Genomic DNA, 69968 nt, shown 5'->3' with positions numbered 1-69968 from the left:
GTTGTCAGGTGAGAATATGGAAAACCAATTTGAAGACAGTCTGATTGTATTTGTTCACCTTTGAATGGCTGATCGTCTCTCCACAGCAACATTGACCCAGGGCAGTTTGCTCCCTCCAACCCCGTAAGTGTCAGACAGGATGTGATCAGCTGTTCTGCTGACTGGACCAGTGTGTGTAATGGTTTCCTGGTGCCCCTTTCCCACAGCCTCCACCCCGCAGACCAGTGGCCTATGCAGAGAAACATGAAAGTGATGAGGAGAAACAGTTTCGTAGAGTCTTCCAGCAGCTTGCTGGAGATGTGAGTGTTAGGAGGCTCTGTGTGGATTTGTTTGTGTATAACTTATTTTAATAAGATAAAAATTTAAACCCAACAGTAGTTGTTTTTAATCTATTTCCTTCTATGCTAAATGAAAGGACATGGAGGTGAGCCCAACTGAGCTGATGAACATCCTGAACAAGATCATCGGAAAACGTGAGATCTGTTCTTTAGTTTCTGCTCACGAGTCTGGTCTGAACCATGTTTGATCAAGTCCCTGTTCCTTTAAAGAGGCTCTTGTCACTAACTGGGCTGTTTGTAGATGGAGACCTGAAGACGGATGGTTTCAGCATTGAGTCGTGCAGAAGCATGGTGGCAGTCATGGACGTATCCTTCCTGTGTAAATCAGCACAGTGCCAGAACGGTGGCAGGACAATCTAAAGATCTGGGCCCTCATTCATCAGCCGTACTTATGGACAGATCTGCACAGTACTGATTATACACATGTTTGTGTTATTTACCAATTTTGCATAGAAATGTTCCTAAAAATAAGAACCGCTCTGGTTATATCTACGATAGAGCCCTGCACTGAAGCCCTAGGCCCGCGGGTCGGCCTGGCCCGAGGGCCGGGCTTCGGGCCAACGACTGTGTAATTACCTCGGATACGGGCCGGGCCCCTTTATTTTTAATCGAATTCATTAAAAAAAATTGTAACACTTGAACGCAGCAGCACCTGCCTGCTTCTCACGCACCGGCACCCGTTAGTGAGTTAAGTATTTTATCCAATAAATAATTGTTGGTGGAAAAAGTTTATTTTTTTTTATTTTTTTTTTAAATCTATTTATTTATTGCATAATTGGTGCTAAAATCAATAAGACATGACTGACAGGACTGAGACGTTAAATCATGGCTGATCTGTGTTGGAGGATTTGGCAGAGCCTGCACTCTGGAGGGAACACATCCTCCGTGAGCGCGCTGATCTCCCCGAAAAAGATCCTTCTGGAGATAGGCGGGGACCATATTTCACATGCTGCGATCATACCTTCTCTGCTCCCCGATCATGCATGCCGCGTTAACAAGGTAACCAGACTGAATGACAGCTCGGAAGACGCTGCACTCAGACATTTCCTAAAAACTAGCTCCAAACAGAACGACTCCTTAAATGGACAACCAGTTACTCTACAATTATCAGATTACATTTTTTATTTATTCCTGACGGGAACCTCTCCTCTGTCCTGACTGCATTTAGAACCGCTCCAACTTCTTTGGTTCTTTTGCACTTTCGCAGCTGGTGTCTCAATTTTGCTGCCAAAATTTACCTTTGGTTTTTTTTTTGGGGGGGGGGGGGGGGGGTCCTTCACGTGCGTGCTGAGGACAAAGTGTGACCAAATATGGTTAAATGAGGTTGTTTCTGTATATAATTGACTTGAGAATGGACACGAGCACCTCGGTACACACAGGTGGGATTTATCATCAGACGAATGTGGAGGAGCATGTGTACGAAAGGCCACTGCGTGTTTCATGGATTAGGATTTTTTACTGTTCATACACACATTCATGTGTAGGAGGGACTATAGGATAGTTTCTACGAATGTTTGATAAATGAGGGCCTGGACCTTTGTGTCTCCCTACTGTTGCATGAATATAAAACAAACAGGAGTCCTATGGGAGAACTTGTCCTTAAAACTGTTTCAGAGCGACAGCACAGGAAAACTGGGCTTCCACGAATTTAAATATCTCTGGGACAATATTAAAAAATGGCAGGTAGGTTCAGCAGGGATGTGACGAACGTCAGGTCCTCCAGATTTCTGTTTTGGGTCACTGAAATGTTTCAGATCAGCAAATGATGTCCCTATTGGACACAGACCTGCTGGGCAAATACAAAAGTGTGTGTGTGTTGGAAACTCAGACGCTCGTGGTTTAACTGCTTTGAATGTTTATACCGTTCCCGTTTAGGGCGTGTACAAGACTTTCGACGAGGATCGCTCTGGTTCCATCGGGCCAAACGAGCTGCCAAAGGCTTTCACAGCTGCTGGTGAGGATTTAATTCATGTTTCATACATGCTCTCTGAAAAGGTAAGCACCTTCAGCTGTCGTCTGTTTCATGCTGATGCAAGCGCACAGGCCTGGACCATTTGCATTGTGCTTGTCGGTATTTTCTCCGGTCTCTGCTTTACTGTAACCTCCTCATCAGACTGAGCTTCCTGTGAGAACAGAGGTTTTACCTGCGGCCGTTTCTGTGCAGGGTTCCGTCTGAACGACCAGCTGTTCAACATGATCATTCGCAGGTACAGCGATGAGAGTGGGAACATGGATTTTGACAACTACATCGGCTGTCTTGTGAGGCTGGATGCCATGTGCCGTGAGTTTCACCGCCCCGCCCTGAACTACAATGTTCTCTCTGCTCCTGAGGTTTAATGTCTGATCTGATGCAGGTGCCTTCAAGACCCTGGATAAGGACAACAATGGCACCATCAAAGTCAACATTAAAGAGGTAAAGAAACGAGAGGAATGTAAAACTTGTCAGGCTTGTCTGACTCAGGGTTCCTATAACGTTACCTTGTTTTCTCTTTCCAGTGGCTTCAGTTGACCATGTACTCCTGAGCCCCCCCCCCCCCCCCCCCCAACCCCGCTTGTTTATAAGAAATCACTTATCTAGCCACACAATTCAAATTATTCTATACATAACCCCGAAGCTCCCCCCGTATGGGACTTGCAGGTATTTATTTAAAAGGAATGCCTCTAAGGTCTGGCATGCATGCCAGAACAGAAATCTAGCCAATCACAGTCCTGCAGGTAGAACCGTGCCCACAGCCAAGATCTGGAAGTAAATCCTGAGCTGTGTGTGTGTGTGTGTGTGTGTGTGTCCCCCAAACAAAAGCACTCGAAGAGGCGGGCCGCCTAACTTTTATTAGTGGAAAAACTTGGAAGAGTAACAAATTTGTCGCAGATGTCGGGGCTGGTTTCACAAAGCTTGTTCTGTTATGGAGTTTTCCTGATCACAGGGTACTTTAAACTGGAGGATAGTCTCACTTTCACCACTGAACTGAAGCTCACACCATATAAATATGATACAGTACTACAAAAATGTCTTCCAGCGGTGGAAGCTAACTGCTTGGTTTTTGTTTCAGCACTGAACTCTGGGTGTGTACACGCTACCTGAGTGACAGTTTGCTTGGGTGTTACACCTGTGGGGGTGTGATTGTGTCAACATGAATTTAGTCACCAAGCACCTTCTCAGAAACGGGCGTGCCCTGAACAGCTTTCACAACAGCAGTTGGTGTCAAACATCAGGATGTTGTTTTGGGGTTGGCCTGATTGATTTTAGCAGCGCTCGGGTCTCATTTAGTGACTTTGTGAAGCCAGCCCACATCAGTGAGGGTGCGACGGCTCACCTGTTTTATTACTGCTTAAATGAAAACTGAAGGATGTCTGAGATGTAGAAACGTGAAACGTTTTCAGAGTTTTCTTGTCAAACCTGTTGTTAAACAGCAGCAGTCGTGTGTTCTTCGGCCATCATCATCATCATGTTGGATACAAACTACCACCCTAAGAGGCCTCCTCTGGCTGTTTATCACTGTAAACGTTGGCATTTTGTCTGCATCCAATTATATTGGCATGACGTGTGTGCGACTTCTTATTTTACAGGTGTCTGTGTGTGTGCGCCACTGTTGCATGCTGCAAACAGGGGAAATGTGTTTTTAAAGGGTTTTAACTACAGCTGCATGTAACTGAACGTGCTTGTATCAAATAAATTCTTGTGCCATATTTGAACTGATCGTCTGGTTTGTTTTTATAAAAGTCTTTAGACACATTTGGGTTCTAGAGTTGTGTCGTGCTGAACTCGGGTCTGATTCAGGACGTAAACCATAAACGCTGTGCAACCTTTTCATATTTTAAATCATTTTCTTGAGCCAGTATGTGCTAAAACGACTCTTACAGGGTTAATGTCACTAAGACCCCCATGGCCTTCTGTGGCCAGAATACCGCATATGCAACTGCAGAGATGCTGAGCCACTACATCCTGGTGGAGTTGAGCAGCAGGATGTCTGCATCCAATTCCCCCCCCCCCCCCCCCCCCCCCCCCAAGCATAATCATGGGGCATCATGCCGCCGGTCTCTGTCTGGCCAGAGGGCCTCATCAACATCACAGGCGATGTCCTCCTGGTCCAAACAGCGCTGGAAGTACCGCCTCGAGTGACGCCCTGACAGGCCTCAAAGGCCACATCTCTACAAGCGTCCTCCATGGCTTGAAGCAGTGGGACCTTGCTCTTTGGGTTCCTTTCGTACACCTTCCACCTCCAGGCTGAGAAAAACTCAGTGGGATTGAGGAAGGGGGAATAAGGTGGAAGGTATAAAATGGAAAACCGTGGGTGTTCCTGAAACCACTCATACACCTGGTAGCCTTGTGGAAACTTACTTTTATGCTGCAGTCCCTGATTGCAAACTGCTCGCCAGACCCGAAAGTTTAGAGATTTGAATATTTGTGTGTTGTTGATTGAAGCTTTGAGAATTTATGTGGAAAGTGTGTGTAAACCTGAAAATTGTGTGTTGTGTTTTGACAGCAAGGTAATGTGAAATTGACATCAGAGTGTAAAGGAGGGAAATCAGAGTTCTAATATGATAAGGAAATCTTTGTAAAAAGAAGCAAAGGTGAGCTGCAGCAGAGGTCTTTGAATCAACCATAGAGATTGGTAATAGTTATTCACCTTTTTTGTTCTTGAGCATGCTAACCAAATTAAACAGATTTGTAATACACTTAATGCATTTTGAATGCATGTAGTCTAATTTACTCAAATGGTATGTAGTTAGTAGAAAGTAGCAGGCAGTATTTTTTTTAATCAATCTGGAAATTTAACAAAGAGAAACAAACATGCAGCTTCCATCTTGCACCCTTTCAAAAACTTTGGACTTCAGAGGTCATTCCAAAGAAAATGGTTTGACTCTTTTGAGTGGCTGGAGCATTCGATCAGTCAAAATTCAGCATTCTGCTACAGCTGCAGAGTCTTTGGAAAGCAGGCATGGCAGCCAAAAAAAGACAGCATCACTAGCATGGTTGGTTTTTCCAACTGGAAAAGAGCATTGGACAGCTTCAGAGAGCATGACACGTGCAGGATACAAGGCTTCAATGCTTGCCTGGAATGGCTATAAGGTAACTTTGACAAAAGGCAGTGTGGTTGACCGAATAAATGTGGCCAGCATTGACCAGATCACCGAACGGAGAGAGTACCTTCGTCATGTTGTGGCTACAATATAACAGGGAATGCCTTTCCGAGGCCATGATGAAACAGATTCCTCAAGCAACCGGGGGAATTTCCTGGAGCTCTTGACTTGCCTGGAGGAATTTGACCCGTTTCTAAAAGACCACAGTGCACCCTCTCATTCCACCGATCTTTCCTCTGGTTCACAAAATGAAATGATCAAGTGTTGTGCTGATGAGGTTGCTGCTGGGATCATTAATGAGATGAAACATTCAAAAATGTTTGCAGTGATGGCTGATGAAGCTCGTGATGGTCGTGTTGAGCAACTTGCTGTTTGTGTGCGTTATATGGGGTCTGATGACACAGTGAAAGAGCGTTTTCTTCAGCTTTCCAATCTTGAGTCCTTTGATGCTGTTTCCATTGCAGACACCATAGAAAATGTGTTAGAATCAAATGGATTGCAAGAACTGTAATGTGTTGCACAAGCATACGATGGAGCAGCAGTGATGCGTGGTCCAGTTGGAGGAGTTCAGGCTCTTTTTCATCAAAGGCATCCAGAAGCAGCTTATGTGCACTGCTACGCTCATGAACTTAATTTGGTGCTGTGCCACACTTGCAAGGCTGTGTCAGACGCCAGTGATTTCTTTAACACACTAGAGAGGTTGTAGTTTCTTTAGTGTTTCTCTGATCAATCATAAGGCTTTCACTGACATGCAAAAAGTCTTGGGTTTAAAATAGAGTCAGCTAGTTCAGCTATCTAAGACTAGATGGGCACGCCAATTACAGTCTGTAACTTGTGTCATTGCTAACTTCCCTGCACTGCTAAGGTGCCTGGCAGAAATGAATGATCCCATTGCAATTGGATTACACACACAACTTGTCAGATTATCTAGTGTTTATATGCTGGTAATGTTTAAAAGTCTGTTGTCCACTACAGAGGGGCTCCACAAGTACCTCCAGAAGCAGGACATAGACCTAGCCCAGGCTACCATGTACAAAGACGCCATCCTTGAAACTCTAAAATCAATGCGGACCGATGAAACTGCAGATCAGTTAAGACAAACAGGCCAGAGATATTTCTGAGGCCAACAATTCACAAGATGTCTCTCGAAAAAGAAAGCAAAGGCGTTTAGATGACTATGTGGTGGAGTCTACCACAGGCACAAGATGTCAAGCAAGCTCTGGGGATGAGCTGAGACACCACATATTCTACCCATGCATTGATAGAATGCTAAGTGAGCTGGAGAGAAGATTTAGTGGTGTTGGCACTGATCTGATGAAAGGCATACAAGCTTGTCATCCAGCAGCAGAGGACTTCATGTGTGGACAATCAATAGAACTAATTGCCAGTCACTACAATATCTCACTCAGAAAAGAAGAGCTTGTAGTTGCAAAACACTTCCTGATGGGAAAAAAAGAAGGCACCATTTCAGATGTGGCAAGTGTGTTTCTTCTTCTTAACCCTACCATGTTTCCAAGCCTCAGAGCAGTGTTTCAAGTGGCATTAACCATTCCTGTGAGCAGTTGCATTTGTGAAAGGTCTTTCAGTGCTCTATGTCGCCTACACACATGGCTAAGACTGACCATGGGTCAGAATAGGCTAAATAGCCTGGCTGTGATGGCCATTGAGAGGGATGCTGTGCATTCTGCAGACCATAACAGTCATAGACAGGTTTGCAATGATCAAACCAAGAAGGTACACTTTAATGATCCCAAACTCTTGTAATAAATAAAAGAGAAAGACAGACTGTGACAAACACGGTTTATTCCAGAGCAGTAACTAAAATATGCCACTTTCTTTATTTGTTTATTTTACTTATTTCTTATTTACTTTCTTGCTTTTCTGTGATATTGGAAATAAATACCTAATGAAATATTGTTTGACTTTGCAGTAATTTTTCACTGTTTAACATGCATGCATTGGAAACTAAATGTAGGCTTTTACTTTGTATAATTCTCTCTCTCTTATATATATATATATATATATATATATATATATATATATATATATATATATATATATATATATATATATATATATATATGCTGTAATATTACAGTGCAAAAAATTATATATATAACACTTGTTTTTACTTAAGTGAAATTGTGGTCTGGGCTCAGCCCAGGTGTTTCATAAAGCCTGGAGACGCCCCTGCATAGAACCACAGAACCACTTGAAAAATGGCCCAAATCATGGTTGGATCTTGACATGGTTCCAGCTTCAACACGCAACAAAAAACAAAACTGAACATTATCAGAGCAGCAGATTACTGAAAACAACGCTTGAACTGAAACAGACTATTACAGCGCATCAAAAGTTCACAAACGAAAGAGCCGCAATGAGGGGCTGCTGCATGGAGACCGTCAGCCTGAAATACCGGAAGTTCATGGTTCTCCTTCAACGTAAAGGCACTCCACGTAAAAGCTAAACTGTAATTTAAAATTTTTAATGAAATTGAGTAATTAGCAAATCTATCCATCACGTTGCGACCAATTACATATGTACTTGTGAATCTACCAATGTAACTAAATTTAGAGCTGACTTAAAACGTAAACGCTCACTGAGCTTTATTTTCTCAACCACTCAATCGGACATTAATTGTTCAACTCTAGCGGCAAACAGGCTAGCTTGACGGTTGCTAATCTTGATGATAAGGGACCTTTTTCTGACGTTTCTGGACAAAATTGCTTCTTTTTTATCGCAAGGGTTTATTCACCGTTCTGTGGCTCATATTTATCCTAAGTATGTACCCTTTGAAGCCTGCTTGTGATCCAAATTCATGATTCCTAAATTTAGCTTTAGCTGCCGTAGACCTGCTGGTGCAGGAAGCTAGCTTCGCTAGTGTTTTTGTTGTGCAACTCTAGACGAAAGGCACCCAAGTGCGTGTTGGTCTGTGTGAAGTACATTGAGTTACTTGCTGATGTTTAGGTGGTGAAGACCGTGCAGTTTAGGGCCAGTTGTACCCCACTCACACACCAACAACCCGAGAGTGGTGTGCATGCAGCGAGCTAACCGCGCCATTGTTCATCCACTTTGACATTCTTACTGTGCGTTATTCCTGTGCTTTGGTGGACATATAGTAGGATATTATTGCATTTGACTAGCTCAATAGAATTCTTTTCACTGAGCAGCCAGGTGCATCTGAACGCATCACTGACCTGTACAGCATCTCAGTACCAGGCATCCGGTTCATGCACCCACCTGGTGCTGCAACACGTTAACTGTCAGCATCCATACTAGATGTTTTTGTTGTCTTTAAGCAGGCTGTGGCTCCTCTTCTAACAGCTGGAGATCTTAAGAGGCAGGTGTAAAGGATGTCTTCATCAGTCTTCTACAGCCAGGACAGTGCAACCCGTTTCAAGAAAAGAAAAGCTCGTTTTTCCTTCAGCGAAGTCCATGTCCTGTTGGATGAAGTGAGAAGGAATCGTGCCATTGTAGTGGGTACGTGTCTGTGGATCACGGTGTTGTTGTGCACCAGTTTAAATACTTGTCTAAAAGGTGAAACGTGTCTGTCCCTTACAGGCAAATTTAATCGTGGAGTGGCGACAGAAACTAAGAAGCGGACATGGGCAGAGATTACAGTACGTGTCAATGAGATTGGAGAGTGCCAGCGTGAGGTCATAGAGGTCATCAAGAAATGGTCTGACCTAAAGTGTGACACCAAACGGAAGGTGGCTGCCATGCGGACGGGAACAGTGCCACACCGGGGACTGAACTCTCGTCTTTCCCGAGACCTCAGTCAGACAGAGAAGATAGTTCTCCAGATTCTGGAGATGGACGAAGATGATGACCAGAGCACCAGTGACTTTGGCCCACTGGGAGATGATGACGACGTGCCAGAGGAGGAGGAAGAAATGGATGAGGAGGATATGATTGGAATGCATAATTCTCCAAACGGCGGTATGAATGCAACATCAATGCCACCACCACCACCTTACAGCACGAGTGGACTGACACATTCAGGTAGCGCTAAAATGTCAACTAAGAATGTGAAGTTAAGGCAGTATGTCACTCCTCAGAAACAGTTAAGGGAATTATTTTTGGATTGCATGTGTGATTTAAGCTTTAATAATCGTTTTGGCTGTTGCAGGGGACTCGTCACAGCCTGCGTTTGATGTGCAGTATGAAGTTCCTCCACCTGAAGGTGATTTGGTCTCGGATCAGAACTGAAATAAGTCCATAAACTACTCAGAGAAAATAGACTCCATGTAATCCTCGTTGAAACAACATTTAATTACATTTAAAAAAATATTCAACATGTTTCTATTTTCTTTGGTTCCAGACACTGAAACTGGATTCGGAGATTCGGATGAGGAACAAAGAGAAGATTCGCGTTCTTCATCTCAGGCAGCAAAATCTGCAGCTGATCATCAAGTTAACAACGGCGTTCACAAACAAGGTCAGCCGCAGACAGCAGCCACGCTTCCTACGCCACATCAGCCTCCGCTAAACACGAGGGACAGCCTGCTGCAGAACGCGTCCCTGAGCCTACAGGAGCAACACGCCACCAACATCCTGCTAGAGACCGTGTCGCGCTCACTAGAGCTTCTGGCAGAGTCCGTGCAGCAGCTGGCAGAGACGCAGCAGGAGTTTGTGCGTGAGTCGTTGCAGCTGCAGCGGGAGACGGTGCAGGTTCTCAGAGACTTCACAGGTGGAGCCATCACGCTCATGCATGACAAACTGAATGGCCGGCCAGCATTATAACAGTCGGGTGGAGAGGTCAAAAAGCTGTCGCCCTGGGGAGTGGGGGTCCAACAAACAGATTCCAGTGCTAAACTGGGACCAGTGCTCTTGTTGCAGGGAGGAAGTAGCGGGTGTAACAGTGCTTCAGCTTCAGGTGAGCAACGGCGTGTTCCGACTCATTAAGGGCAGAACCATAAAAACCAGCTTCAGTGAGTCAGAGGAACCGAGGAGGAACACGAGTGGGTTCTTCACCCAGGCTGGTCGCTGCACAGCTTTTATTTCTGTTTCTAATTCTCGTCAGGCCTTCGGAAACCAGGTGCTGGGTCACACCTGTTGGCAGCGCTGATTAGAAGGAGCGGGTCAGATCCACACCAGTCACGGGGGTCAGGTGGGCTCTATGCATCACTCTGCTGATGGAAGCTAAACTGGACCGAACCAGTTGAGGACTGGTCCCAACACCTGTCCTGGTTTAGCGCTGGAACCTCTTTGGTGTAAATGTTAGATGGATGAGTTGCACCTGGGTTTACTGTATGTTTTACAAGTAAAAGAGGGAACAAAAATTAACCATAAATTAGCTGCCAGTTAATATGCATATTAGTGGACTACTAAGTCTTAATTACTCATTATTAAGCTATTATTAGGTGCTTATTACTAATGCTGTAATTCTAACATTAACAGGCTATAAATTCAACTCAAAAAATACTTTATAAATCCCAGAGGGAAATTGATTGCTGTAGTAGCTCAGAATAATTATAATAATAATCAAGTCATCAAAGGGTTATTGTATATTACAATGGCTGTTGGCAGGAAGGATCTCCAGTAGCGGTCAGTGTTGCAGCAAAACTGAAGAAGCCTCTGACTGAAGACACTCTTCCGTTGTCGGACACTCTTGTGAAGAGAACGCTCAGGGTTGTCCATCATTTTCTTGATTCTCTGGAGATTCCAGAGAAAGAATCTAAATTTAAATTAAGAGTTTTATCAAAATAAGCCATTCATAATGGTTTGTTAACTGAAGTAAATGATTTGTTGCTGATTAACGCACTTACTAATTAGCCCAAATCAAAGAAGTAATTCGGGGGTAATAGTTATTCTGCATTAATAACCAAAAATATTATGGTCTGGTATTATGTAAATAAACACCAAACTCCACATGTTAATAGAGCCTAAACAACGATCAATTAACCACTTGTAAGCAAGAATATGTTCCCCATTCTAAAGTCAGATTTTGTTCATACCTAATTACTGGTAGTTTAGTATTAATTAACCATATAAAGGCAACAATATGTTCCCCTTGAAATACTCCTTTAAAAGCCACATACTGATTTGAGCTAATTAGTATGTGTGCTAATCAGCAACAACCGGTTTACTTTCAGTTAACAAACCATTATGAATGGCTTATTTAGATACAATTCTATTTTATTTTTATTGGGGCGACGGTGGCACAGGAGCTAAGTGCTCGCGCCCCATAATTGGAAGGTTGCAGGTTCGAGCCCCGCTCAGTCTGTTGCTGTCGTTGTGTCCTTGGGCAAGACACTAACCCACATTGCCTGCTGGTGGTGGTCGGAGAGACCGGTAGCGCCAGTGCTCGGCCGCCTCGCCTCTGTCAGTGCGCCCCAGGGCAGCTGTGGCTACATCGTAGCTCATCACCACCAGTGTGTGAATGGGTGTGTGAATGGGTGAATGACTGATTGTGTTGTAAAGCGCCTTGGGGGGTTCTAGGACTCTACAAGGCGCTATATCAAATACAGGCCATTTACCATTTAATTTATGGCCTGTTGATGTTAGAATTGTGGCATTGGTAATAAGCACCTAATAATGACTAATGAAGACTTAGTAGTCCACTAATATGCATATTAATTGGCAGCTAATTAATGGTTAATTTGTGTTCCCTAAACTGAAGTGTTACCATAAAAGATTTTCTGTGGTAAATTTTAAAACTTTTGGTAGAAACGTCTGGTGGATTTAAACAAAAAAACCTGTTAGTCCTACAGACCCGAGGGTCAGTGTTACTCACGAGGACGTCTCCACCTCTGCAGGTAGAGCTTTTCCAGCCTCTACGTGTCAACGGTTTTATTTTTATTCTTGTGTCATTTACTGTTGTCAGCCCCTGCCCTGGTGTCCAGAGGTCATCACCTGTACTGTAACGGTCGGCTGGATTTCTGCTCATGACCATCATATGGTCCTAACGTCTGGAGCTGAAGACGGATGGAAATACCCGTGAAAGAAAAATGACTGATTAGATTTTTTATTACACACCTGAATCGGAGAGCTTCAGCGAGTTCCTTTAATAAAAGATGTGGGGCAGAACTGAGGGTATGTTGGGTGTGTGGACGTGTCTCCAAGTAGAAATAATTTAGTCCTGTTGAATTTTCCAGGTGAGCTTCCTGATTCCACACAGAGTGGAAAAGTCAGCAGACCACAGTGATGAATAAACCTTTATTAACCCAGAACACATCTTTCCTGCCGGCCCGTTCCACGTGTATGTGATAAACTATGTGAGACTATCTCGTCGGTCTGTCATTCAAACACGATAATCAGATCCAGGATCAGATTGGCGATGAAAGAACTTTGACTCCAGGGGGCGCTGCTGCACCGTTTAGTCTGAAGGGACAGAATACCTTGAAACCTCTATTGAACCTGCTGGAGACGACATGTCCTCAGTCACTGATGTCTCTGGTTCAGTTTTCCACTCAGTAGGGAGTTAGGAGGACACCGACCTAGCCAGTGTCTCCTCCTAGCTTCATCTCACAAACAGAAGAATGTAGAACCAGACCCAGTCTGGGTTTTCCCACATGGTCCAGGTCCGGATGGGAAGCTGGCTGTTCTCAGCTCAGGTGGTCTGTCCAGGTGTCTCGGCCTGTCTCCCGTCCAAGCGTAAATCACGTCTCCATTCAGCTCTTTTAGGAAACACTCTTTAAATGGAACTTTTCACGTCAGAAGCAGTTTTAGTCGTCTTTAGTTAGAACGATCTCTGCTGGTCTGGTTAGACTTTTCACATCTTGGTGACACCTGGGTCCTTGCTTCTGGACCGACACACCACAGGTTGTTTCTAGAGCCTTAATTAGATTTAAGTCAAATTTATAAACCAAAATAATCCTAAAACAACTTCATATAAGAATCTCATTTTAGGGTTCGTCAACTTTAAAACCACACAGGTGTGTTTGCTTCAGGACAGAGCCTTTTTGGCTTGTGGGTGGCTCTAGACGCGTCTGAAACCGACCTCACGGGCTCTGTTCTTCATGATGGTTACTGGATTAAATGAGTCAACTAAATATTCACTTTCTCTCCCTTTCCTTACATTTTTACTTTTCTCCTTTTAAACATATTTTTAAACATTTAGAAATCTTTTTATACTTAGATTTCTTTGTTTTTGTGAAGCGCCTTGTGATTTTTATTTTCAGAGTTTCTACATAAAAGCTCTTCTGAACTAGTGGCATCTGTACGGTTCTGGGCCTGAGCAGCATGGGTGCATCAGAGGATTCTGCTGTAGTTTGTGTTCAAAATGGATTAAAGACAGGACAGGATAAATAATCAAATATAAGTTTTAGTGTAATACTCATCGTGTCTTTCATGTCTGCTCTTTGGTGCTGGTGCACACCTTGTGGTGGAATAACAACTGGATATATATGTCAGGGAAATCCCAACACCCATGCTCGACAAAAGCTTGCTACGCCCCTGATGTTTCCCATCTCAGACTCTTTTTGATGAAATCTTGGATTGTCAGACACCTACTAGGAAAGTTCTGAGTAAACTTTATACCCTGCTCAGTTCACACCATCAGACCAGTTTAGAGAAATGGGAGTTGGACCTTGCTGGAGAAGGTCTGGCACAAGGCTGTGAAGAACAGTTATCAGTTCTTGATTTGTGTGAGACACTGATGTCCTGTTTAGGCGGTGCCCTGTCTGCACTGGTCTACAGACAGACCTGGACCCAACTTGTGAGTGTTGCAAACATCAGCTACCACACTTCTTCACTTTCCAGTTGTATTTTTCATGCACTCTCTAGGATTTGTGGGACCACTGCAGGCCTGGACCCTTTGACCCTTTGGAGTGGTTGTGGTGGATGCTCCTTCGGCCACATGCCAGCTCACTTTGATCGCTGTTTGCTGGCTAAACGACTCATATTTTTCAGGTGGAAGGACTCTAACCCAACAGCAGAAGGTAATTGGATCACGAAGGTTATGATGCATGTTCACCTGGAGAGGATTAGGCACAGTTTGGAGGGCTCGAGCAAGGGATTCAATGTTATTTGGTTACCACTGATGATGGTGTTCTTGTGGATTATTGTTTGTGATTGTTTATTTAGTGGATTTGTTTTTTGTTGTGATTCTGAGTTAATGAGACCCGTTTTATGTATTTTTATTGGGTGGCTGGGGATGGGGGTTTGTTATTGTTTACATGTTAAAACATTAATAAGAAGACTTTGTTAAGAAAAATGAAATATTCATAAGACCCCGAACTTCTCCACGACGGTACAAGTCACTTATGTTCTCTAGAGCCAAAATGTTTCTCACACACACACACACACACACACACACACACACACACACACACACACACACACACACACACACACACACGCAGCAGGAGAATGAGGGTAGTTAAATCACACTGTATTGTTCCCCTGCAGCTCCTTCTGCCTCTGTTAGTTAAACAGCTGCCAGGGTTGGATGGCGTGCCGCAGCGGGAGGGCGGGGGGGGGGTGGGGGTGGGGGGTGGGGGGGGCAGTATCCAGCAGAAGTCCAACAATCTGCTGAGGTTTCCTCCATGACCAACGGGTGGTCTTTCTTTCTTTCTTTCTTTCTTTCTTTCTTTCTTTCTTTCTTTCTTTCTTTCTTTCTTTCTTTCTTTCTTTCTTTCTTTCTTTCTTTCTTTCTTTCTTTCTCATTAAACCTGAACGAGTTTAAAACAAAATACAAAATTGTTTATTTTGAAGATCTTCCAACAGATAGATATTTTTCACTTTTCTTGAGAGCTGGAGGACATATGGTGAAGAAGTGGATGAAAGATAAAAATCTATCGATCCATCCATAGGTTTCATCCCCCTTCCTGTTGCCACGGTGACCTCTGTGACCTCTTCTTTTCTTCAGTTTTCACCCCCACCTGTTCTCGTTCGCTTGCTCCTCTCTGCTCTCTCTCTGTTATGTCCCATCTGCCACCAGGGCTGCTGGGGGACCGCCTGGATAGGTAGGCTTGAAGGACGGCAGATCAACTCAGGAGAGATTAAATCGTTATTATGACTCCTTTTGTGTTACAACAAAAGAGTCGTTATGCGTCTGCTGCCAACTGAGAACTCCAGCTTTATTCACCTGTTGAAGCGGTCAGCGGCCAAAAGAAATCAACATTTGTCATTTTATTAGGATTTTATTTGTGTTGCTCTAGAAAACAATTTTGGGATGTAATTTAAATGAATCCAGTTTAAACAGATTCACAAAAACACAAGAAGATAAAGTAAGGAGTTACACAGAGAAGAAATATTAGATTAAAGAGTTGATGAGGCGGGATTATCAGGAACTAAACATGTTTGGGTTTCAGTTGAATAAATTATTTCAGAATGAAAAAAAGCTAAATCTTATTCTAATGATGGATGACTTAAAACCATCTGGACAGGCTTGTGTGCGTGTGTGTGTGTGTGTGTGTGTGTGTGTCCTATAGGCTTAATGAGCTCAGACGCTCATTGTCCCCAAAAGCAGTATAATGAAGCAGCAGCGTTTCCATCAGGACAGACCCACCGAGTGATGCAGAAGCAGACCAAACTTCAGGTTGTTTCAGGAAAAAGGTTAAAAATGTAAATGTTAAACTCTGTCACGTGTCTGTGAGCGGCCCTCGGAGGAATTTTCCAGACTAATGTCTTTTGTCTCTCCAGCAGGACTTGGATGTAGAGGGGTACTTTCTATTTATGTTCAATATTACTAATACTCCTATTTAGTTTTCTTTTTGTGGAACACTAATGACCAAACTGCACTCCATCATTTCTCATTTGATCATTTCACCATTCATGCTACCACTTCATATCTGCTGCTGGTCTTTTAATTTTTTACATTTAGAACAAAACAGTTGTAAATTCATTCTTGCATTTACAGGTTCTGGTCATGAAATTAGAACGTCGAGACGAAGCTGATTTATTTCTTTAATTCCATTCAAAAAGTGAAACTTGTATATCAGATTCAGTCATTACACACACAATCAGTGTGAATATTTCAAATGTTTATTGCTTTAATTTTGATGATTATACAGATGTGGACAAAATTTTTGGTACATTTCAGTCCATTAATTAAAAACCCACAACAGTCACAGAAGTAACTTGAATCTGACAAAAGTAGTAATACACTGCTCACAAAAATTAAAGGAACACTTTAAAGAAACACATTAGATACACATTAGATTATATAATGGAAATAAGAGTCATCAGCCTACAAAGGGCTCAATTGTGTAGACACCCTAAAATCGGAGTGAAATGAAGATGTGGCAGGCTAGTCCATTATTTCAAAAACTTAATTTCTGCAACTCTAATTGCTTTTCAGTATCTTGTGTGGCCTCCACGAGCTTGTGTGCACGCTTGACAACGTCGGGGCATGCTCCTAATGAGACAACGGATGGTGTCTTGTGGCATTTCCTCCCAGATCTGTGTCAGGGCATCCCTGAGCTCTTGTACAGTCTGAGGAGCAACCTGGCGCCGCCTAACGGACCGAAACATAATGTCTCACAGATGTTCTATTGGGTTTAAGTCAGGGGATCGTGAAGGCCATTCAATTGTTTCAATTCCTTCATCCTGCAGGTACTGCCTGCATACTCTTGCCACATGAGGCCGGGCGTTGTCGTGCATTAGAAGAAAACCAGGACCTACTGCATCAGTGTAGGGTCTGACAAAGGGTTCAAGGATTTCATCTTGATACCTTATGGCAGTCAGAGCACCATTTCCTAGGCAGTAGAGGTCTGTGCGTCCCTCCATGGATATGCCTCCCCAGACCATCACTGACCCACCACCAAACCTGTCATGTTGAACGACGTTGCAGGCAGCATAACATTGGTTACATTTCATGGAATTTTTTTTGTGTCAGATTCATGTTATTTCTGTGACCATTGTGGGGGTTTCTTTCATTGGCTGAAGGGTACCAACAATTTTGTCCATGTCTGTAATTGACAATTACTGAAAATCCCAAATTCAGTGTCTCTGAATACTAGAATATCAATTAAGACCAATGCAGAAGAATGAATTTTAGAAATGTTGGTCAACTGAAAAGTATGAACAATAAAAGTATGAGCTTGTGCAGAGCTCAATATTTAGTTGGGGCTCCTTTGGTCTGGATTACTGCAGTAGTGCAGCGTGACATGGAGTCGATAGTCTGTGGAACTGCTTAGGTGTTATGAGAGCCCATGCATGTTCTTCTGAACTGTTGGTTCTGGTGCATCGCATCTTCGTCTTCACCATAACTGTAGCATCACGAAGGGCCTCTAATTTGTGACAAAGGTCACATTTTTCCCAGCTGGGTCAAGCTGGGTCAGACTGTAACTTTTGGTTCCACAGATTAATCCAGGAGCCATGATGTCTGCTGAATATCATCTTTATCTACTGCTGTTCAGTCCCAGAATGAAGAACATTTCAAGTTTTACAATAATAATTTAAAATAATAATTTTAATAAACTTTTGACTTTATTACTGTTTATTATAATCATCAACAATAATCATCATGGTTCATTATAAATGCATTCAATCAATGGAATGACTTATTATTCTTTGATCAATAATAATTGTTTATAATCAAGGGATGTGGTTCAGTAAACCAGAAGGTCATCTTCCACTTAATCCATCCAACGCAGAGGGCTTATCCAGGCTAAAAGTTGAACTGCTCTCACATGTTTTACCCCATAACCAAAGCTTTCTTGCTCTGAGAGGGCGTGTTCTGTGGTTTTGTTAAAACTAAATCTTCTGCAGCTGTAACTTCAGTTCTTAAACCCACCACCGATGCTCTAGTGGCGACAAGAGTCATCCTGAGGATAAGGGACGGCCACCCTGAACCACCTGCTGTTCTGTCACGCCGATAGAATAGCTTCGAATAAACACACCTGTAACCAGCTGACGCAAAACTCCTTCAGAGTTAAGCCAGACACTCGACACTGTGTACCCTGCGACATCTTTGGACCAGAGAGTCGGTTTTACTCGAGTCTTCGCTACCGGACCGGGTACCCTGAGGCTGACAACATCCTCCCTTGACCTCTGGATCCGCACAAGGGTCGTCCGAATGGGTGAGGTATCACACAGATTGTGTCTGATGCTGTTCTCTCTAAGTAACGACCGAGTTCCTCTCTCTCTGAAAGAAACCTTCTGAGAATCCATTCACGCATCCAAGCTCTCATTTCATTTTAGCTTTCCATCCAGACACAGGTAAAGCTTTTGATACCAAGTTTAATATCAAAGCTGGTAAATTGTCATTTAAATTGTTATCCATGAATTGTCATTTTTAATTGTCATTTGAAATTGTCAAGTTTAAAATTGTTGGTAATAAATTCTTAACTTTTAAACTCTGCCTCATCTTTGAAATGAAACACAGAATGGTATAAATATTCTTGGTTATTGAATAAGCAAAGATTCCTAACTTCTGATTCAAAAAATAAACTTTTATTATCTTTAATTAAATATTAATCTTTGGATTAAATATAGACCAAGCAGGTTGGTGTATGAACTTCTATCGATTATACAAGTATCCTGGATATTTATACATGACATATGCTTCGTATGCTAATTTGCTTGATCTTTCTCAGGATCTAACAAAGCTGATAGCAAACATCGTTATATCCTAGTATGTAGATTATCCACACTACAATACTACATAGATTTTCTATGGGGTTAAGGTCAGGTGAGTTTGCAGTCCAATCAGGAACAGGGATACAATGGTTCTTAAACCAGGAGGCTTTGGTGCTGTGTACAGGTGCCCCGTCCTGTTGGAAAATGAAATAACCTCCATAAAGTTGGTCTGCAAGGATTCAGCTTGATTATGTTAGGAGTTTGGACACCCTTGTATCAAGCTGTTGTTAAAAAAACAGATTCATCTTCAACATTAAATCAATTATCATATTAAATTTTTGCAAACAAGACACACATCAGCTTAGTCCTAATTATTTTAGTCTTACACCTCTACATGTTCATTGGTCTGAAATGTTCATCCTGATATGTTCGTAGAGTAATACTTTGTTTTCTTTTTAAACTGGAATATTGCGTTCTAGAGTACTTTGTACATCCTTTAAAATAATGTCAATTAAAATTAATTATTTGCAAATGATGCAACAAATTTCACAAAATTAGCTTCATGACCATTGAATGACATGTTTTGGGTGCAAAAATTTTCTTTCAGGTAAGATTTCTCCCCATTTACAAGCAACTCATAAGTTTCTTGTTTGTTTTGTTTTTCATTCTTTAAAAAGAAAATATTTCATCCACTAACATGAAAACTTACAAGAGAATAACCTTTAACTTTAGAAAATCTAATTTCTCTTCAAACAACTTTTGTACGTTCATTCTTTGTGGTTTTTCATTGTCGCCATTTTTTTCTGTTGTGCCCTGATTGAAAAAAAACAACATAAACACACCAACAAAACCATTCACAACAGTTGGAAAAAGACTAGTTTACCCCAAAAGACAAGATCTCATCAGGACATAAGTGTGGAGTCGTTCACGAAATCCCGTGCAAACTCTGCAGTAATATATACATAAAAGAAACCGGACACCAACTAACCCTAACCCCAACACACGAACAGCAGAACATGGAAAAGAGTGTGAGAAAGAAACAAATTGAAGACACACAAGAGCCGCGAAACAAGAAGCAGAAAGCACAATAAAGCAACAAGCTGAAACAGACCTCTGCACAAGAGCATAGGCGTCATTTTAACCGGGGACGCCGGGGACATGTCCCCGGCAAAATTTGTGATTGGCAGCTGTGTCCCCCCCACTTTCAAAAAAAGCCTGCCTTTATTGTCCCCAGCAACTTTTAAACCCCACTCAAGTGTATGGTTATTGTCCCCAGCAATTCTGAAAACAAACTGACGCCCTTGCACAAGAGACAAATCAAGGATCACCAACACGGAACAACAGAACTATGAAAGATGAAAGGATTAAAGAAGCCATAGAAATACGGAGACGTGGACATACAAATATGAACAGAGATGATGGGGTCTCCACAGTGGATCACGTATGGGACTGTCATCGGCGGGGAGAGCACAAAAACGAAGAAGAAGAAGGTGAGGCTGCCAAGCGCAAGTGCCAGCGGTCCCTCCAACCACCAGCAGGCATGGAGGGGAAGTGTCTTGCCCAAAGACACGACCGACAAAAGCGTCGAGCTCTGAGGAAGGCTGCAGCATTAGCCGAAACGTCAGTAAAAACAAGGAAAAAGTAACACTTGTGATGTGTTGAAAAAATAACCAAGTTTTGCAGCTATCTAATTTCTCTGTGGAACATGAGACCCCCCCCCCCCCCCTTCCCAGAAAACCCATATATCTTGATATTAAACAAAAGACGACAAGTTACTGTTCCTGAAGCTCCCGTCATAATGAGGAAAACCAATCAGCCAGATTACATCCATACCTCTGTTACACCATACACACACACACACACACACACACACACACACACACACACACACACACACACACACACACACACACACACACACACACACACACACACACACACACACACACACACACACACACACACTCTGCAGACACCCGCTCCACACCTCCTTTTGTTCTGTGGCAGACAGCAGGCCTGGGCTGCAGAAGTGGCCACGACAAGCCAATTTCTCCCCAGAGGGCCCGGTGGGTCAGATGTGCTGCACCCCACCCCCAACCCCCGTCTCCCCAGGGTCCTGGTGGAGAAGGATCTCCCAGCAGCTGTGGGGCTGTAGCTAAGGCAGATGCCGGCCACTCTAAAGTGATGGGAGGTCCGGAGCGTGGGGGATGATATGACTCGTCTTATGTTCCCATGCCCCGTGGCACACGCGTGTTCTACTCCTGCATGTAACACACACACGCACGTGCGCACATACGCACACATGCAGGGAGGGAACAGCGTCCATCTGCTCCACTCTCACAAAGACACAAACGTCCTCCTCAGACAGGAGAGGGACGTTGTGTAGATCATCTTCAGCATCAGCCTTGGAGAACAGGAGATAAGTGTGAAAAGGGACAAAGTGGCAAGAGGACAAGGAAAACCCTTCAGTCACTCATAATTCACTTCCAAATGTAAAAGTGTCATAGCAGCAAGGACAGGAATCCAAGTAAAGCTCCTAACACACAGGGAACACCTGATTAGTGCTGAACTAACAGACCCTTTCTACATTCACACGTGTCATGTTTAGGTTTCCTCCAAGCCACAAACAACCTGCACTTGTACGGCACTTTTCTGAGTCAGAGGACTCCAAGGCACTTAACATCACAGTGAATCATTCATCCATTCACAGCCTGCTGTGGTGATGAGCTACATAGCCACAGCTGCCCTGGGGTGTGCTGATGGAGGTGAGGCTGCCGAGCGCAGGCGCCAGCGGTCCCTCCAGCCACCAGCAGGCAAGGAGGGGGATGTGTCTTGCCCAAAGACACGACTGACACAGACAGCGGGGCTCGAACTTGCAACCCCACTGGTCACGGGGTCTCTCTGCCACTTTGGTCCCATAAAGCTGTGAGGGGTGTGGCCGTCATTGTCCAGGTGTAACCCCCCGCACTATGATGAGCACACCCCTTAGCGAAACCCACACTGAGCTGAGTCAAGTTTACTGAGCTGTGTAATCACGCCACCGCCATTTTAGTTAATAGTCTTGTCACTTCTAGCTTGGATTAAAGGGATTCAAGGGAATCGTAAGGGAAAGATGAGAGGACCAGAGAACCGGATGAAATTTTCCTGTAAGGGAAAAATGAGAGGTTCTTACATTTTATTTAATGAACCATAAGGTGTGGGATTCCATAGGAAATATGAAATCCACCTCACGGATCGGGGGTTATTTAAACCAGAAGATTGGATCTTTTTAATGCAGAGATTATGTAACCGTTATGCATTCACTCAGAGACAACAAGACAGAGAGTCAAGTTTAAAAGTTAAGAATTTTATTATTAACGATTAAACTAGGCTTATTTCAGAACTAAGTGTATAGTGTGACTAAAAATGGATGAGACGGTGAATGGATGACGTGTCATGTAAATCAGAACCAGCAAATACGAAGAAGCGATTAGTTCTGACGGGAACTGAAGATGTTGGTTTGGAATAAGCTTGGGTTAGTTTCAGAACCGCATGAGACACCATCAAGCCGGTCTACCTGTCTTGTGGAAGTCCTCTGGTGAGATCAGTAATGCCGAGGTCCAGCGGACCCTCTCTGGACGCCGAGCTGGTAGAAGAGCTGCGGTTCCGATCAGACCCGTCTCGAGTTACCTCCGGCACACAACTCTTTTCTTGGCGTCTGTTCAGACCCAGCCTGGGTCGGTGGAGCTTTTATTCTGAAAGGAGCTGTTGTCACGTCTAGATGTTATAGCGACTGGATTTTCTCAGCTTGTCATGGTTCTTTTGGTTGAAGAGTTAAAGGTCGGATTGGCCACTCCAACGCTTGCTCTGGAACGCTTTGAACTGGCGTTAGAGCTGACGTGGCATCTGTTTTATACCTCGGATGTTATGGTTTATTGTTGAATGAAAATTACCAAGCACCGTCAGAAGCACGCCTCCGTCAGATCTGTAAAATTCTGATTGGATCAGTGAAAGAATGTGTTATGTCTTTTTAACACTACGTGAAATGAGTCCTGTTGGAACATTTAATGTTACATTACTTATTATATTCTATGATCATAATAAGATAATCAATATTTTAATTTCACAGGTTGGTCACATCTTATTATTGATTAACACTTTGATGGATTCGCTTTATTAAAATAGAGTTCTTTGATTAATTAAAAGAAAAGGGTTCATTCTTCTTTCTTCTGTCTTCATGCTGGAATGTAAACGGTTTGGAAGCGAATGCATGACCTTGAGGCTGTTTCATGCACTCTGGCACTGTGTCAAAAGGAAACAGCTGTTAGGGTAGAAATGGCTCCTTCATCATGTTACACCTCCTCTTTAGTCTGCCTCAAAAGTCTGCAGGTCGTATCATTACTAGAACACCATCTCTAATCACATCACCCTGTTATTCAGGAGCTTCACTTGCTGCTGGTAAAGTTCTGGATCATTTACAAATGACTACATCTTCACAACCTTGCCCCCAAATATTTTCTCAGCTCCTACACATATCTACACCATCACATGGGCTCAGAACCACAGTCTCTACCAACCAATAGGGAGCATAAGTCTCCTCCCTTTCCGGTCGGCTCATGGGTCCCCAGAAAAATGAAAAAACGAATGCAAGTCAACGGGGCTAGAAGAGCTATTTTCTAATATGCTTTTCCTTAGGCCCTGGATCACACATATGTTGTACTTACATTTAAATTAAAAGTAATGATGTGTGTTTCGACCACGACTTTTCACATACTTTGAGATTCATCAGCTTGTAAAAGCTTGTAATTAGCTTGACTACATTGGCATGATGTCACCACAGAATCTCCTCTCCCCTAGCATAGCTTCAACTTACCACATGACCAGATTTACGGTGGATCTTTCCTTCTGAAGGAAGGAATTCAAGTTTGCTGAACTAACAGCGTGTTTTTCTCCGTGTCTGGGTCAATGACATCACTTTGATGAAGCACATTTGTAGTCCGGGACTTATTTTCACACAAGACCTAAAATAACGTTTCCTCCTGTTCAAAAACAAGCACTTTCTTGGTATCAAAATGTGCCTTTAACATTCACGGACATCATATATGTAATCCACGGCACATAAAAAGCGGAATTAGAAAATGGTGTTTTTAGCCCCGTTGACATGCATTCATTTTTTCATTCTTCCAGGGACCCATGGTAGTAGATGGGCATGACTTAGGCTCCCTGTACAACTCCCTGCTCATCGTGTCACCATAGGAAGTCGAGCAGTCAGGAGATCTGCGCCTTTACAGTAGAATTCTCGTCATCGTCGTCTTCCTCCACTTATCCGGGTCCGGGTCGCAGGGGCAGCATCCCAACTAGGGAGCTCCAGACCGTCCTCTCCCCGGCCACCTCCACCAGCTCCTCCGGCAGGACCCCAAGGCGTTCCCGGACTAGATTGGAGATGTAACCTCTTCAACGTGTCCTGGCTCGACCGGGGGACCTCCTGCCGGCAGGACATGCCCGAAAAACCTCCCTGGGGAGGCGTCCCGGAGGCATCCTGACCAGATGCCCAAACCACCTCAACTGGCTCCTTTCAATCCGGAGGAGCAGTGGTTCTACTCCGAGTCCCTCCCGAATGTCCGACCTCCTCACCCTATCTCTAAGGCTGAGCCCGGCCACCCTACGGAGGAAACTCATTTCGGCCGCTTGTATCCGCAATCTCGTTCTTTCAGTCATTACCCAAAGCTCATGACCTTAGGTGAGGATTGGGACATAGATCGACCGGTAAATCGAGAGCCTGGCTTTCTGGCTCAGCTCCCTCTTCACCACGACAGATCAACTCAGCGTCCGCATCACTGCAGATGCTAAACCAATCCGCCTGTCGATCTACCGATCCCTCTTACCCTCACTCGTGAACAAGACCCCGAGATACTTAAACCCCTCCACTTGAGGTAGGACCTCTCCCCCGAACTGGAGTTGGCAAGCCACCCTTTTCTGGTCGAGAACTATGGTCTCAGATTTGGAGGTGCTGATCCTCATCCCAGCCGCTTCACACTTGGCCGCGAACCTACCCAGCAAGAGCTGAAGGTCAGAGCTGGATGAAGCTAGGAGGACCACATCATCCACAAAAAGCAGAGACGAGATTAACCTGCCACCAAACTCGACACACTCCACACCACGACTGCACCTAGAAATTTGGTCCATAAAGGTAATGAACAGAACTGGTGACAAAGGGCAGCCCTGGTGGAGTCCAACTCTCACCGGGAACAGGTCCGACTTACTACCGGCTATGCGGACCAAACTCACACTCCTCTGGTAAAGGGACTGATTGGCCCTTAACAGAAAGCCACCCACCCCATACTCCTGGAGCATCCCCCACAGGGTGCCCCTGGGGACACGGTCATAAGCCTTCTCCAAATCCACAAAACACATGTGGATTGGTTGGGCAAACTCCCTTGTCCCGTCCATCACCCTTGCAAGGGTATAGAGCTGGTCCACATTTCCACGGCCAGGACGAAAACCACATTGCTCCTCCTCAATCTGAGATTCAACTATCGATCTGACCCTCCTCTCCAGTACCTTGGAGTAGACCTTTCCAGGGAGGCTGAGGAGTGTGATCCCCCTGTAGTTGGAACACACCCTAAGGTCACCCTTCTTAAAGATGGGGACCACCACCCCGGTCTGCCACTCCTCAGGAACTGCCCCCGATGACCACGCAATGTTGCAGAGATGTGTCAACCATGACAGCCCTACAACATCCATAGCCTTGAGGTACCCAGGACGAACCTCATCCGCCCCCGGGGCTCCGCCGCTGTGTAGTTGTTTGACTACCTCAGCAACTTCTGCCCCCGAGACTGGACAGTCCATCCCCAGGTCTCCCGGCTCTGGTTCCCCCTCGGAATAGGTGGGATTGAGGCGCTCCTCAAAGTATTCCTTCCACCGTCCGACTATAGCCCCAGTTGACGTCAGCAGCTCCCCATCCCCACTGTAAACAGTGTGAGCGAGTTGCTGCCTTCCTCTCCTGAGGCGCCGGACAGTTTGCCAGAACCTCTTTGGAGCCGATCGATAGTCTTTCTCCATGGCCTCACCAAACTCCTCCCATGCCCGAGATTTTGCCTCGGCAACTGCCACTGCTGCACCCCGCTTGGTTATCCAGTACATGCTGCCTCCGGAGACCCACAGACCAGCCACGCCCTGTAGGCCTCCTTCTTCAGCCTGATGGCTCCCCGAACCTCTGGTGTCCACCAGCAGGTACGGGGGTTGCCACCACGACTGTCACTGGCCACCTTGCGACCACAGCTAGCAACAGCCGCCTCAACAATCGCAGAGTGGAACAAGGCCCACTCGGAGTCAATGTACCCCACTGGCCGGAGGTGGAAGTTGAAGACCGTCTTAACAGGTTCTTCTGCCAGGCGTTCCCAGCAGACTCTCACTATGCGTTTGGGTCTGCCAGGTCTACGCGACAGCTTCCCCTGCCATCTGATCCAACTCACCACCAGGTGGTGAACAGTTGACAGCTCTGCTCCTCTCTTCACTCGGGTGTCCAAAACATACGGCTGCAGGTCAGACGATACGACTACAAAGTCTATCATCGACTTGTGAACTAGGCTGCCCTGGTACCAAGTGAACCGATGGGCATCCTTATGTTCGAACATGGTGTTTGTTATGGCCAAACTGCGGCTTGCACAGAAGTCCAAAAACAAAACACCACTCGAGTTCAGATCAGGCGGGCAGTTCCTCCCAATCACACCCCTCCAGGCCAAGCTGTCATTGCCCACGTGAGCATTGAAGTCCCCCAGCAGGACAATGGAGTCCCCTAATGGAGCACTATCTAGCACTCATCCCAGGGACTCCAAAAAGGGTGGGTACTCTGAACTGATATTTGGCCCATAAGCACAAACAACAGTCAGGACCCTTTCCCCGACCCGAAGACGCAGGGAAGCTACCCTCTCGTCCCCCGGGGTAAACCCCAACACACAGGCAGAGAGTCTTTGTGCTAACAAAAAGCCAACCCCAGCCATCCGGCTCTCACCCGGAGCAACTCCAGCAATGGAGAGTGTCCAACCCCTCTCAAGGACTTCGGTTCCAGAGCCAATGCTATGTGTCGAGGTAAGTCCGACTATATCTAGCCGGTACCGCTCAACCTCTGCCGCAAGATCCTGCTCCTACCCTGCAGGCGAAGTGACGTTCCATGTCCCAAAAACCAGTTTTCTTGTCCGGGGATCGGACCGCCAAGGCTCCCGCCTTGGTCTGCCACCCGATCTTTCTCCTAAGAGTGGCTGGGCTCTCCCTTAGAGATGGGGTGAGAAGCTTGGTCATTCGGGAGGGGCTCGGAGTAGACCCGCTGCTCCTCCACATCAAGAGGAGCCAGTTTACGTGGCTTGGGCATCTGGTCAGGTCCTCCTGGACGCCTCCCTGGTGAGGTTTTTCGGGCACCTCCAACCGGGAGGAGACCTAAAGGTAGGCCCAGGACACAGTTGAGGGACTATGTCTCTCACCTGGCCAAGGAATGCCTTGGGATTCCCTCAGAAGAGCTGGCCCAAGTGGCTGGAGAGAGGGAAGTCTGGGCCTTTCACCTTAGGCTACTGCCCCCGCGACCTGACTCCAGATAAGCGGATGAAAATGGATGGATGGATGGATGGATGGTACAAAATAAATAAATTATTAAATAACAACTGAAGTCAGAAGAAACACATTTTCAGATCAACATTATGTAGAACAAAGCTTGTGTCAGAACAGTTCAAGTACTGTACTGTAGATTCACTGACATTTACACCAGACTAAATGTGTCTGCTGCATCTCCGGGTAAAACCTTCTTGGTAGTGGAACTAGAGACTGTACTCAAGTTAGAGTAGTGGTTATTTATTTATCTCAAACAATAATCGTTCATGTGTCTGAATTTACATTATTTAGTTCATTACAATATAATAATATAGGTAGAAGTAAAAAGTACAGTGTAGCTAAAGTACTAGAAGTACAACATTTTTCTCAAAGGTTTGCTCAGGTAATGTTACTACCCATCTCTGACCAGCAAACAGATGGTTCAATACAACCAGTAGGATGAACAGCTCTAGGGCTATGATGTAGAGGTGGAGTTTACATATTTCCAGTGTTAACTGCCTGGGCCAGTTTATTTTGTCCCAGTCCACCCCGATCAATGCCACAGTGTTTGAGTGGCATTGATATTTAATTTTAACATTTTACTAAGGCTTGATTTCATTCAGAGGTAATGGAATAGGCTCACACACATCAGGTAATTCTGCACTAAAATAAAGGCTGCCAATGTCCAGCCAATCCGACTGTCGCTGGCTGACGTCAATGATTCACCTGATGGGCTGATGCTGACAACTGATGTAGGTTCATTACACCTTAATATTACGAGCGTTTTCCATTGTTGAATATGCATACTGTTTTACTAAACTTGTCCATGTTTTACAGGAGTATGCAATGGCAGCAGGTGTTGAAACCGGCCTAAGTTTACCAGCCAGCCAGCCACCACAGATAACCACGCCTAGCCAGAAACGAAGGTTCTGATTGGATCACACAAAAGGAAATGTGTCGTGTGACTTTTAGCATTACGTGTCATTAGTGTCTAGTGCAAATGTCCAAGATTATAATAACTTGTAAAATACTACTGATCACAGGATTACAATATCAAGTAATAACATTGTCATTTCACAGATTGATTGAACATTGGGCTCACATTATTATTGGTAATTAACAAAGTTGTTGATTATGTATTATCAAAATAGTTCTTGTCTTCGCTGACAGAGGTGAAGCAGTTCAGATGAGCAGAGTGCATGAAAGACCTTGGCCACTATCTCACGTGGATTAGCCTGTCAGAGACTTTATGTCTCTGCTCGAGCAGACGTAGCAGATCATGATCTTTAGGTCAAAAACAGGACATTCATGATGCTACATATGTAATTTTGTAAAGCATCAGATGTTGAGGTGACCACAGGTCCAGAACAACAGGAGTGCTGCATGTTTGGGTTTGTGATCCTATGAAGATCCGTGTGGAGCTGTGTGGGTAAAACAAAACTTTACATGCTATTGGACACCACATTTGAAGCAACCACGTAAAGCTTTAGTTTTTCAAATTTTTGTGCGTAACTTTATTGCAAAGTTGTTATTTTGACCAGGCTATTAATCAGCAGCTTTCTAAAAGACTGCGGAATCCATATTGTTTGAAAAAATCAATTCAGGTGAAGGGTGAGACAAAAATCTTTGACATTTTTGAAAGAGACTTGTAATGCAGGGAAGGCTAAATTTTATCTATTAAATCTGAAATGTGGTGGGAATGTAAAAATAAAATATAAAAAGGATAAAATATATCTACTACATGGCAAATTAACCTTGATTCCCTGTCACTGCAAAGTCAAAATTCAACATCCTTGTTGGTAGGCGGGACCTCAGTGGTGCTTATGGTCTAGGCCGTGGTCAGCTCTTGGCCTTGAAATCCCTCTGAAAATAGGAAATTGTAAAATACGACAAATCAATGAAACACTGTTTAGTATCATAGTACTCAGAGTCACATGATACTAATTGTAATTTACCATTTTTTTACAGTATATGTATATTTTTACTAACAGTAAGCTACTGTAAAAATAACTTACAATACGAATACTGTAAAGAAACAGTGAATTGTAAAGTTTTTTACAGACGTTTTTTCTTAGACTGCAGGATTTCTAGGTGTAGACGTTACGGGGATTCAATTTGGTAGCCTAAAGATCTGCTTTTGCAGATGATGTGGTCCTGTTGGCTTCATCAGAACATGATCTCTGGAGCGGTTCTCCACCACATGAAATCAGAGACCATGGTCTTAAGTCGGATAAGGGTAGAATGCCTTTTCTGCGTCAGGGATGAGGTTCTGCCCCAAGTGGAGGAGTTTAAGTATCTCGGGGTCTTTTTCATGAGTGAGGGAACGATGGAGTGGAAGATCAATAGGCAATTTGGTCTGCAGTACTGCGGGCATTGTACCGATCTGTCAGAGTGAAGAGAGAGCTTATTTGGAAGGTGAAGCCCTTGATTTACCGGTCGATACGTTCCTACCTTCATGTGGTCACGAGCTTTAGTGACCGAAAGAACGAGATTGCAGATACAAGCGGCTGAAATGAGTTTTCTCTGCAGGGTGTCTGGGCTCTCCCTTAGAGATACGGCGAGAAGCTTGGACATCCAGGAGGGGCTCGGAGTAGATCTGCTGCTTTTCCACATCAAGGGGAACCAGTGGAGGTTAGGATGTCTCCTGGACACCTCCTGTGAGGTTTTCTCGGCACGTCCAACCAGGAGGAGACCTAAAGGAAGACCAGGACATGGTGAAGGAATGATGGGATGCAAAAGTTTGGGCAGTCTTGTTAATCTTGATTTTCCTGTATAAAATATTGCTGGTTGTTAAGATGAATAAATCCAGTTAAATATACACACACAGGGATATTTGAGAGGTGAAAAGTCCCCTAAGTTTCTAGGCTGAACAAGCTTTGGGATTCCCCCATACCATTCTGGTGCTGCAGATATCTTCTCATCCTTTTGTTGAAGGACTTTTTGTCACAGACTATTTCACTCTTCACCTACAAGGAAGAGTGCCAAGATATTTGGCGCGCGCGGCGTGTGTGTGTGGGCGCGGGGGTGGGTGGGGGGTGGGGGGGTGGGGGGCTTCAGGCACGCGTCCCTCTCTGCTCATTTTAATATCAATAGATCTTTTGGTTTCTCCAAGCGACCCAAACTCTGAGCGCCACGCGCATAATCTCATTGATGCTGAAGACTTTTACTGCCTCGCTGTGATTTTACAACCATTGGGATCCTGCTGATGATCTTCACAAAGGTCTCAAACCCTTTGGTAACTCTGTAAGGTAACTCTCACCTAAACACACCTTTGTTTAAAATAAGAGGGCTAGGCAGGGGTAAGCTGGTCAGCGTGGTAAACAGTGTATTGGGCAGGTGTGTGTGTGTGTGTGTGTGTGTGTGTGTGTGTGTGCGTGTGTGTGTGTGTGTGTGTGTGTGTGTGTGTGTGTGTGTGTGTGTGTGTGTGTGTGTGTGTGTGTGTGTGTGTGTGTGTGTGTGTGTGTGTAGGGAGACAAAAGCCACGGGTCCTGAGCCCTGTGTGCAGCATGTGCCGCTGATTACCATACAGCTGTTATCTGGAGCTCCAGACAAAAGCAACATGATAGTCCAAAACCCCACTCTTACACACGCACGCGCTCACACGCGTCTGTAAGTCCTCCCTGTTGCAGCAGGAGGGTTGAACAACCGTCAGAAGCGCAATATGGTTTTATTACTACTACCACCCCCCCCCCCCCCCCCCCCTCGGAAAAATCTTTATGAGAGCTTCTAGTGTCAGAACTCTGGGCCCGACCGCCGGCAGCGGAAATGTTGGATTAATAAATACTTAATAAACAATAAACATAAATATTGAGTCTAAGTCTTTTTATTTTATTTCATAGTAACTGAAACCGGATAATTATCGTGTTCCACATCAATTGTCATGCATTTCTGCAGGACGTATCTCCACGCCAGCTTGTTATGCATATTCCTGTCGACTTTAGCTCCAGATGTAATGTGGGTTGTCCGAATCCCCAAGCAGCTCCCGGGTGTCAGGCTGCTCCCCCGGGGCTCCCCAAACCCCACCCATCTGCCGGTGACGCGAGCCAGCGGGTTTAAAAGCACCGTGCGCCTTTACGCACCAGAACACAAACAAGTCCGCGGAGCGTGCTGATTGGAGCGAGGAGGAAGGTACCAGGAGGACTCGGGACACACAAAGATAACGGATCTCCCAGTGATGAAACGTTAGGAGTCCTCACTAAGAATAATTTAAACGCGTAATTTTTATTTATTTTTTTCTGCGGCAGCAAATGAGGACATCTGGTTAGGCTCAGACAGAAGACGTATAACGAAATGGCACAAGTACACCTGAGATACCTGCTGGCTTTGGCCTTGGTGCACGTGGTGAGTTGGTTTCTGTTTGCGCGTGTCTGGATCAGGTCTGGATCCTCATTATCTCGTTTTCATGAACTTTCCGCTGCTGCAGGTTTTGTCCTCTGGTGTGTTTGAACTGAAGATTCACTCCTTCCACACGGCGCAGCGCATCTGCAGAAGACACAGAGACTGTCACATCTTCTTCAGGATCTGCCTGAAGCACCCGGAGGATGTCATCTCAGCGGAGCCGCCGTGCACCTTCGGTACCGGACACACCAACGTGATCAGAGCGGATCACACATCCATCTCCAGCAGCGCTCCCATCAGGGTGCCATTCCATTTTAAATGGCCGGTAAATAAAAACACAGCTTCAAAGCACCAGCACGCACCACCGTTAATTGTTATTATGCAGGAAAAAAGGAAAAGCGCGTAAAATCACGTCTCTTCATTCATCCAGTCATTCATTCTTTCATCCTTTTATTTTCTGCTGCAGGGAACCTTCTCGCTGATCATTGAGGCCTGGAACGCGGAATCCCCCACAGAGTACACAGGTTAGACTTGGCTCACTAACACAGCAGCAGGAACCGAGTCAGTCCTCTGACTAAAACAACCACCTGCTTCTTTTTAGCAGACAATCAGAACAACCTCGTGAGCCGTCTGGCGACCAGGAGGAGACTCGCCATCGGTGAGGACTGGTCCCAGGACGTGCACTTCGGCGAGCAGAGCGAGCTGCGTTACTCCTATCACGTCTTCTGTGACGAGTTTTACTTCGGAGACGGCTGCGCGGACTACTGCCGGCCGCGGGACGACACGCTGGGCCATTACACCTGCGACGAGGAGGGGAACCGCATCTGCCTGGAGGGCTGGAAAGGAAACTACTGCTCTGAGCGTGAGTATCGCGATACAAGGTACCCTGACTGTGGGGCTAGGCCTCTTTGGGCAACCGTGCATTTTTTTTCCCTCAAGCAGAAAGAAGGTGCTGGTTCAAATCCTGGCTGCAGCCTTTCTTTCTGCATGTTCCCCCATGCCAACACACAACACATTCTCTCACATGCATGTGAGTGTGTGTGTGTGAGTGGTTGTGTGTCTCTGTGATGGAGACCTGTCCAGGTGTCGCCCTCCTCTAAATGGCCCCAGAGACACCAGCTACTCTGACCCTTCTTTACCATGTTTAGAACAGCTCATGTGATCAAACTGATACAACTGTTAGTGTGTTTTACTTCAGTCCTGATTTGGTGGAAACCAACTTCAGGACTTGGTGAAAACTGGAGCCAAACAAGAACTTCAAGGGATGACATATTGTCAAACATGAACTGAGTTTGAGTGTTTACAGGAAACAGATTTTATGTAACAGCTTCGATCTGAAGCAGTTGAGGACCACCAGATGTACTCATCTGAGGGACCCCCTATAGATATGGTGCTTCTGTCTGGCTGTTTCATCTGCCTTTTTTCTTTACTATAATAGAAGCACGGTGGCCTCTGTTAGACACACAAAGTGTGTGTGTGTGTGTGTGTGTGTGTGTGTGTGTGTGTGTGTGTGTGTGTGTGTGTGTGTGTGTGTGCGTACAATAGAAAGGAGATGAAAGAAAGCATTTTTTCTCCGGCTCTGTGCCTGCCAGCTGCTTGGCTTAATACTTAACCAATAGTGAAGTCTGGGGCAGGGCTGGGTTCAAACAGGGGTGGGGTTGCGGCTTGTGCGCGCGTGTGTGTGTGTGTATAAGAAGGCGTACCCATTGTATTCACAAACCCCCCCCCCCCCCCTCCTCCTCTTTTCTAGCCATCTGCTCTGCAGACTGCAGTGAGAAGCATGGCTACTGCGAGGCCCCTGGGGGCTGTACATGTCGCATGGGCTGGCAGAGCCCCTCCTGTAATGAATGCGTCCGCTACCCAGGCTGCCTCCATGGGACGTGCAGCCAGCCATGGCAGTGTAACTGTCAGGAGGGCTGGGGCGGGCTCTTCTGTGATCAGGACCTGAACTACTGCACCAACCACAGGCCCTGTGCCAATGGTGCAACCTGCACCAACACGGGCCAGGGGAGCTACACCTGCACATGCCGGCCCGGCTTTGGAGGCACCAACTGTGAGCTGGAAACCAACGAGTGCGACAGCAACCCCTGCAAGAATGGAGGCAGCTGTAATGTGAGTAGTAGATCCATGCAGGGAGTTTTAATTCTCAGTCACTAATAAAAGGGCTCCCAACTTTTAATTTAGTGTTAGAAGACCAGATGTTATCTTCTCTACATCAGGGCTAGATGATTAGTCACTATTTAAGAAAATGTGCACTCTATCCTCAGAACGATGGGCTCGATGTTGGACCTTTGTGTCTCAACAGAAACTCTAAGTTGTTTCTGAGACACTTTCAGTCAGAAATACAGGAACACTGGCAGCTAAAAGGAAGTCATCAGAATGATGATTATGTTTGTTGTAGCTGTAGACTCCACCGGACTTCTCCTGGAACTGACTTAAAATCCTGAAACTTAATTTCATAATTACTTTTCTTCTGTCTAAATGTTCCCTAGGACCTGGAGAACGACTACTCCTGCACCTGCCCACAGGGCTTTTATGGTAAGAACTGTGAGATTATTGCCATGACCTGCGCAGACGGTCCCTGCTTCAACGGTGGCACTTGCGTGGAAGCACTGACCGGAGGATACACCTGTCGCTGCCCTCCCAGTTACACCGGATCCAACTGTGAGAAGAAGCTGGATCGCTGTAGCAACAGGCCTTGCCTGAATGGTGAGCACGCTCTCCTCTGGTGACACCTTGTGGCTGAAATGTGTAAGGCCACCCCGAGGCTCCTGTCTGTTAGCTTCCCCACATGTTATCAGGAACAACCGTTGGCTGTAGCATGCTGAGCTTGGTGTTTCTCTGTTCTATAGGAGGTGACTGTCTGGACCTCGGCCAGAGTATTTTGTGCCGCTGTCAGGCGGGTTTCACTGGTGCCAACTGCCAGGTTAACATCGACGACTGTGCCTCCAGTCCTTGCCAGAACGCTGGAACCTGCCAAGACGGTGTGAATGACTACACCTGCTCCTGCACCTTGGGATATACTGGCAAAAACTGCAGCGTGCGCTCAGACGCCTGCGGCGCCCGCCCGTGTCAGAATGGTGGTACCTGCTTCACCCACTTCACTGGGCCCGTATGCCAGTGCCCCAAGGGCTTCATGGGTCCAAGCTGTGAGTTCACTCTCCAGCCCAGTTTCAAGCCTGCTTTGCGTCAAGCCCCCCAGTCCTCTTCCACCACCCTCACTGTTTCCTGCCTTCTGGCTGTCCTGGTGCTGGTTCTGGTTGCAGGTATTTTATTCCTGAGGAGGAGAAGGAGAAGGATGGAGGGCAGGAAGCAGCTGAGTGATATTGCTGTTTATAATGATTTGGAGACGGTCAACAACATGGGGGGCAGTGAAAGAGAGGCGTTCCTGGGTCCAAACGGCCTGTTTAAGATCAGCAACAGCACAGCTCGGCTCAGCCTGTCCCTATGCCCAGATGGCAGGTCCGGGTACCGGCACAACCCGGTGGAGAGCAGCCTGGCCAGAGTGGAGCGTCAGGACTTCATGTGGAGGGACGAGGCCATGCTAGGTTCTGGAGCTGGACTCAGATGAACCCAGGAGAAAAGATCAAGGATCAAACAGGGGAAGAAACATTTCAGCACTTGTTGCTTTTCACTCTTCATGCAGAGTGAAGCGAAGAACAAATGGGCACGTCGATACTAACGCAGAAAGCTCAATACATGAACTATTTTCATAAAGATGATTTTTAAAGTATATGGGACTGTGCTGTTTAAGACCCAAAGAAACAGAAAACATGACCAGCTGTTCATCGGACCTACAACACAAACCAAACAGGAAGATGCAACACACTCAGAAGACGTGTCTTCGCCATCTTCGCCTCGTTGCTTTTGTTAAAACGCAGGACTTTTATTTTTGCTTTTCAATCTTCCTTCAATCATTTTTTCCTTATTGTGCGCACCATCATGTTTTATTCTTTATATTATTTATTTATGTGATTTTACTTTGATTGTCACAGATGTACAGATATATTTATACGATGCTGAATGGAGCGGCTCTTGTTCAGCACAGTCGACTGTTGTGTTACAGGTCAGAGTTCTGTTGTGTGTGTGCCATTTTGTGTTAATGCCAAAGTTTCTGTTATGTTTCATGTTTTCATTCATCTTATTTAAGTTCATCATGCTGTGTGGAATAAAAGATTTGTTTAAAAGCTGCTCTGGGATCAAGTCCCTCTGGCTTTGCCTTCCTTTACCATATTATTCCAGTGATTTGAACAAACTAATGGATCTGTTTCATTGGCCTCAGCGAGCTCTGCTAACCTTCACAACTCTGATCGTAGCAGGTTAATGTCTCCAGTGAACAGGTGAGACTGGTTCAACTGGGAGAATTTACCTGTGTCTGGAGCAGAAGTCGGTAGCTATCAGTGTTCAGCCAGAGGCTGACGGTGTCTCCTCCATGTGGTCGGACCTCCGGGTGAACAGGCTGTGGATAGAGAAGGTTTTATCATCATCTTCATGAGAACATCTAACAACACGGCACTAAATCAGGGGCGCCTCCAGAAAAGTTTGATAGGGGTGGCCAGATGGGACCAAAGAAATGTTTTGGGTGGCACACCAAATTGGTCCTTGTGGTGACTCTGGGGGACTTCAGCCTGTGGCGATGTACTGCATTATTAAAATAACAGCACGTAGCAAAAAACATTTAATTTAAATTTTACAAACACAAACCTTTCAGATACATTCATTTCAGTCATTTAAAATGTTATCCCAAATTTAATTTAAAAAAGATATTTTTTAGGTGAATTCACCTGTTGCTGTGTTAACAAAAAAACTACGGAGATAAAAACTTTTTAAAATGATGAGCAGCAGAAACATATAAATTTGTTTTATTCTGATTATTTATTTACTCAGTAACTGTAATATTTTATTTTGCTTCACAATTATGTCTTGAATAAACAAGATCAACTTATGGGTTGACTGAACATTAATATGATTTGTTAACACTGGCTTTTCGGGGGGGGGGGGGGGGGGGGGGATTTTCTGGGGGTGGCTATGGCCACCCCTTGGGGGCGCCCTTGCACTAATCTGGAGGTTTGCCACTCTGTGACATGATGGGTCGGATTCTTTCTCTCCTGTTTCCCGGCATCAGTGTAAAACTGTGGGAGAGGTTCTACCCGTGTGGAGCATCCCAGGAAGGACCAGATGTTCCATCTGCTGCAGGGTTGAGTACAGCTTAATCAGCCACAGCTCCGGTTTGAGCCCATTAGGATGTTGGAAACAGTAGATGATCTTCTTGCTGTCTCAGCTGGTCGTTCATGGTTACTGATCCTGAAGAATGTTGGTCTGACCAGTTTAAAAACCTTATTAGCGATCACATCTTAGCCTTGATCAGAATGCAGCGGAACCAGATGCAGGAATGCTTTGCAGAAAGGAATTCAGACAGTGCAACAGATCAGATGTAAACACAATCTGTGGTTCTGCTAATGTGAAAATTAAAATGTTGACATATTACGTTTTTATTTTATTTAATGTCACAAAATCTGCTCTCATAAAAGTGTTTGAGTCCATCTGGGAAAATGTGGCCTCAGAAATGTTTGCAGTAAAAGACCTTTTCTTTGTTTATTATCATGTTTTCACATTAGACGAACACAGATTCTGTCTGGATCCTGCAGCCGAACACTCCTGGGTCTGGTCCTGCTGCATTCTGATCAAAGTCAAGATGTGTTATGGTGACGTCATTGTAACAGCTGTTTGTTACCGTGTGTCTTTGGTTATAAGACAGCAAAGACACGCTGTGTTTGTGTGCTGCAGCTGGAGCTGTTCTCCACCAGAGCTCTTCTGACCCAGCTGATGGTTCAGTGTCATGACTAAAGCGCTGAAGCGTTTTTTTACAGCAACAGCCGGAGCTCCGGGACCCGGAGGGGCCGCCCAGCTCCCATCTCCTCCCTGCTTCTGCCAAACAAAAGCTCCAGTCTGCACAACCACAGGCAGCAGCGATGGAAGCTGACCGGACCGGACGGGATGAGCTTCATTTATCCGACCCAGACTCCCCTGAGGAGCAGGGGGGTCCGGTACCGAAGAGACACGCCCGGGTCACAGTGAAGTACAACCGGAAGGAGCTGCAGAGGAGGCTCGACGTGGAGAAGTGGATCGACGAGAGTCTGGACCGGCTGTACCGGGGTCAGGTGAGTCCCAGAGAGGTGTCGGTCCGGTTCCCCAGAAAGGAACAGCAATCACCCTCCACATAGACCCGCATGAGGGTTCTGTTAGAGTTTGGGTCAGGAGGTGTGCATGTGCACGTGCGTGCTTTCCCCGCTCACAGATCTGTATCAGACAGGGTTTTCTGCCCATATAAGGGCATCGTGGTACAGGGAAAGGGGTGACTGAGGGGGGAGAGGAAATGAAGGGGGGGGGGGGGGTAGCTTACTTTATAGATTTGGACGTTCCTGTCTGTAGTGCTGATGGAAGCGTTGAGCAGTCCAGAATGAGCCAAGAACCCGAACCAGATGACACAAGCGAAGAGGAGCAGTCCTGGGGGGGATAAAGGCCGAGTTAATGTTCCTTTTTCTCAGCTCATACAAAGACTGCTTGTTTAAACAGAAGAGGCCATTGTTTTTGTCTTCTGCATACTTATTGCTATGCAGCCTCTCTGGTCCAAAGTGTGCAGAAGCTTCCAGCCGAGTCTGAAGGGATGTATGTGGAGGTAAAGTCTGCAACATCACCAAATCCAAGCAGATGTACACAGATCACAACTCAGAGATCCAGTAGCTTCATGTTCTCTGATATCATGACCAGACAGGTGGTCCTTTCAGACCTGCAGACGTGCCATCACAGACCCCGTCTGGGTCAGACATGTGTTTCCTTTCATACGGCCCATAGACCCAGATCTGTTTTTCAACAGTGTGAGGCTGCAGGAACAGACCCTTCTGGGGGAAACTGCAGTCGTCACATCAGACTACTTTAGACCAGTGGTTCCCAACCTTTATCACCACCTGTGTCCAGCACAAGCCAGGCCTCCCTAAAACACACATACAAGCGTTAAAAGTAATTCATCATTAACTTTATACATAAATGCAGAGTTTTATTTATACTATTGGGTGTTACTGGGATTTTGTAATTTTTTATAAATATAATCTTTGGTGGCTCATAATCTCAGCATAGACAAAATTGTGTGGACCCCTTGGGGGTGGTGTACACTTAACCCGCCTTGCCTGCTGGAGGTGGTCTGAGGGACCGGTGGCACCAGTGTTCGGCAGGCCTCGCCCCTTGGAGCAGCTGTAGTTACATCGTAGCTCATCTCCACCAGCGTGTGAATGGATGAATGATTGTGTTGTGAAGCGCTTTGGGGGGTTGTAGAACCCTGAGAAGGTGCTATACAAATACAGGCCATTTACCATCCAATGGAAGTATTAAAGCATTGTAAAGCATATGTGTGTGTGTGTGTGTGTGTGTGTGTGTGTGTGTGTGTGTGTGTGTGTGTGTTTTCCACATCTGTGTGTGAACATGCTGACCCCAGGAGAGTGACATGCCAGAAGAGGTGAACATTGATGATTTGATCGACCTGCCAACTGATGAGGAGAGAGTTCAGAAGTTAAAGGTAACGGTGCTCTCCCTGGTCTGACTCTGGGAGGGTCTGAGAGTGTTTTATTGCATCATCATCATCAGAGTTCAGTGACTAACACGATCATGCAATTCTCCTCTTTGACAGGAACTTCTTCATAAATGTAACAGCAGCACTGAGGTACGTCTCTGCTAAATGGTCACACAGTGATGATCCATCTGTTAGATGTGTGAATGTGTGCCTGGTATTTGGTTATTTCTTTACTTAAACATGTAATCACAAACACACATGCACGCTTGCAGAGAGAAATGTCTTTACAATAATGATCCAGGAGTTTAATATAAAGTTACGTTTCACCCAGATGATTTAGTTTTTGCTCTGTTGTCCTGCTTGTGTTGTTCCTGCTGGCGTCGCCTACTGCAGCGTCTGATTCCTCCTCCTGCAGCCCAGTAACACCAACTGTTTCTGGTTAGAGGTTCCACTGCAGTGGTGGGCGTCATGAAAATGTAGTTTTATTTTTGTTGAAGCTATAAAGAGAAAAATTCCACATTTGAATTTTACCATAAAAACACTCAAATTGATCTTTACATGACCTGTTTCTCACTGTGCAGTGGTACGACCCATTCCCTTTCATTCCACTGTGGAGAAGGTGTTTGTCAAAGTCTCTGAGATCCACACAGCTCAGTTAGTCAAATAAAGACGGACGTTTTTAAACCCCCCACTGAGAAGCTGTGAACAAACCCAGAAAGAAGTGAGATCTGTTCACAAAAAACATTCTAAGAAGTCCATAAACCAGATATTGCTCTTTATGTTTAGAGTGACCAAAAGCTTTTCAGATGTTTTTACAGCATCTATCAGATGCAGAACTCTGAATGTCCTGAGAAGGTAGAAGTAAGCACACTACTGTGGCTGGTTAATGTCCATGTTCAGTCAGGATTGATTAAAGACAGAGAGTACTTCTGCTGTTGCTACAGGACCACATCTGGTACAGTGTTACTCAACAGACTGAGAATCTCACATTTTACCTCAGAAGACTGGAAATGATGAAATATTTAGCAGTAAATGAAATAAAACTGCTGTAGTTCCAGGAACACCTCGTTCTGTGAAACCAGGGTTAGGGTTGCATGTGCATAGTTTTCTGCTCAGCAGTTTGTGCCTCTGATGGGGTTTTAATAATAATAATAATGCATTGAACTTATATAGCACTTTTCTAGACACCCAAAGACGCTTTCACACACTCACATTCACACACTGCTAGTGATGGTAAGCTGCTTGTAGCCACAGCCGCCCTGGGGAGGTCTGACAGAGGCGAGACTGCCATTTGGTGCCGTTGGCCCCTCTGACCACCACTAACACAGGCAAGTTGGGTGAAGTGTCTTGCCCAAGGACACAACAGCAGGATACCCCTGGCGGGAGCTGGAATCGAACCCATGACCCTCCGATCATGAGGCAACCCGCTCTACCACCTGAGTTACTGCTGCCCCATAACATAATAAAAAATACAAGTGTTTAGGAAAAGTTGTGGATATTCTCTGTTGAAAGGTACTGGTTGTTCATCCCACTAGTCAGCTGGACATCTACGAGGACCTTGTTGAAGAGTGTTTTTGGTTGGGATGCAAATAGCTATAAGCAGTCTTAGGTATTCCCTTTTTCAAAACAAAACACACAGAACATCAAAAAGCCTTAGCCCACCCAGCATGGGCGTCATACCCGTGGGGGGTTCAACACCCACACTTTTCCAGCCGTTTTGTTCACCTCCACACCAGTCTGGTCTCTCTACGTCGCACTCACTCTGTTTGCCTTATCTCCTTCTTCCCCTCCCTCTTCTGTTTCTCTGACAGCTGATGTCGGGTTTCAAGGAGAAACAGGAGGGGGAGGGAGGGAAGAGCTCAACTGAATTCATAATTTTACATCTTGACATTAGCTGTACAAACTCTCAGTTTGATAAAGTGAAGAACAACAATTTGCAGAGGTTTATAACAGGCGCGGCGCCAGGTTTTCATTTTTGAGTGGGCCACGGTAATTTTGGACGGACCTTAATGAGCAGTGACATTTTCAGGAGGATTAAGTGCTTGGGATGTAACATCTCGTTTTTGAGCAGGTCCTCCTTCAACACAACCAATAAAGAATAAGATGGCAGAGTTAATTAATCACAACAGACTTAAAATAAAAATAATAACAAAAACTAATAAATAAAACTTCAGAAATTAAAAAATTAAAGATAAAAATAAAAAATAAAACTATGAGTCACTCCAAGCAAAAAAAGGCATTACACTAAAATCACAAATAAACGCAAAATAAAATTACACCCAAATTAATTGAGAATAACTGGCAATAAAATATGAATATATGTTTCAGTATAACCTTTCTTCCAAAATGACTGAAACATTAGACTATTTTGGGATTTTCTCACAGTAAAATTCTCATTATACTCTCACATACTGCACTTTTATACAGACGTCTAAAATGGAAAAAAAAGAAGATGGCGTATCCTTTACAAAATTAGTTTCAGTTAGCTTGTAGCTGGGAACAATGGTGGAGTCAGATCCCCAATGTTGAACTTTCATCTCCACCTTTTGTATTTGGCGATAGTGAAGTCACGAGTTACACGGTCAAGACAATGGTGGTGGGAACCGCCCATTTGGCTTCAAATTTACCTTTCAGAAAGCTATAGGTAACGCCACGGAGGGTTTGCTCTGCGGTGCTATGTGGGCAGCTTGGCAGCACACAGGTTGTTAAAAGTATCAGACTGACAGCAGAAGCATGACCTGCCTTTTACTACCACTGTGGCAGACCCTTTTAACATTCAAACAACACAATTTCTTCTTTTTTCTGCCTAATTCCTATTTTACATAGCAACAATATAATTGGTCCAAACCCTTACCCTAACCCTATCCATGAAAAGCCAATTTAAACCACACTGAAGTTTGTTTTACGTAGAAAATTTGACATAATCTCATCCTGGTTTGTGATATTTCACCAGGTTGTGACACTGATGCAGCAGGTCTGATCATCTCTTTGTGTTGCTGCTGGCCACAGCTGGTCACTTACTGGCAGATTATAGAAAATACAGAGGATACTGAATGCATTCAGACCCCCGTCAATTTCTCACTCTTTGTTATATTACAGCCATTTTCTAAAATCAGTTCATTTCTCCAGTTCTGTCAGATTGGATGGTGAACATTGGTGGACGGCCATTTTTAGGTCTCTCCAGAGATGCTCTGTGTTTAAGTCAGGACTCTGGCTGGGCCATTCAAGAACAGTCACATAGTTGCTATGAAGCCACTCCTTCATTATTTTAGCTGCTTAGGGTCATTGTCATGTTGGAAGGTAAACCTTCAGCCAAGTCTGAGGGCCTGAGCACTCTGGAGAAGGTTCTTGTCCAGGATATTCCTGTACTTGGCTGCATTCATCGTTCCCTTGATTGTAACCACTCATCTTGTCCCTGCAGTTGAAAAACGCCCCCACAGAATGATGCTGCCCCCACCATGCTTCACTATGGGGACTGTATTGGACAAGTAATGAGCAGTGCCTGGTTTTCATCATACATACAGCTTATAATTACGGCCAAAAAGTTCTATATGTCTCATCAGACCAGAGAATCTTATTTCTCACCTTCTCTGGGCCCTTCAGGCGTCTTTTAGCAAACTCCATGCAGGTTTTTAAGTGTCTTGCATTGAGGAGAGGCTTCCGACGGGCCACTCAGCCATAAAGCCCCAACTGGTGGAGGGCTGCAGTGATGGTCGACTTTCTTCCATCTTCTGACTGCATCTCTGGGGCTCAGCCACAATGATTCTTTGGGTTCTTCTTTACCTCTCTCACCAAGGCTCTTTCCCCCCATTGCTCAGTTTGGCCAGATGGCTAGTCAACTGTTTGGGAATCGACTAGATTAGAAAATCACAGACTATCTTTGAATGAGATGGTGAAAAATTCCACAGCCACTAACTTTGCTCAGCTGATTTGCTCAAACAAAAATACGTAACTCTAAAGTTCTGTTTGACACCGTAAACCAGATTTCACACTTTACATATTTCATGGTGTGGGATGTATAAAAGACTTGATCAAGTGATATTAAACAGAAAACAAAAGCCAGTAAGTATAAAAAACTGACCAATTTTTTATTAACCTTTAGTTGCATAAATGTGAACTGCTGAGGTGAGGGACATAAGGAGAAAAACACAATAGTGTTCACTGAACAACCGCTACAAGTTGAGTTTCTAAAGTTTCAAATTCAAACACAGAGAAAATCCTCATGCAGTGTTTTGTGATCCTGCTTCTAATGCGGGATGAGGTTGGACGCATTAAACTTCCCCGGTTCTGTTCCGCCATGGGAAACTTGTGCATGACAAGTGTTGCACTGAGCCAAACTGTCTTTTGGACTTTATCAAAAAATACCACCACATGGCCGACTTGGTTCCTTGCTACTTTGCTAGCACAAACTCTTCTGATTACGCGGACTTTGCATGTTGGACCTGGGCGCTGCTGGATAGAATTGCTGGAATGGAATTTAAAGCGGAAAGTACTTAAAATATAGGAGATTTTTCATTCAGTCCGATATAATCTGATAGTGTTTTTGGGCCGATATCCAATTTCAATATCGGAAAGGGACATCCCTAATCCCAACCATTTTGTTTGTTAAAATTTTTGACCAAATTGGCCCATGCATTGTAGATTTTATTAATATATCACTACAATCTGGCACTGTTCCCTGATTTCAATTACGCAGTTGTTGAACCTATCCTTAAAAAACAGTTTGGACTTCTCTCAGCCTAAAAATTACAGACACATTTCTACATTGCCCTTTATCTCTAAATATTGGAAAAAGTTGTGGCAGATACACTGACTACTTTTCTGGAACTACACAACAGTTTTAAGAAGCTCCAGTCAGTTTTTTGTGAAAAGCATTAAACAGAAACATATTTGCTTAAAGTTTCCAGTGACATCATGATGGCTGCAGAATTCACAGTGTTAGTATTGTTAGATTTTTCTACAGCTTTTGACACTGTTGATCACAGCACCTTAATTAACAGACTTGGTGACTCAGTGGGGATCTCTGGAACTGTTCTAGACTGGTTTAGATTGTACCTTTCTAACAGAAGTTACAATGTCTGTATAAACCAAATCATGTCAGATTCTACCGGTCTGTTATGTGGGGTACCCCAAGGCTCTGTTTTGGGTCCACTCTTGCTTCTACTATACATACACCCTCTTGGACAGATGATTGATTATTTTCATAATGTCTCTTATCACGTATATGTAGATGACATTCAGCTTTAAGGTCTTATATAGACAGGTGTGTGGCTTTCCTAATTAAGTCCAATCAGTATAATCAAACATGGCTGGACTCCAATGAAGGTGTATGACCATCTCAAGCAAAGGGTCTGAATACTCAGGACCATGTGATATTTCAGTTTGTCTTTTTAATAAATCTGCAGAAATTTCTGTCAATGTGGGGTGCTGTGTGTACATTATCAGGGAAAACATGAATTTCTGCTGCATGGAGCACAGTGATTAGCACTGTTGCCTCGCAGCACAAAGGTTGCAGGTTCAAAACTCAGCTGCGGCCTTTCTGCGTGGAGTTGTGTGTTCTCCCCATGCATGCGTGGGTTGCCTCCGGGTACTCCGGTTTCCCCCACAGATCCCAACATGCCCTATAGGTTATAAATTGTAAGTCACTTTGGATAAAAGCGTCTGCCAAATAAATAAACATAAACATTCCATTGATTTTAGCAAATGCCTGCAATATAACAAAGAGTGAAAAATTGACAGGGGTCTGAATACTTTCCGTACCCACTGTATATAAAAACAAATTCAGTTCATGTTACTTGGGCACCCCAGGATTGTTCTATTATGTCAAACAGATGGCTTTCATATGTAATATTATTATTCTGATGGGCAGTTAGTGGATTTTTAAAAGCTTCGACATCATGTGACTTAGTCACATTTTACTTTGACATTTTATATTTAGATGGTGTTCTCTCTCTTCAAAAATGAAATGGGGTTTCCCACCCCTGGTGACACCTGCTCTGGTCTCTGTTCCTTTCTCAGACCTTCATCAAAGACCTGGTGGTGAAGTTGGTAGGAGTCCACAAGCAGGAGGAGCTGCAGAGTGAAGGCATTGAACATCCGGTCATATGCCACACCCATCACCGCCATGAGCCCTATCACTTCAACAGCCCACAGCACCACCATCACCCCCGAGGACAAAACCAGACCCTCTGATGACCCCACCCACCATAAACTGAAGCATGAAGGCACAGTCTTGTGGGCTAGAGGTCAATGAAGGACCCCACCAGAAGAGAAGTGCTCCTTGTTGAAGGCTGGAGGAGCAACACATATTTGTTTTATCTTGAACCCTTCAGAACAGCTGGGCAGAAACTGAGACAGCCAGTCTGATTTAGTCTGGAGACCAGAGAAATCCATCTGTCAAACATTTTAAAGCAAACAACATCTTTACAGACTCTGATAACTTGAAAGATTTCAAAAGGTCTCAGCTTTGGTCTTTAGTCTAGACCACAACAGACTGACTGTAAACACAGTGGTTTCTTGAGATTATTACTGCAAATTAAACAGAAATTATAACCTAATAATTGAATCATAGACAGATTAATGAGTCCTCTGCCCATAAAAGCCTTCTGTTTGGCCTGTCTGTTGTCTTTGGGTTTACGACACTAACCACATGTAAATAACTTCAAATAAACATATTTATCCTAATCTCTGTTTCTTGCAATACTGATGTTTCATAAACTGATGAACTGTTTTTACAGGAAACAACAGAAAAGCTGACTCCACTCAGACAGACATGAAAATATTGTAAAGGTGATCCCTTTGACTTGAACTCAGCCTCAGCGCTTCATTACTCACACAACCTGATGGCGTTGGCATCCTCCTGACAGCGGTGCAGCTACATTATTTTGGTGGAGTATGCAGACATGCATACACATATATAACAGAAATCCAACACAATCCATGAGGCTGAATGGTATCAGTCGCGTTACTTAAACATCTCTTTAATGATACATTAACCATTTCAGGTTTCTAATTTTGTAATGTTTGCATTCACTAAATCTTAGATAATAAAATCTAATTCAACAGCCAGGTCAGGATGAGTCACAACAATGTAGATCCACTAAATGGTAAATGGCCTGTATTTGAAATAGGGATATACAACCCCCAAGGCGCTTTACGACACAATCAGTCATCCATCCCTTCACACACACATTCACATGCTGGTGATGATGAGCTACAAAGTAGCCACAGCTGCCCTGGGGAGCACTGATGGAGGAGAGGCTGCCGAGCACAGGTGCCACTGGTCCCTCTGATCACCACCAGCAGACAAGATGCGTTAAGCGTTTTGCCCAAGGACACAAAGCTACAGCTATAGGGACTTTTTGAAATTTGGTGTGGACATGTTTTTCCAACTTTTAATTTCTTGAGCTCCTCCAGATGTTGCCTAACCCGAATGGGGTCAAGGCTCCATTGCTGCAGACCACAGCGGTGCAGAACGCTCCTACACAGAACCTGTTAGTCTCCTCAATATATGTTAATACAGGTGGTGAAAGAAATACTGGAATTATATAAAGTGGAACATTAGCTCTTCATTGTGATTGTAATAGCTTTCATCACCTCCAGGTGGCAGCAAGTCATAGCAAGCACTGTGAAACTTGGAGCTGCCACAGGTCATGCTCATGGTTTATGTGAGGCATTCTCATGAAGAAATAAGTACATTTTGTTTATTTATCACAGACACTGAATCACAAAGTGCTTCACAAAGAATAAAACATAAAGATATCAAAATAGAATAGATCAACATCAGAAAAAATAAAGCAAAACAAATGAAAATGATTACAAATTTGAGTTAAAAATAAGAAAACAAAAGATTTCTGTAAAAGCAGCTTTAAATAAAAGGGTCTTTAGCTGTTTTTTAAAAGTGTCCAGACTGCCAGTACTACGTAAGGATAAAGGAAGACCATTCCAAAGTCAGGATGCAACAGTCTGGAAGGAGCGATCACCTCAACTTTTATATCTGGTCTCTGGAACTTCCAGAAAAGGGGTGTTAAACATACGGCTCACGGGCCGGATCCGGCCTGCAAACAATGAAATACGGCCCGCGAGATGGTTGTGTAAACTTTATTTTCATACTTTACAATGTAGAGTGAAAATAAACCCTAATTTTTCAATTAAAAAAACTGCTGTTGCCAGTATGTCCATTAGATGTTGAAATAGGCATTGTGTTACGCAAGCAAGCCATTTATCCTCAGCCAGAGCAAGTACATAAACCAAGTGCAACAGATGTTCTGACGAGCTACTTTGTTTTGCCCTCGATATCTAATCCAGTGTCTACATTTTGTGCTTCAGCCCAAGATGTCTCTGTCAAAAAGGAGAAAAGTGGACACAGAGTGCAGGTTGTTCCAAGAAAAATGGACGTCCCCTATTTTTTCACAGAAGTGAACAGAAAAGCTGTATGTTTGGTGTGTTCACAGCATATTATATAAACATACTTTATATAATCTTCGTCGCCATTATGTGAGTCTTCATTGCGAAAAATATGACAAATTTGAAGGACAGCGGAGAAGTAACTGTTGGCCGGAATGAAGAAACAGCAGTCTGCGTTTACTCGGCTAAGATATCAGTGATGCTGCGGTGAAAGCTAGCTACCTGATTGCTAATGAAATTGCAGTGGTGTCAAAACCATTTAGTGAGGGGGAATTTGTAAAAACGTGCATGATGAAGGCAGCAGAGATTTTGTGCCCTGAAAAGTGCCAAGCTTTTGCAAATATCAGCCTGACCAGAAACACAACTGCAGACAGGACTTCTGATATTTCAGCGGATTTGGACAGCCAATTGAAGGAAAAAGTAAAGTCCTTTATTGCTTTTTCAGTTGCTATTGATGAAAGCACGGACATTACAGATGTTGCTCAACTGGCGATTTTCATCCGCGGAGTTGATGACACGTTGGCCGTCACGAGGAGTTTGTTGAGCTGGTGCCCATGACGGATACAACAACAGCAGCTGATATTTTCACCACACTCATTGGAGCGCTGGACAGGGTTGGAGTGCAATGGTCCTGTGCTGGAAGCCTCGCTACAGATGGTGCACCCTCAATCACGGGGAGAAAAGCAGGTGTTGTGACAAAGTTCAGCGAGAAAATGCAATCTGCAAATGGAGGGGATTTTTGGACTTTTCACTGTGTTTTGCACCAAGAAGGTTTGTGTTGCAAGTCATTAAAAATGGATAACATCATGAAAGTGGTCACCCAAACTGTTAATTTCATCCGATCCAGAAGCCTGAATCACCATCAGTTTCACAGCCTTCTCAGAGAGAACGAACACATCTATAGCCTGCCATTCCACACTGAGATAAGGTGGTTAAGCCGAGGTGCCGTGCTGAGGCGTTTCTATGATTTACGAGAAGAAATTAAACAATTCATGGAAGAAAAATGCAAACCAGTGTTAGAATTTCGTTCTGCAGAGTGAGTGCAGGACCTTGCATTTATGGTGGATGTTACAGAGCACCTTAATAACTTGAACAAACAGCTGCAAGGCAAAGTTGTCACACAGTATTACGACTGCGACTACGTTCTTTCAAGTTAAAGCTGTCTTTGTGGGAGATGCAACTCGCTGTTAGGGACGCAACTCACTTCCCCGTCTGAAAAAAGTGTGTGCATCCCAACATGAAGCCGGCATGAAGCGGCTCAAAGATAAAATAACGGGACTGTTGAGGGAGTTTGAGCTACACTTTCAGATTTTTGGTGAACTTGAGAAGGACTTCCAAATTTTTTGGTCCCCATTCACAGTGAATACCTCTGGTCTCCCCGCCAGCACCCAACTTGAAATAATAGACTTGCAGCGTGACTCGGATTTGAAGGGCAAATTTGCCACAGCTGGCTTGGACAAGATTTTTCAAAACCTTTTACCTGGTTACCCCAACTTGACAGCTCTTGCTGCAAAACTGTTGAGCATGTTTGGAACCACTTATCTTTGTGAGCAAGTTTTCTGTGTAATGAGTATGAATAAAACAAAGCTGCGCTCAAGGCTCACACACAAGAACTTGAATCACATCCTGCCAAGTTGGCTGCCACTCAGGATTTGACTTCTGATATTTATGTGCTGGTGAAAGCTAAAAGATGTTAAGCAAAGTGAGTCAAATATACTTTAAGTGCTGCATGAAACTGATCTAGCATGTGATCTGTAAGCTCTTTGATTCCCTAAGGAAGGTATATCTATTAATTTTTTTTTGTTTTTCAAATTTTCTAGTACACTTCAGGTGTTTTATTAACAGTGATTCTGTTTTAATATTCTCATATTATGATTTACTTGGCCAATAGGGACAGAGGTGTTAACAAACCTCAGAACATCACACCTTCTTTCAGACAGAAGGTTCTCTGATTTGTGGGTAAGAACTTCTCTATGTGCATGAAATTACTTTAACTTTATCTTATGAACATTATGTATGAGTGTAGATAACGATTCACTCGTTAAACCAAACATTACTGATCATAACATCAAAATGTTTCACTGTAATATTAAAATTAATTTCAACCTTATTAACTTAGGCACAGATTAATGAAAACATTTCATTTGACCATATTGTTCATTTCATTTCATTATTAATTAACTCATTTTAGCTGAAAATGTTCACTTTTATTCAGAGGCATGAGACAATGAGACAATATGTTATCATATGTTAATAGAGCTGTTGCCTTGCAGCAAGAAGGTCCTGGGTTCGCTTCCCGGCCTGGGATCTTTCTGCATGGAGTTTGCATGTTCTCCCTGTGCATGCGTGGGTTCTCTCCGGGTACTCCGGCTTCCTCCTACAGTCCAAAAACATGACTGTTAGGTTAATTGGTCTGTCTAAATTGTCCTTAGGTGTGAGTGTGTGATTGTTTGTCCTGTGTTTTTTAAGGATAGGTTCGATAACTGCATGTTTGAAAACAAATGGTACAGAGCCAGGTTGTAGAGATAAATTAATAAAATCTACAATACATGAGCCAATTTGGTCAAACATCCTGATTAACAAGGTAGTAGGGATAATGGCAAGGGAACATGAGGTTGGTTTCATGTGTTTCTGAATGTCAAATGCCCTGGAAATCTACAGGGGTAAGGACAGACCATGATTGGGAGGAAGGAGGTTGGATGGGAGAGTAGGAAGTAGATGGGGTGAAAAGCTTGCCCTGATATTTCTGATTTTATTCTCAAAGAATGCTAGAAAGTTGTTACAGTCAGACCTTGAGTAAACAGGTGAGTAAAGAGGGATGTGAGGTGAAACAATCTGGTTTATGGTGTCAAACAGGACTTTAGAGTTATTTTTGTTTACAGCAATCAGCTGAGCAAAGTAAGCTCTGTTGTCAGTGACAGAATCCTTAAAAGAAGCTAGAGCGACTGCCAAAATCCTCAGTGCTTATCCTGCTTGATCGATTGGCTGCATTGGACACAGTCAACCATGGCTTCCTTTCGTCCATACTCTCTAGCATGGGCATCACAGGGGAAGCCTGGTTTGAATCACACCTAACAGGACAATCATTCAGTGTATCTTGGCTCAGACAATCTTCTGCTGTTCACCATCTTACCACAGGAGTCTCCCAGGGCTCTGTACTAGGATCTATTCTCTTTGACATATACACCACCTCACTGGGTGAGATCATTCGATTGCATGGCTTCTCCTACCACTGCTATGCCAACGACACCCAGCTCTGTCTGTCATTCCCGCTGGATGACCTCACAGTCTCTGCACGAATCTCAGACTGTCTTTTTGACATATCAAGATGGATGAAGTCCAACCGTCTCCAACTCAACCTCTCTCAAACAGAATAACTTGTCATCCCAGCGAAACCATTCATACAGCACAATATCTCAATTCAAAATGATTCCCTACATCTGGCTCCTTCAAAGGCACTTTGAAATTTGGGTGTTGTGAGTGATGACCAGCTGACCTTTAAAGATCACGTTACCTCTGTTGCTTGTTCATGCTGCTTCACACTGTATGACAAACGAAAGATCAGACCATACCTAACACAATTAGCCACGCAGCTCCTGGTGCAATCACTGTCATCTCCCTCGTTGACTACTGCAAACTGGTCTTCCAATCTTGCTGCCACGTCTCCTTAAGAAATAAATAGTGCAACTTTTCTCTGATGAACAGCTCATTTAAAATAAAGGATTTGTTTTAAATGGAGCAGGCATTTAACAGGGCATGCTGAACTGAATCCTGGAGAACGTTTGTCTTCTTAAACAGCAAGTCACCCCCAAATCAACTTTTTTTTCCTGATAAACTATATAAATGTGTGTCTAATCGTGCTGCAGACATGTGTAGTCAATAGTTTTGCACTTTAGTGTATTTTAGTAAAAATTACAATTTTCTGCCTAAAATTGTCAGTGTTGTGCCGTTGTCGGGAAAAAACTGTACACTGCATTAGAATTTAAATCTGCCATCTCTATTGGCTAAGAGGTACCCTAGAACGTTAGCTGGTACCATATGATGTCACAATGTCGTCGTGAGCTTGTGTGTGTGTGTACAGTGATCCCTCGCTACTTTGCGGTTGGTTTATCGCGGATTCACGACATCGCGGATTTTTTCTTTGGAGCCTTATTCAAGGGAAATTCGCTGATTCGCGGTATTTTTCACCGATTCGCGGTATTTTTCTATACGAAATATCAAGAAATTCTTGTTTTTTTCCATCAATTTCATCATAAAATGCACTTTTTGTAATAAAACTATAAAAAAAACCAAGTAAAAAAAATTTTCTTGAGTTTTACCCACAAAAAGAGAATGTGATCATACGATAATTCAATATAGTACTGTATGTCAGACTGGTCGGCTGGATTCGGGAGTTGAGCTTGTAGTGAGCGTGGTTTCACGGACATGGAAGTGAGAGCGTCGGTGAAACGCCGGCTCACGATTTAATCTAGGAAACCCCCGAGCGTTCGAGTGTCAACAAAGTGACACGGAAATGCCGGGCTTTCCAGAAGTAAGTAAGATAACTTACTACGAGCTGATAGTTCGTGGGATGGATCGGTAGGTTGGAAACTCTGATCATAAATCTGAAGAAACGATGATTGAGTGGTGAGCTGGAAAGGCGACTTCCGTTTATAGCCGCGGTTTGTGACAGATGCGACGTGGAGGGAATCCCCGCGAGGGGCATGCTGGAAGTTGTGGTCCATAGTGGAGGCCGGCTAGCTGGAAGAGGCTGGCCTGGGAACTTGGGTTCTGACACTGTACTGTAAATATGGTGTCCCTACTTCGCGGATTTTCACCTAGCGCGGCCAGGTCTGGAACGCAACTACCGCAATAAACGAGGGATCACTGTATTTGTTAGTGGCTCCGACCTCTCGGTCTGCTAGGAAACAGCTTTTGTTGCATTTTTCAAACAGGAAGTGGGAGTGGAGTAATACTCTGGTAGGGGGTGACTTGCTCTTGTGTGTGTGTCTGCTCTGTCTTCTCCATCCCCAGTGAGTCGTGGAGGATGGCTGCTTATACTGAGCCAGGATCCTCTGGAGGTTTCTTCCTGTTAAAAGGGAGTTTTCCTCTCTACTGTCGCTAAATGCTTGCTTAGTATGAGGACTGCTGTAAAGTCTCTGACACTAGTCAGTGACTTGATGCAACCTGCTGGGTTCCTTATATAGGAAACATTTTACTGATTGGCTTAATGAACTGACCTGTATTGGAATGTTTTATTATGTGAAATGCCTTGAGATGACTCTTGTTGTGATTTGGCGCTATATAAATAAACTTGAATTGAATATAAATTAAATGTCTTTCTGTCTCACATAGAAATAAATATTTATAAATGAGAGAGACTTAAGCACTAAAACCTTTTCAGATCACATAACTGACCATCTGAACATAGATTCTCCTCCTCACTACCTGCATGTGTAATCTCCTCCTCCTCCTTCTCTCTGATGCAGGAGGAGGAGGAGGAGAAGGAGAAGCCTATTCTTCATCTCCTGCAGCTCATCCTGCTCCCATCGCTCTAACAGGCTACAGGATCAGCAGCTGCTTAATGCAAACACATCGTATGATCATGTTTTGTGAGATTACTGACTGATGTTTTTAGATCTGTGAATGATAAAAAAACAACTCAAACCAAGTTGATGGACTGAGATAACATTTCCCACAAAGCTGTGCTGAGACATAGACCAGTCTGTGTACTGGGAGACAGGAAACATGGAAATGTTTTCATGTTTCCAAGCATTATGCAGATATTTATTTAATGATTTTTAAACAATTATCACTCTAACTGCTAACACACACATACACACACAGGCGCGCACACACACACACACATACACACACACACACACACACACACCGGCACATGCACACAGAGACACACACATGCATGCACACGAGTTTGTTTTTCTGTCCAGTAACTGCATTAATGCCTAACCCTAGAACAGAACCAAAGTGAGGACCAGCAAAAATCCCTCACTTTGGTTCTAAGGTCCTCAGTTTGCAGGTAAAAAGCTTGCCATTGGTCCTCACTTTGATGTGTAGTACACACACACACACACACACACACACACACACACACACACACACACACACACACACACACACACACACACACAAACACACAAACACGCACACACACGCGCGTGGTGGAAGCTGCTCTGGCCTTGAAGCTGCTCAGTTGCAGCAGCGTTGAGTCACTGTAGTTCAGCTCGGAGCACTGTACTTAAAGTCTTCCGGTGAGGATAAAAGTCCCGCTGATGGAGGAGGGATGGAATTTCTACTCAAGGTCGTTGGCAAAGACTCAGCTTGGGTTTGTTTTCTACAAAAATCAGTCGATCAAACAGAACGTGAAGTGTGCCAACCCTCTGAACTGGGCAGTTACTGAGTTTGGTGCAATAAGGGGGTGGGGGGTGGGGTGGGGGTCCCCCAGAGTACGTGTGTGTGTGTGTATGTGTGTGGGGATGCTTGGTGATGTAGGTGAAGGGGTGGGGTGGGGGTGAGGGTGGTGGGCTTTCCTCAGGAAAACATATCACCTTCCACCACAATGGAGAGCGTCAGGAAGCTGCAGGCGGCTGCATTGCTCTCTTGAGTCACCCAGAAGTTTGAGGCGCAATCTCACACTCATCAGTCTCTCTCTCTCTCCCTCTCTCTCTCCCTCTCCCTCTCTCCCTCTCCCTCTCCCTCTCCCTCTCCCTCTCCCTCTCCCTCTCCCTCTCCCTCTCTCTCTCTCTCTCTCTCTCTCTCTCTCTCTCTCTCTCTCTCTCTCTCTCTCTCTCTCTCTCTCTCTCTCTCTCTCTCTCTCTCTCTCTCTCTCTCTCTCTCTCTCTCTCTCTCTCTCTCTCTCTCTCACACACACACACACACAATCTCTACAGCCTGGCAGCTCACTTGGCCCACACATTCCAGGATGACTCTGTTCTGAAACACAAGGAGCCTTCACCAGGTGAGTGTCCCGCTGTGCTCTCGGAGAGTCCTGGTTTCTGTGTGCTGACTTGTTTCTTTAATTTAAGCGTCTAACAGAAACAGAATGCTGCTGCAGGTCGTTCATTCCCACTGCAGTAAGACTGTAACTCACAGTTTAACACTTGCTGGATTAGACCTTTTCACGCTAACATCAGAGTCATATTCAGTACCTGTGCAATACCCGGATGCACAATTATGAGTGTGTGTCCTTTATGCTGTTTTTTCTTGGAAACTAAAGTTTTCTATTTATATTCTTCATTTTAATTGCTGAAGGTAACAATAATATCCTGTTTTTCTCTGTGCTGCTTTTAGAAGTGGATTTCCCCACTCCATTCTATCATGCTAATGTTTTGCCCTCATTGCCAATAATTTTGTTCTGTAAAGAGAGAGAACCCATTCATTTGGTTCTTTATTTTCTGTAAAGAGGAACTTTTATTGAAATATACCAGAAAAATCTAAAAAATTGGACAATTCCTGTCTGTAGATTTTTGTCTGCTTCTGTAAGAGCCCTGTTGGCCCATGGGGACAAAGTACTAAATCCACCGTTCAATACAGAAAACAGATCAAAATATCTGATTAAAATGAATTTGTGTGAAACAAAAGGGTAAGAGATGAGATCTCATGAGTGTTTTCAACTCCAGTTTTCAGATTTGATGCTTTTAATTTCCTCAACATTGAAAACAATATTCACAGTAGTAAGAAACTTAACTCTGGTTTTAAAAAGTCCGTAAAAAGTTTGTTCCAACTGAAAAGCTGCTCAGAATGAGAGGCTGTGTGGATGAGCACGGTCAGTGTGAGATTAGAGGAATAATCCCTGTAGATAATTCATAAGTGTTCAGATTTAACACCAGATCTGTGATCTCTGATTTAGATTACATGTCGACAAAAAAAATCTTACTTATGTGAGAAAAGTTTATAAATGTTGTGAAAAGTTCCATTAATTTCCTCCATTTTGCTCCAGCTCCATCTTCTCCATCAGAGCTCACTTATCAGGGACAAAATGTATCGAGCTTCTTCTGATCGAGGACACGAGCTGTGGTCAAAACCACATTTGGACGTAGAAACAGCAGCCTGTGAAGATAGTGTGTGTGTGTTTCCTCCCACAGTCCACAGACATTCATGCTAAGTTAAGGACAGATTATAAAACAGCAGAAATTCTGAGGAAGAGAGAATTGTCGTTTTGTCTTCATTCTAGCCCGAGAAGAGCCGTGTCCCTTCAGAAGTCCCTCTGTCCTCATGGCACAGAGAAGAGACAAAATCCACCGTTGGCTTTAGCTTCTGTTTTCTGCATCGTGTTTCCAGTTCCAGCTGACACTGATGAATAACATTAATGCCACTTGATCTCAACAAGCACAAAACCAGTCTGCAGCTTTTTAGGTCAAACTGAAATTTATGGTATTTTAAATTATTTTTTGCAATAATGGTTTTATGGTTTCATAAATTTCATTTGTAAACATTGATAAAAGCCATTTAGATCAAAATCTCCAGACTTTGTTTTGTGTGATACCACCTGACGGAAATATTTAAAAGATGCATTTTTCTATTCTAAAGATGGAGTTATCTGTTTCTAAATAGAACTGATTGAAACGAGTCGTTGATTTGTTGAATATTTTATTCTGACTTACTTTTCTTCTGCAGTTTGTTAAAGTCTCAGTTGCAATCATGCCCATTCTGAAGAAACTCCCAGGAAGATCCAAAAGCTGCAACGAGTTTCCACGAGTGAACGGTGAGCTGATTCTGCCTCGACTGGACCTGGACCTGAGGGGCTTGAATGATCTCAATGACCTGAAGGAGCTGAATGACCTGAAAGACCTGAAGAACCTAAACCCGTTTGAGGATGTGGACCTAGATGAGGATGAGCGGAATGGAGGCGACATGGGTCTGGTCATGGGGGACTTCAGAGGGACCCTCCAGCTCAGGTCCTCCCGTGATGGAGAAGAGGAGGAAAACGAGGTGAATGCAGAGAGGCACGGCACAGGGAACCCAAAGGGGAAGCCACTCAGGGGGACTCTGGAGCGAATCTGTGGGGTGTCACCCTTCAAAACCCTCGGGAAACTGGGGAAGGGTCTCCGCATATCAGGACGAAATATGTGGGGTGGCAATTCACCGCACGGCCACCCTGGAGACTCCAACACACTCCCAGCAGAGAAGGAGAAGAGAAGGGGCCCAAGAAGAGGCTCTGAGGGGATTATGACCCTGCTTCGGTGAGAAGGAATCCAAATGTTGCAGATATTTGTGAAGAATCTGAACATTTCTCCTTTGTTTAGAGTTTAAATGCAGAAAAAGTGTTAAATTTTCCGTTTGCTTGACAGTGATAATCTGAAGATTTAACCTAGAGCAGCCATTAAACTTCTGACACGAGCTCTTCTTCGTCTGTGCATGCACTTATTTAATAATTTGTCTAAAAACTATAAAAACCTGTTAATCAAGAAAGAACACAGTTTGTTTTGCTACTCATTCCTTTTACAACTCAGAGTCCCAGACAAGTGAAAAGGGAATCCCTTCTCAGCGTCGCTTTTCAGCTGCAGTTTCTGAGGGATTATGTCATGTGCTAACAACAAGAGAAGCTCTTTTGTTTTTCACTGGCAAACAGTGTAATAGCTCAGTGAATGGTACTATTTTTATCTGAGGTTTCCATTCTCCTCAGCAGCCCCGTTTAGCAGATCTGTGAATATGTTGCATTCCAACAATAGCTGCAGCTATGAGTCTACAGAACAATACAAGCCCTCTGCAGACCGATTGTTCCTATTTCTGGTTTTAGGTCCTTGAAGAGGAATTAAAACTCTGGTGTTGTTGTTGTGATGCTCTGCAGCTTCACGGGTCGCCACAAGGAGGAACGCAGAGAGAGCCTGCCCTGTGGGGACCTGAGCACCGAGCTGGACCCCGAGGGGTCCAGACGACCCTCCTTCCTCAGAATCGTCAGTCTGGGAAAGCTGAAGAGAGAATCCATGTCAGACAAGACTTCCCAAGAGGCTGACGAGGAATCAGTGGAGGAAGAACCAGTGGTGAAAACGCGGGAGCCCTTGTCAGGTATGAGTCAAGGAAACAGAATCAGTTCTTTGTCAAGCTTTGTGCGCCTTTCCTGTCAGCCCAAAGCAACTTTCTAATTAGGCTGAGTGGTCCCCAGATCACCATGCTCACTCACCAGCAGGCTGTGAGATCAGGAAATAACTCCACTTCCTCCAACCCCAGGTCTTTGGAAACGTTTAAGCAGGCTTTCTCCATCCTTGCTGGGACAGAAGAACAAACAGAATGAGGAATGAGTGGTCCAGCTTGTGGGCTGACGCGCACAGCTGGACCATAACCTCTCTGGTTACTGAATCTTCTGATGCTGAAACAATGTCTAGTCTTTAGTTTCTTCTCATGTTTCCAACAGTTCTGGAAATTCTTCAGCTGGTCAACCACAGAGACCTTCTCCTGGCTGACACCCACATTCAAGAACTGGAGCGAGAGTGTGAGCTTCTGTCTCTGCTGCCCACCCCAGCCTCGCCCACCATCACCCCTACCTTGAATCCCAGTACCCCTCCTGGAGGAATCTTGTTTTCATCTTCATCACTGGATGAATCAACGAGCTCTAATGCAACACTAGACTCAAGCAGAAGAAAGGCTAAGGATGTGGAGCTTTTGTACGAAGCCTTGCAGAGGGAGATGTGGGACGTGGTGCGAGAGTCGCTCCGTCAGCCCAGTGCTGGTCCCAACCTCGGTCTGGTGGTGTTAGTAATCCAGCAGGAGGAACATGCTGATGCTACCTGGGCTCTGAGGGAAGAGACCAGGACTGAGCGCCTGAGCACACACATCCAACCTAACCAGCGTCCTCGTCGGCTGAAGGTGAAGTGGAGGCAGGCGGTGGCAGAAGCTGCAGACTGGAGCCTGCCTCATCAGGTGGACACCCAAGCCGGCCAGCTGGCCTCGTACCTGGAGCGTCTGAGGAGCAGGATGGTGGATGATCTGGATGCAGCCAGGAGAAATGCTGTGTCTATTTACCCAGAAGAGTTTGCAGCCTTCCAGGTGTACATAGAGAGTTACCACCGAGCTGTGGCTAAGCGTCTTCGGACCATCACCAGTGGGCCTTTGCAGATCACAGATGTCTACTCACTACTAGACTGGTTCTACAACATTTACAACAGGTGTGTGTGTGTGTGTGTGTGTGTGTGTGTGTGTGTGTGTGTGTTGTTCCAGTCCAACAACATGTCTATGTCAGATCAACCTATAAAGTCTATTATGAACATTCCACCAGGGATGTCCTGGGAACCATTGGCACCACCACGTCCATAAACTATGCTGCACTGGAGCCCATTCTTCCTCAGGAGACGGTGGACAAGCTTGAAGAAGACTGCATCAGTATAGTCAAGGTGAGAGAATGAGTCTTCTCAGAAACACTGACCAGCAGCTTCATTTCCATCTCACTCCCTATGTTTCAGGATAAGGTAACAACAGAGCTGATCCAGGTTCTGGATGAGGAGGAGAGGCGATGGGCCCAGACTCTGCACATAGAAGAGTACCAGTCCCACCTGGCCCAGTCTGTGATCCAGGTAGTCCCACTATGACTCAGAGATTCACCCGCCACCTTGGTGAACTTGTGTTTGATAAGCGCAGCTTAATCACCAGCTCTGTATTTTCCACTTCCAGAGGTTGAAGGTGGACCTGGACAGATCCACAGCTGTGAGTCAGTTTCTCGGGGCAAGAGTGGCTCGCTGTAGTCTTATCGGACTGGCTGACTTTCTCTATAAGTGAGTACTTGTCCAGAGGAAAACACACTCAGAGCTGTGCTCAGTTTAATAAGCATACTGGAGTAGCATTCAGAAGATCAATAGGACTGATGTTTATCTTCCACGGCCTCTTACTGCTGACCAACACCTGGTGCTCTGGTCCAGCTCAGATAGAGATGTCTGCCCTAGGACATTAACGCGTCTTGCTTACAGGAGACTTTAACACAACCTCCATGTTTCCAGTTTCCAGAGGAAGATGGAAATATTTCATGATACTCAGGCCGAGTTTGGAGATCGAGGAGATGGATACATGTCTAGGACCATAGCTCTAGTCAACTGCTGCCCTCCGTTCAGGTAAAAGCAAACACTGGCAATGTGTTTATCTTTTACGTCTGTACTGATGGACATGGTAGCTGTAAATACCCATTACTGGATACGTGTTGTGTGACCTGCAGGTCCTTTGTGGAGCGTTGTGGGCAGTGTGACCCACAGGGGAGCGAGGAGTCCGAACAGAGAGCTAACTCCTCGCTGGATCGCGTCATCAACCAGTCAGTGAGGGTTCTGACGGACCGGCTGTTCGAGCACATCAGGGTGAGAGCAAACCTCCCTCCTGTTCAAGTTTCCTTTTTCTATTTTAAGGAAAACCGTTCAGAGCCGATATCTTACCCAAGTTTCTTTAAACTTTCAGTTGTAGAACACTAAGACTTAAGGACAACGGTAGCAGATTAGTTAAGTGCCCATCTTTTAACCAGCGGGTTGAAGGTTTGAGCCCCGTCTGTTGGAGTTGTTGTGTCCTTGGGCAAGACACTTAACCCTCCTCACTTGCTGGTGGTGGTCAGAGGGACTAGTGGTGCCAGTGTTCAGCAGCCTCACTTCCATCAGGGGAGCTGTGGCTACGTTGTAGCTCATCACCACCAGTGTGTGTGCATGTGCATGTGTTTGTGTTATAAAGTGCCTTGGGGGGTTGTAGAAACCTAGAAGATACCATGAACCATTCACTCAGCAGTCATGAGCCACAGGAGTCTTTATAAATATCCAAACACCATCATCACCCTTAAGAAGAAGAAACTCTTTTATACAGTTCTTCTCAAGATTAAACTCACAAGGCGCTTGACAAGAACAAAAATTAAAAAAATCAGAATTGAAAAGATAAACTATTATCATAAAATTGGGAAAAGTTTAAAATAGCGGTTAAAAATTTGTGAGAAAAAAAATAAAGAGGTTATTCAGTGGATCTCGGGAAAGGCAGAAACAAAGAGCTGAATAAGGAGAGGGTAGTGATGAAGGTAATGCAATAGCCAGCTTGAACAGCTTCTTAAAGGAGACCACTGAGTCCACTGATCTCAGGCTCAGGGGGAGAGAGTTCCAGAGTCTGGGGGCAGCAGCAGATGATCTGTCACCTTTGGTCTTTAGCCTGGTGCTGCACAACCAGTAGGCTTTGGTCACTGTGAAGCCGTGATGGGTTTCTGACACCCTGTAACTGTTGTGGTCTTTTGGCTAACAAATCAATCAAATTTTCAATTTCCAAATCCCAAACAGAAATCTGTTAATCTGGGTTTCATTCACTGTTCCTGCAGCCGTTCTTTGACAAACTGATAAGGAGAAAATGGTTGAACAACATTGAAGCATTTGAAGCAATTGAAGCTGGCATCAAACAGCACTTCAAAAAGTTCAAAAGGATGGATCCTCCTCCATATCAGGTAAAAGCAGTCTTCTTCATCAGACTTTATGGAATGAGTGGCATGTACTCCACAGAAAATGACTGAATTTAAATGTGGCGAATCAGTGCTTACTGTTGCAATGCACAGACGCTGGTAGGAGAGGTGCACAGACGCGTCCTGGTGGAGTATGTCCGGGCCATCATGAGGGGACGAATCATTTGTACATCCTCAAAGATGAGGAAGAGGATGGCCTTCCGTCTGCAAGATGAGGCTACACAGCTAAAAAGACTTTTCAAAGACCTGGTGAGTCTGGCTCTTCAGATTTAAACCCCCTCAGACAGATCCAGAGACAGATCCAGAGACAGAGACAGATCCAGATCCAGAGTCAAAGTCAGAGTCAGAGACAGAGACAGAGACAGAGACAGAGACAGAGTCAGAGTCAGAGACAGATCCAGAGACAGAGACAGATCCAGAGACAGTCAGAGATAGATCCAGATCCAGATCCAGAGACAGAGACAGATCCAGAGACAATCAAAGACAAATCCAGATCCAGAGACAGAGACAGAGTCAGAGTCAGAGTCAGAGTCAGAGACAGATCCAGAGACAGAGACAGATCCAGAGACAGAGACAGAGACAGATCCAGAGACAGAGTCAGAGACAGAGTCAGAGTCATAGTCAGAGACAGATCCAGAGACAGAGACAGAGACAGATCCAGAGACAGAGGCAGAGACAGAGACAGATCCAGAGACTGAGGCAGAGATAGAGAAAGAGCCAGAGACAGATCCAGAGACAGAGACAGATCCAGAGACCAAGACAGACCCAGAGACAGGGACAGAGACAGAGACACATCTAAAAGACTAAAACCATCCACATTTGAAAGTGCTGATTGTTAAAACCACAAAGCTGAGCTTGTGGCGGAAATGCAGACTCTGGTGGCTGTGAATGGAACTTGACCTTTGAACTTTGCAGGTCAGGATAAGGTCAGACTGTGTTGATGCAGGACACAGCTCTAAAAAATGGCTGCCGTCAGAGAGATGGAGATGGATGAACCGGACTTACGTTAGCACTTGCCAAGATAAGGATGAAGGTTTAGAACAAGTGGGTCTGAGGGCCTGGCATTTGCCCTCTCCATGTTTGAGTTCAAACAAGTGCCAGTGCCGGCTGACAACAGGAAAGTGGTGTGTTTGGAGGGAACTTCCTGTTAGTGTCAGCTGACTGACTTTGATGTGCCTCTGGGATGGCCTTGGTGGCCTTCCTTGCCAAGGAGCTGCTGTGGAAACTGGGAACACTGGAGCAGGGGTGGGGGGAGGATGAGGTTTAAACAGTTGTGTAAAAGCATTGTTATTTTTAGTGAATACCAAGGCAGAGATAGCTTCGTTCTCTTTTCCTGAATACTTGAAGTGAAAACAAAAACTGGGAAGGCTCTTCACTGGTGGATCAAACGTTTGACTTCTGACCTGAAGAGGCATTAATCTGTGTTTCCTCTGAAGATGGGATCTCCACATCGCTTGGTATTCTTTTACATGGAAAACATGCTTGCACCAACCCACAGCGATAACACAAATCAAGATTTATTTACACATTGGAACATTTTCTAGTCAAACTTTTGTCTTTTTTCTGCTTCAGGAGTCCAACGCCTCCTGGTTGGACGCCATCATCAGCCATTTAGCTGACATCATCCTCCTTGAGGACACCCCCTCCATCCAAATGGAGGTGGCTGTCCTGGTGAAGGAGTTTCCTGATATAAGGTGAGTTTATGTCCACCCACCCACCTGGGAATCATTCCTTGAACATGACCCCACCCCCACCACCACCACCACCACTTATGCCTTTAGCTTTGTTATTTTTGGAGGAGCTTGGGTCTGTTTTGAGAATGGATGAGGCTGAGAGTCCTCTGGGAAGGGGGGGGTCCGAGCATGTTTGTGCACAGAGTCAGACTCAGGTAGATGGGTAGCAAGCAACCTATGAATGCATGTGACGCATAACTCTCTGAGGAGTAGGCAGGAAGTTACTGCTGAGTACTTCCTGTTCCTGCCACTTTGCAGGCGACAGACTGGTGCCACTCTTGGAATTAAAAATGGGAGGTGTGGAAATTGTGATAAAATACAGAACATCAGTGATGGACTCCATGTTTGTTGTTCAAAGTAAGCGACTTTCTGCCAGAAGATCAGAAGATCCAAACATTTCGGTGTTCTGTTCAGGAGTGGCATCTATTTGACACAAGTGACCATTTCTACATACGTCCAGCTCCCAAAATAAAACAACTAAAACCATTCATGGCTTATTTGACAGGAAACACTGAAGTTATTATGGGACAAATTTCAACCTTTATTTTACCAGGTAAAATATTTGAGAAGATGTTCTCATTTACAAACATGACCTGGCCAAGAGGTCTTGGAAGGAAGTGCAAAAAAAAAAAAAAAAAAAAAAAAGTTAATGAGAACAATAAAATATATATATAAAAAAACAATAAATAAATAATTAAATAGAAAACTATCAAAAATATTACAGATAAGCACAAAACAAATCAGACATAATAGGTTATCAACAGGAATTATCTGGGTATGATAAATATAGAACGTATACACATGCATGTAGGAGAATCATTACATCATACAGGGAACTGAATGTGTGTGTGAATGTATGTAAATAAGTGTGATCTGGGTGATCAACAAGAGCAGCAGTCAGTTAAAATTTGGAGAAGTTTAGATCTTAAGGTTGTAATAGGTGTCAAAGTTGCAAGTTTAAGAGTGTTTTGTCAATTGTTTCAGTCATGCTGCTGCAAAGTGGAAGACTGTAGAGCTGTTGGGGATTAAAAGCTGAATATATTCACTAGACCTAGTGTGATATCTATTATAGTCGAGGTGAAGAAGTGAGGACAGATAAAGAGATGCCTTGCCTAGAATTGTGTTGTAGACAAAAGGAAGCCAGTGATGGAGTCTCCAGGTGTGAAGGGACGGCCAGTCCACCAGTTTATAGAGATCACAGTGGTGAGTGTGGAAGGGGGCATTAGTGACAAAATGGATGGCTGAGTGATAAAGAATCCCCAGGGTTTTTAGGGCAGCGCATAACGCCATTTTGTAGATGATGTCACCATAGTCCAGAATTGGTAGTGTTGTCATTTTATCAAGGATGTGATTGGCAGCATGTGTGAAGGAGGCTTTGTTATGAAAAAGAAAAGCTAATCTTGCTTTGATTTTTGTTTGCAGATTGTTGATATGAGTGGTGAAGGATAAAGATGAATCCAGTCAGATGCCCAGTTATCTGTAGGTTGTGACATAATCAAGGGCAGAGCCATCAGCACAGCAGATCTTTGGGGATTGGATGTTTGGTTTTACCTATCAAATATTATGCATTAGGTCTTCTTGGGATTAAGAGATGGAGGTTGTGAAAGGACTGTTCAACAGAGGTGAGGCTGAGCTGAAATGTATGCTGCAGAGTTGAGAGAAGGCCCAAGTGAGTACAGAATGGTGTCATCAGCATACTGGTAGATCTGAGAACTACCAGCAGTTTTAGCAGCATCATTAATATAGATAGAAATTAAAGTTGGGCCCAAGAGGGCCCTGAGGTGCAACTCTGGAAATAGTAAGTGGTCCTGACAAGATGTTTTCAGTCCTCAGCTGCTGGACATGATTGGTGAGAAAGCTGGCAAACCAATGACAGCAAGAGGCCAATACTAGAAAGTCTGTGTAACAGGTTACTGTGGTTTACTGAGTCAAGGGCCTTAGCCAGATCAATGAAGGCCACTATGCAGACCTGCTTACTGTCTAATGCTGTGATAATATCATCAAGAACTTTCATGGTGGCTGTCACGCACCTATGTCCAGTCCGGAAAACAGATTGCAAGTCTGAAAGAATGTGGTTGGACAAGGTAGTGGTTCAACTAATTTCTCGAGAACTTTGGCTAAACATGGTAATATGGAGATGGGTCGATAGAAATTAGGGTCAGAGTCAGACCCACCTTTGAAGAGAGGAACGATAATGGCTGATTTGAAATCTGAAGGTAGATTAGAGAACTGTAGAGACAGATTAAATATTCTTGCAATGGGAGCAGCGATAATATGAGCATAGTGTCTATTCCATCAAAGCCAGCAGATTTGTTTGGATCCAGCTTGGTGAGTTCATCCTGAACTTCTGAGACAGAAGCTGTTTTTATAGGACCATAGCGTTTGCAAAACGGGATTTGCCACAGCTTCCTGGGGAGGATTTTGGCATTTATAGTAGCAAAGCTGATGCTAGAATAAAGTGCCATCAGGCACCTCTCAAACCAAGGTTTGAGCCCCGTCAAAGGGAGGTCGCTGGGCGTCCCCCCCACATGTGACGTACAGCCGGAAGACACGTCAGATTGATGAAATTTATTTTTTAGGACCTTTAGCTTTGATGTGACCTGCTTTTTGTCCCGCTTGACACTCCGCTCAGCCAGTGTTTTCACCACTGTTACGATCCAGGCTGTCTAGGGGGCCTGGGATAACAAGTGAGGACGCATGTTCTCGTGTTAAAAGTAACAAAACAACATTTATTTACATAAATATAAACTCAAAACACAGATTAACAAGACACATCAGCAGCAACGCAAAACGAGTAACAACTAAACTCTCATATTAACCAAATTAATACAAAAACCACGAAAGACCATCACATAATTTTCTAATTTCTGAGTGATGTCTTAATTAAAGCAAGCGAAGGGGTTAAGTGTCCTTTACCCCTAAAAAGGCGAACGGTTAAACACAGAGAGTTTTAAGCTCCCACCAAAGTTGTTACATAAAACTTAACTTAACAAAACCAAAAGCTGCTGAGGAGACAACAGACCAGAGAGAACCTCCCTGGCCTACTGAGGGCTGGCTGACTTTTATGTTGCTGGTCATCAGGATCAGCTGGGAGAATCTAACTGGGAGGCAATCCAGTGAGATTGGAGCCAGGTGCTGCATCTCCTCTCTCTCACACACACACACACACACACAGGAAAAACCCAAATGGCTCTGAGCCATAACACCACTCTGTCGAACAGCTGGCTGTCTCTTACTGTCCTCGTAAAAAGGCGACTAATCTGTTCGTCTGCTCGCACGGCCAAAAGCTCCATGGTCTCCGCGTCCATCCAGTTTGCCATGTTGTAGGTGGTTGAAAGATACTAGTGAGAGGCAATGTTTTTCTGTGTTTATATCCCTTCCGGCCGGCACTCGGCGCGCAGTATACTTCACTAACGCGACCACCCTCTTTTGCGGGGGGGTGGGGGGAGGGTTGGGGGGGGGCTTCCACAGTCACTCCAAAGCGATTAGCGGGGCTGACACGCATTTAGCCGTCAGAGGCAAGGAGCTCATGCGGCAATATTACTACGCGGTTAAGCGCATCAGAACCTAGTTTTATCACCTTTCCCCTTTGCCCCTTGCCACATTTACGAGACCCACAAATTTGAATTTATCACTCTGTAATGACGCGATGGTCTGTCTTATAACAGAGGCTAGAGAGAGATTTGAAGGAGAGACCAGCACTGCAGGACGGAGAAGGTTGAATAACAGGTGAGGCTGAAACAGGGTTTCGATTGGTGGGAGCTTTGGTTGAGCTGACAAAGTGTGGTTGAGAAGTGAAGCCATATGAGGTTTATCAGAAATAACATCATTGAGTACCATAGAAAGTGACAGATAGGGAGAATTCAGTTTGTTTTCCATGGATTTAATTGTTTTCCAAAACATTCTTGTATCAGTGCCACAGGTGGAGAGTTTCTCCTTATAGTAGATTTTGGCAATTCTGATTGCCTATGTGGTTTGATTTCTGCATTGTCTGAAGGCAAGGCGATCTGAAGGACACTGAGAAGAACAAGCTTTTTTCCAAAGGATGTTCTTTTGGTGGATAAGTCGCGATAATTAATGAGTGAACCAAAGACTGTAGCAATTCTTGGTCCTAAATTTTTCAGAAGGGCACGTTTATCGAGGATCTGGCAGAAAGATCTGGCAAACCAGATCTGGCAAATTAAAGCTTGTCCCAAAGTCTGTCTCATATAGAAGTCAGATAAAAGATTCAGAATTGTTAAGTTATCCAAAGCCCTTTAAGCCTGGTGCAGGTCTACTATCTTGTTTCTGTTGCCCTTTGACTGCTCTTTGGTGCTGGCCACAGTGGAGTTTGTAGTGTGAGTGAGGTTGTGGACAGGTGCCATTAATACAGGTATCGAGTGGAGGACAGAGGAACCTCTTACAGAAGTTACAGGTCTGCGAGAGTCAGAAATATTGCTCGTTTGTAGGAAACCAAATGTTTATTTTCCACAATAATAACACAACAATAATTTGCAATTAAATTAGACATAATGATTTTCTGGTTTTTTTCTCACTGTGTCTCTCATAGTTGAGGTATACCTATGATGAAAATTACAGGCTCCTCTCATATTTTTCAGTGGGAGAACTTGCACATTTGGTGGCTAACTAAATACTAGGGATGGACAATATATCGGCATCAATATCGGTATCGGCTGATGTTAGTCATTTTTTAACATATCGGTATTGGTCCGATAAATAAAACCGGGCTGATATTAACAACAAATATTTTTTCCATCTTTTCTCTATTTGTGTGCCTGTTTCAGAGGGTGAGGGGGTGATGTGTTATTGTTTAGCAATGTGAACAGTGAATGAAATAATCTCAGAACCATAAATGTGTGTGTTGTGTGTGTGTGTGTACATAATGATGTAAATTCAGCTTTAATAATTTTCATTTTATACAAAATCTGCTGATTTTAGAAGCATTAATGTCAGTATGTCGGTATCTGCAAATATCGATTATTGGCCATAACAGTGACCTTAATATTGGATATCGGTATTGGCCCAAAAATGTCATATATGTGCATCACTACTAAACACATTTTGCCCCACTATGTTCAAATGGAAAAAGACTCGGTGAATTAGCCTGACTGTCTGGAGGCTCTGGGTGTTGTGGGATGTCAGGGTTGCTGCACCCCCTCAGAGTTGGTTGGTGGACGGGGACAACACTGCGTCTATGTTCTTGGTAAAAGTTCATGATTGTTTCCACAGTGAGTTGTCTCCCATCCTGTGTGTGGTGTTCATGGAAAAGGTCTTTATGGGACACTGGAAAGGAGCGAGTCTGGTTTGGGAACCTCTGGATAATATCTCTGCATTTTGTAAATGATGTGGTTCTGTTGGCATCATCAAGCCATGACCTTCAGCGCATGCTGGGGGGTTTACAGCAGAGTATGAAGTAATCAGGATAGGCTTTGCCTCAAGCAGACAAGTTAAGGGCTGGTTTTAATAATGAGCGAAAGATTGATCTGCAGTTATGAGGATGTTGCTCCCGTCTGCGATGATTAACGAGAGGCTGAGCCAAAGCTCTCAATTTACTGACCCATCCATATCCCAACCCTCCATGTTCAGATTTATCATGACTGACAGTTGACAAGCAGCTGATATGGACCCGTTGCGTAGGGCAGCGCTAAGCCTAACAGGTCCTTCATACAGGCTAATGCTGAACGACAGTTGCATGATGCTCCACGGGACGGGGGCAGGCTTAGCAAAAAATAAAATAAAAATACTGACATGTTGTCTATGTTATATCAGAGTACAGGGAACAACTGTCACTTTTATGGATTTCTAAAAAAATAATTAATAATTAATGAAAGGGGGAGAACTCCAGATTGGAGCTTTAAACGAGACTCCAGAGGGAACCCAGAACTTACTGAAGGGATATGAAACCTCCGGGGAACACTCTGGAATTCCATCCAGAGAAATTTGCTCTAATACTCCAAAATACCCAGATCCCAGATCCACTAAGTCAGTATCAGGTCAGATTTCATGTATTAGGAATCCAGTAAAACACAAAGGAAGTACTGTCAGTCAGTATTTTGCAGATGTTCTGCTGATATTTAGTCACGAGCACACGTTTTTTTCAGGGTGGCTTGTAAAACCCACCTTTTCCTTCCCAGGAACAGAAGCAGTGACTGTTTCGGTTACTCAGAGTTATGAGAGTCATTGAGGATCAAACAGGTCTAAACTCCATTAACACCAGTCCCCTGCTCCTTCCCCTTTGTGTGCCCCCCCCCCCCCCCCCCACAGGAAGAAGCACATCTCCACCCTGCTGAATGTGCGAGGGATGATGCGTCAGGCTGACCGTCAGGAGATCCTTAACATTGTCAAAGACTTTGAAAACAGCAGTGCCTTCATCAGCCGGGATCGTGCCCTCTTTTCTGAAATCCCCATCACCTCAGAGGTGCACTGCATCAGCTTGGGTTTCCTCCGCCTCGCCATGAGCGTCTCCAACTGGTTCTCAGAGCATCGGCTCAGGAGAAAGCGCAAGACAAGATCCAGAAGCACGTCTCAATCTGCTGACAATTTGGAAGACACAAAGAAACTTCACAGAGAGGAGTAGGATACTAATGAGATGTACATGCACCAGAGAAACTTGACCTGAGGTACTGCTTGTCCTGTACATGCTCACTGACCTTACTTCATGGCACACGTTCTGTAAAAACTCAGAAGCAGAACTTGCATTTTATTAACTCACGATGATTTATATGTTTTATGTTAATCTGCTTATACAGACATTTAAAAATGGCAAAACGTATCAATATGTAACCAGTTCAGTCTTTTTAGCATTTTATTCCTCCACAAACACACGACTAGTAGATGCAACCCAGCATGTGTATCAATCTAGGTGCCTTCCTGCCACATACTGTAGTACTTCCTGATCAAAAGTAACAGACGTGCTGAGATCTTCACCAGCCATGGTTTCTGAAGCATGACTGGACTTAAATGGACTTTTTAGTAAGACACTGAGCTGGGGACCTTTCTTCAGAGACATGAGAACCTGCGACGGATGCAGCAGACGGGCTGGCCCCACAGATCCTTGGTCTCAGTAGTCTGAT

General features: G+C 44.4%; 5 protein-coding genes across 7 annotated transcripts in view; all 5 read left to right on the top strand.

Moving 5' to 3' along the window:
• capns1a (calpain, small subunit 1 a) overlaps positions 1–3068 on the top strand; it is a 4000-nt gene extending 932 nt beyond the window's left edge. For both annotated transcript variants that reach the window (XM_015960630.3, XM_054730467.2), the window contains exons 2-11: positions 1–8; positions 87–123; positions 207–299; positions 416–473; positions 580–644; positions 1953–2021; positions 2214–2292; positions 2503–2619; positions 2693–2751; positions 2835–3068. The exon at positions 1–8 is cut by the window's left edge and continues 49 nt beyond it. In XM_015960630.3, the coding sequence (XP_015816116.1) occupies positions 1–8; positions 87–123; positions 207–299; positions 416–473; positions 580–644; positions 1953–2021; positions 2214–2292; positions 2503–2619; positions 2693–2751; positions 2835–2861 (612 nt within the window). In that variant the 3' untranslated portion in view covers positions 2862–3068. The remainder of the gene's footprint in view (positions 9–86; positions 124–206; positions 300–415; positions 474–579; positions 645–1952; positions 2022–2213; positions 2293–2502; positions 2620–2692; positions 2752–2834) is intronic.
• A 4970-nt stretch (positions 3069–8038) lies between these two features.
• zgc:153990 (myb-related transcription factor, partner of profilin) lies at positions 8039–13420 on the top strand. The gene is made up of 5 exons (XM_015960627.3): positions 8039–8201; positions 8723–8900; positions 8982–9422; positions 9550–9603; positions 9742–13420. The coding sequence occupies exons 2-5, from the start codon at positions 8774–8776 to the stop codon at positions 10161–10163; spliced, it is 1044 nt and encodes a 347-aa protein (XP_015816113.1). The 5' UTR covers positions 8039–8201; positions 8723–8773; the 3' UTR covers positions 10164–13420.
• An 18115-nt stretch (positions 13421–31535) lies between these two features.
• Positions 31536–35978, top strand: dlb (deltaB). Of its 2 annotated transcripts, none has more exons than XM_054730466.2 (7): positions 31536–31790; positions 31873–32112; positions 32254–32311; positions 32392–32649; positions 33538–33899; positions 34280–34496; positions 34640–35978. In XM_054730466.2, exons 1-7 carry the CDS (start codon positions 31740–31742, stop codon positions 35356–35358), a joined length of 1905 nt encoding a protein of 634 aa, XP_054586441.1. In that variant the 5' UTR covers positions 31536–31739; the 3' UTR covers positions 35359–35978. The 2 variants fall into 2 exon arrangements, with proteins under 2 accessions (XP_054586441.1, XP_015816112.1); XM_015960626.3 differs by having other exon boundaries at positions 32389–32649.
• Positions 35979–37601: 1623 nt separating this feature from the next.
• ppp1r14aa (protein phosphatase 1, regulatory (inhibitor) subunit 14Aa) lies at positions 37602–46038 on the top strand. Its single transcript, XM_015960625.3, has 4 exons — positions 37602–37948; positions 39280–39360; positions 39472–39504; positions 45373–46038. The coding sequence occupies exons 1-4, from the start codon at positions 37760–37762 to the stop codon at positions 45544–45546; spliced, it is 477 nt and encodes a 158-aa protein (XP_015816111.1). The 5' UTR covers positions 37602–37759; the 3' UTR covers positions 45547–46038.
• Positions 46039–54592: 8554 nt separating this feature from the next.
• On the top strand, positions 54593–69704 carry exoc3l2a (exocyst complex component 3-like 2a). The gene is made up of 13 exons (XM_015960624.3): positions 54593–54718; positions 56377–56942; positions 57551–57768; positions 58115–58865; positions 58976–59090; positions 59160–59270; positions 59368–59468; positions 59691–59801; positions 59903–60038; positions 61025–61147; positions 61256–61411; positions 62735–62856; positions 69160–69704. The coding sequence occupies exons 2-13, from the start codon at positions 56401–56403 to the stop codon at positions 69470–69472; spliced, it is 2799 nt and encodes a 932-aa protein (XP_015816110.1). The 5' UTR covers positions 54593–54718; positions 56377–56400; the 3' UTR covers positions 69473–69704.
• Positions 69705–69968: the final 264 nt, after the last annotated feature.

This window comes from Nothobranchius furzeri, chromosome 10 (genome assembly GCF_043380555.1).
Source record: "Nothobranchius furzeri strain GRZ-AD chromosome 10, NfurGRZ-RIMD1, whole genome shotgun sequence".
Taxonomy (NCBI): Eukaryota; Metazoa; Chordata; class Actinopteri; order Cyprinodontiformes; family Nothobranchiidae; genus Nothobranchius; species Nothobranchius furzeri.
This window is presented reverse-complemented; position numbering and strand designations above follow the sequence as displayed.

Bases quoted from the DNA above. Each gene is read 5' to 3' on its own strand.
- exoc3l2a (XM_015960624.3), top strand. From the start codon at position 56,401: ATGCCCATTCTGAAGAAACTCCCAGGAAGATCCAAAAGCTGCAACGAG. The intron at 58,866-58,975 runs GTGTGTGTGTGT...ACATTCCACCAG, and splicing joins TTCTACAACATTTACAACAG to GGATGTCCTGGGAACCATTG. The intron at 61,148-61,255 runs GTAAAAGCAGTC...TGCAATGCACAG, and splicing joins TGGATCCTCCTCCATATCAG to ACGCTGGTAGGAGAGGTGCA.
- dlb (XM_015960626.3), top strand. From the start codon at position 31,740: ATGGCACAAGTACACCTGAGATACCTGCTGGCTTTGGCCTTGGTGCAC. The intron at 31,791-31,872 runs GTGAGTTGGTTT...CCGCTGCTGCAG, and splicing joins CTTTGGCCTTGGTGCACGTG to GTTTTGTCCTCTGGTGTGTT. The intron at 32,113-32,253 runs GTAAATAAAAAC...TTTCTGCTGCAG, and splicing joins CATTCCATTTTAAATGGCCG to GGAACCTTCTCGCTGATCAT.
- ppp1r14aa (XM_015960625.3), top strand. From the start codon at position 37,760: ATGGAAGCTGACCGGACCGGACGGGATGAGCTTCATTTATCCGACCCA. The intron at 39,361-39,471 runs GTAACGGTGCTC...CCTCTTTGACAG, and splicing joins AGAGAGTTCAGAAGTTAAAG to GAACTTCTTCATAAATGTAA. The intron at 39,505-45,372 runs GTACGTCTCTGC...TTCCTTTCTCAG, and splicing joins AATGTAACAGCAGCACTGAG to ACCTTCATCAAAGACCTGGT.
- zgc:153990 (XM_015960627.3), top strand. From the start codon at position 8,774: ATGTCTTCATCAGTCTTCTACAGCCAGGACAGTGCAACCCGTTTCAAG. The intron at 8,901-8,981 runs GTACGTGTCTGT...TGTCCCTTACAG, and splicing joins GAATCGTGCCATTGTAGTGG to GCAAATTTAATCGTGGAGTG. The intron at 9,604-9,741 runs GTGATTTGGTCT...CTTTGGTTCCAG, and splicing joins TGAAGTTCCTCCACCTGAAG to ACACTGAAACTGGATTCGGA.